Below are 72089 nucleotides of genomic sequence, written 5' to 3' on the forward strand. Positions count from 1 at the left end.
AGATCCCCTGGAGGAGGAACTGGCAACCCACTCCAGTATTCTTGCCTGGAGAATATCATGGACAGAGGAACCTGGAGGAGCTACAGTCCATAGAGTTGCAAGAATTGGATACGACAAGTGACTTAACACTCACTCAATGCCCTGTGTATACATAGATCAGTTTCAGATTTCACCTAAGGAAATCCTGAGGTTGCAAACTAACAATTGATGACCATCCAAGAAATAGGCCTCAGGAAAGAGGTATGAGGGGAAATCCTGATCTCTATGTGGGGAGGGGTGGCTTGTATATCAGATGCTGGGGGACCACCATGTGACTACAGGGATGTCCCTAAACACCTGCTGGGCTGATGCACTTGTCTGAGGAACTTTTCAGAGTGCACTCCAGCAAAGAAGACAAATGCATGGCTGTCTCTGCTGTGGGTAGGTTGGTGGCCTCCAATGTCCAACAAGAGGCTCAGGCTTGAGTTAGAAAGCAGAAGAGCTGAGGTTATGGAAGGGTGTGCCTGGTCCACCACTCTGCTAGCTTCAGTGCTGGCAGACAAAGTGGGAGAGCAGGATGATGAATGGAAGAAATTGGCATGTCATTTTGCAAAGCTAGTGAGATAGGAAAGGGACAGGGTAAAACCTTTAAAAGAAGGACATAGCCATTGAGGACATGGCATAAACTGGTTAGAACCAACCAGGCCCAAGATGGTGGAAGATTCAACTTCTGGTAGACCTTGAACCTCATTATGCACTCATTGTAATACATTAGCATCTAAATGACACCCACAGGCACATGACAGTTCTGAGGCAGACAATAAAAGGCCGAAAAGTGGTTATCTCCACCCTTCCCCCAAAACAGTTGGAATAATCCTTCCACTCATTAGCTTATGAAATTATCCAGCTCATAAAAGCTAACCACCACATATTTTGGGGGCTTCAGCATTTTGAGATGGCCCATACTCTATCTACAGAGAAGACAATGGCACCCCACTCCAGTACTCTTGCCTGGAAAATCCCATGCATGGAGGAGGCTGGTAGGCTGTAGTCCATGGAGTCGCTAAGAGTCGGACACAACTGAGTGATTTCACTTTCACTTTTCACTTTCATGTATTGGAGAAGGAAATGGCAACCCACTCCAGTGTTCTTGCCTGGAGAATCCCAGGGATGGGGGAGCCTGGTGGGCTGCCATCTATGGGGTCGCACAGAGTCAGACACGACTGAAGTGACTTAGCAGCAGCAGCATACTCTATCTGTACAGTGTTTCTCCCAGGGCCACTCTCACTGTCTGAGGCAAACTGCATTCTGTCTATGGAATGTAAGCCTGCTTTCACTTTAACTGCTTTCTCAGTAAACATGCTTTCACTTTACTATGGCTTGCTCTTGAATTCTTTCCTGCACAAAGCCAAGGGTCCACACTTGGTGGCCCATCCCAGGGACTCACTCAAGTCCTGGGACATGACCCTCCTCTTGTGTCCTACTTTTCCCTGCAACACTTGGAGGGCACAAGCTGCCTGAGATTAAAGTCCAAATGCTTTGACAAAACCTGAGTGGGACTCTAAGAGGTGGAATCCCTGGAAAAGTGAGGAAGCGAAGAGGAGGATGAAGTAGTGATTGGCAGTGAAATCACCCCATGCTGCCAGTCCCCAGTACAAAGGAAAATAAAAGCAAAGTAACAATGGCCTAGTCAGCAGGGCAGCCCTCAGTTTAGTAAATATCCATGATGAGAACCTTTGGGCTTATTGATATAGTGGCCAAGTTCCAGCAAAAGATCAGGGAAAGTATCCAGGCACGGTTAGTGCAGTTATGGGATGTGAGAGGTGATGGCATTTCTCTGACCAGTGGAAAGCACAGAACATGAGTGGCATCACCACACATCCAGCCTTCATGCAACAACTGCATGGTGCTTGGATAAATCTAGATCACAGGGAGGCCTGGCCCAATGTAGCACATGGAATCCTGGAAATTTATAGAGGAGATACAACAAATTCTTTGGGAGTTGGGAAAGAGATGAATCATCAATGCCTCTGTCTTTGAAGGCCTTGATCAGGCCACTTTCTTCATAGGAATGAGGGCCAAGGTAGTCCAGCCTGCCCCAGCACCTGGTATGGGACGCCAATACCATGCTGAACCCAGTAGTGGGTTAATACATTTATGATGTTAGGCAATACACTGCTGATCTGGGGGAAACTGACAAATCCTGCATGGGATATGGCTGTGAGAAAGACCCAAGACAGATAGGGAGCTCCAAAAGTCCAACTGGCTCTAAAGGGTCCTGTAAAAGTAACTTGGAGGCAAATATGCTTTGATCCCCTTGCTGCCAGGATGCCGCCTGAAAAGATAGATTTGGCAACCCAACACTGGGTTGGTTGGCCTGTGAAAAATATTAAAACCTGTCCAAATTGCCAGTGTCATCCTTAATGACCTGTCTGCTTCAGCAGAAGCTTCATGGATACAGTCTTATTTGGAATGGGTGCCTCCTTTTCCCCAGGTATAGGATGCAGGCCAAGATCACCTCCAGGTAAGAGCCAATGGAGGCAATCAGAGGCCTAATGTGGAGCTCACTATTTACTGGACTCCCAGATATAAAAAATAAAAGGTGTGGCTCTGGTTGGTATTGGAGCCTAATGTGCTCTGACACACGGTCACCTGTAGAGGTTTCCTTGCCTTTTTACCCATGATTTCAGAGGGCAAATGGTTATGGTTAAGAAGGCCCCTTCAACACTGCAAATTTGGTGTTCTCCCCACAAGAACAAGAGGTTTTAATGTTTCCAATACCAGAGAATGTATTGGGCATTGATACCCTACAAGGTCAAACTCTCAAGCCTTCATACGTGAGTTCTGCCTCTGGGTTAGAATAATCAAACAGGTGCTGAGGGGCAACAGCAACTGGGAGCCAGTAGCCCACTGCTTCTGTGAAGAGGGCTGCTGTGAAACAATGCCAGTTTCCTGGCAGTTTGGAGGGGCATAAGGAGACAGGAGAAACTGTGCCCAATGGGTATTGTATGCCCTGCCCAGAGTCCTTTTAGCTGGTATGGTTGGTAAAAAGTCAGATGGCTCATGGCAACTGACCATAGACTGCAGAGAACTAGAGCAAGGTAGGATACCCAGTCTGTGCAGCGTTGTGCCCAACGTCACCCCTATCTTAGACACCTTGGCCATCGTTCTAGGAAGGTAAAATGCTGTGTTGCTTTTTCTAGTACACCTTGGGCCACCAAGTCACAGGATCAATTTGTCTTCATGTGGGAAGGACAAAAATACTTCCAAGTGCTTCCCCAAGGCCACCTATACAGCCTCACCACCTGTCCTGGGATGGCACCCCAAGACCTGTCCCTGTTCTCCTTCCCCACATCAGGAAAAGGGGCCCTGGACTACATGGATGATATCATGTCAACCTGTGAAGACTTTCCTCTGCTGAAGGACACTCTGAAAACTTAGCTGGAACACCTGAGAGGAAAGGACTGGTGGTGAACTCACAGAAAAGTCCAGGCCCAGTCGCTGACATAAAGTTTTTAGGAATCATGTGGTTGGGTAAGATTCTCACTGATTCAGAAGCTGTGATTGGTAAAATACAAGCCTGTCCAACCCCTAAGAACTTGAAAGAGGAGCAAACCTCTGTAAGGATTTGGGGTTTGGAGGACTTTCATTCCCCACCTGGCAGAGTACCCCATTCCTCAAGCCTCCTTGTAAAGAAAAGGTATGTGTGGGATTGGGAATCAGAGCAACAAGCTGCCTTTGAGAAGGAAGAGCTCTAATGAAGCAGTTGAAAGCTCTGGGCATCTCTCAAGCAGGGCTGCCCTTTGAGTTCAGTGTATCTGTGACTCTGCAAAGTATGGGCTGGGCACTATGGCAGAGACAGCAGAAGAGAGTACTCGTAGGAGTTTGGTCTTAGGTCTGGGAGGGGGCAGAAACCCCTGGATCCCATAGATGAACAGCTCCTGGCAGTGTACACAGCACTCCTCCAGGTAGAGCCTCTCATGTAGGCAAGAATTTCCCTTTCTATCAAGGGATGGGTTGAGAATATGTTCCATCAATTCACCTCTGCCATGGCTCAAATTCCCATGCTACATAGCAGCTTTTTCACAGCAGAGGAGCACCCTTCTGCCAGCTCAATCTTTAGATATGTGGGTGCTAGAGTATGCAGACCCTCCAGATGCCCCTTCCCTATTTCTGTGGCAGCCCGTGGCCTGTAGAAGTTAATGGGAGAAGTTCCTGCGGTGCCTGGTGTTCTGATGAGTCTAGTCAGGGCAACCAGTCCAGGTGGCCTGCAGCTCAACACTGACACCATCTGGATCAAAACAGGAATGCACCCTAGCAGCCAGTGGGCTGAACTCAGAGCAGTTTGGCTTGTGATCACTCAGGAGCCCCAGCCCTTAGCTCTTTGCATTGACAGCTGGCATGTTCTAAAGGGATCAGTCCTGTGGCTTGAACAATAGGAAGCTGAGGAGTGAATGATCATGAATAAGCCCTATGGGGTCAGGATATCTGGAAAGACATCTGGGTTCATCTGCAAGAGCCTGAGGCTCACTGTCTTCTAAAGTCCTACCTGGTAAGGCACTGACACCCCCTGGCAATTAGGAAACTTGGGTGCAAACGTTAGCAACCTAATCCTGTAGCTAAAGCAGACTGTGTGTATAGAAAGAGCAGCCACCTTAGTCCCTGGGTGACATATTGCCAAGAATGTGGGATTGTCCTTGAAATACAATGACTTCTTTAATGCAGTAACAGCATGTCCTGTGTATTCTAAACAACACCCAAGACAGCAAACTGCCAAAGGAGTCTGGAGCCATTCACTGGAGTTCTCAACCAGTGAGGGATTGCAAATTGATTATCTTAGCCCCTGCCTTCAAGTCGTTGTTGTTCAGTCGTGTCTGACTTTTTGTGACCCCATGGACTGCAGCACACGAGGCTTCCCTGGCCTTCACTATCTCCTGGAGTTTGCTCAAAGTCATGTCCATTGAGTTGATGATGCCATCCTGTTGCCCCCTTTTCCTTCTGCCCTCAGTCTTTCCCAGCATCAGGGTCTTTTCCAATGAGTCAGCTCTTCACATTGGGGGGCCAAAGTACTGGAGCTTCAGCTTCAGCATCAGTCCTTCCAGTGAATTTTCAGGGTTGATTTCTTTTAGGATTGACTGGTTTGATCTCTTTGCCGTCCAAGGGACTCTCAAGAGGCTTCTCCAGCACCACAGTTCGAAAGCATCCATTCTTCGGTGCTCAGCCTTCTTTATGGGTCCAACTCTCACATCTGTGCATGACTACTGGAAAAACCATAGCTTTGACTATATGGATGTTTGTTGGCAAAGTGATGTCTACTTTTTAACATGCTGTCTAGGTTTGTCATAGCTTTTCTTCCAAGGAGCAAGAATCTTTTAATTTGATGGCTGCACTCACCATCCACAGTGATTTTGGAGCCCAAGAAAATAAAGTCTGTTACTCTTTCCATTTTTTTCCCCATTTTTTTTTTTTTTTTGCCATGAAGTCATGGACTGAATGCCATGATCTTAGTTTTTTGAATGTTGAGTTTTAAGCCAGGTTTTTCAAGTGAGGGTTCAAAATATTCCTTTGTTTGTGTGGTCACTGTATCTGGCCTAATCCAATTTTCCCCTGTTATCACTCAAACCAGGCTGTTATCCTTAGGGGATTAGAGAAGCTGAGGACCATGATCAGGTAGCTTCGTTGACTAGACAGTGATTGGCGATCACAGTTCAAAGGTCATGATGTGCAAGACTAGGCAAAAGAGCATGGCACCAAGTGGAAGCTCCATCTGCCCTGGACCCCACAGCAGCAGTGTTGGTAAAAAGGATGACTGAAATAGTAAAGCAGCAGGTTAAATTACCAACAAGGAAAACACCTTGGCCAGGTAAAATGAAGTACTGCCCTAGGTTTTACTACATTTGAAGGATCAGCCAGTAGGGCCTATGGCCCCGTATGTCAGACCGGGACCCCCGCTGAGACCAACACCTTGAAGGGGCAGAAGTCTCCAGAGACTCTCACTGTTTATCACGTGCTGTGCTGCCACACCCCACCGTGCGTGGGGAAGGCGTTATCTACTGGAACTGGCACTCACACCCCTGGGTGAGGGGAACTACTCAGTTTTCTCTGGGCTCCTGTTGTCCCACTGTGAGTTGTAGAGTGAAACACTATACCTGGAATGGAACATGCACCACTGAAAGAAGGGAGAGGATGGGGATCCTGTTCTGCCTTATCCTGCCCCCAGTCTGTCTCCTCACACTGGACAACAGTGCTTCCCCCAGTCAACATGTATGATTTGTACAACCACATCAGATTCCTAAAGCTACAGCCACATTAGCATACCAGGATCAGTCCGCAAGTGTAGTTCTTGCAGAAGAGGAAGATTTTCCCATAAAGGTTTCTACTAAATATTTGTCTTTTTGACTTTAGACTTCTGTCTATAGTGTCTGGTCATGGGATAGGCACCTGATGGAAATATCTTCCCACAGTGGCCCCCTTGTATATCTGTCTGGTAAAGGAATCAATTCAGCTGTTAGGTAGGTAGGAGACTGCCCCTTCTGAGCTCATCAGAATTGCCATGTTAGGTACTACCACCACAGGGAGGGGACTGGAAGGCCCTAAAGCAGTACATTAAGGAAGAACAAGCCAGGACAAGTACTGTCAATTCATTTGGTATCACCCATACTGATCTAGAACCCTGGCCTGTGGCACCCATGATCAATAACACTGAGCATGGATACTCTTTCTCTGTCAATCAAACTATACAGTGAGTCCATCAAACTTCCTAACTGGAAGGGTCCTAAAAATACTACCATCAGAACTAGGGTGGCTACTTTCAGATTTGGGATGGATTCATGTAGTTCAACCCAGGTTATGGAAATTTGGGCACTTGGGTGCCCCTCCACTGGGAACAGAAAAATCACTCTAAACCGAATCAACCCCACTGTACAGGGAATATGGAATGAATATCACTAGAACTGTGTAGTCATTCTGTTATGACTGGATTGGCATTGACTGGCCATGCTGTCCAGGTCTATCATAATAATTTATTATTAGCCCCAAATGGGGCTGAATGGTTGTATGACACAGCTATTTGGCTGTGGCTTTCACTTGGGTAGTTGGACCATTTCACTCTGGCTTTTCCTTGGGCACAGGGGAGAATGTGCCTCATAGTACCAAACTTGCAAACTTCCCTCTCCTCAAGGCCAGATGGGCATATTCTGTTTTCTACTGGTACAGTCACTTGGCTGCTGTCTTTGCCTCCTCTTTTGGCTTGGAGAATATTATTAAATTCACCCAATAAACCTTAAATGATAGCTGGCAAAGCTCATCTTTACTGAACCTTAACAGTCTCTAATGACAAAAGCTGTCCCCCAAAGTAGAATGTGAAAGTGAAAGTTGCTCAGTCGTGTCTGACTCTTTGTGACTCCATGGACTGTAGCTTGCCAGGCTCCCCTGTCCATGGAATTCTCCAGCCCAGAATACTGGAGTGGGTTGCCATTCCATTTCACAGGGGAGCTTCCCAACCCAGATCTCCTGCATTGCAGGTGGATTCTTTAACATCTGAGCCACCAGGGAAACCACAAAATAGAATGTGCTTAGACATTATTGTTGCTTCGCAAGGAGGCACCTGTGCCATTATCCAGACAGAATGCTATGTGTTCATATCTGATGAGTCTGCTAATATGTCAGCTTACTAAATCACTTGAGGGCACAAGTGAATGGCCAGAGTGATCTGACCTTTGGCCTAGGGATTTATAAATCAGTGGTATGGATCATGGGCTCTTAGTGGGAAAATTATTACCCACTTGGGAATCATCGTCATCTTTTTTCTCTTCCATGTGCTTCTATTGTTGCCGTGGTATCTGCCTCCAGTGCAGCCAGATGGCTGCCAAACAAGCCACCTCCATGTTAGTGAAACCCTTTTTAACATCTCAGGGTATGTCAAGGAACGGGGCATGTAAGATGATTAGGACCAGTCGGGAGGGTTGGAGGGTTGGAGAAGGTCACCAAGAGGATGTGACCACTGACCTGGACTCAGGCCATTGGAGACTCCTCACCCCTCCCTTGGCCTTGGAATGTATATTCTGCTCACTGTTCCCACAGTGGGAGGTGGACACAAGGACATAGCCTTGAGAGAGCACATCCAACAGGGAACATCTGAATGCACTATGTGACTGAACCCATTAAGGCCTATGTATAAATTTTACAATTCTGGTGGGTGGGTGTGGAGATCTATTCCTCTTGAGACCTCCCAAGGCAAGCCTCATTTGCAAGTTCTCTTGCTGGTTAAACCTTCCACTTACTAATCTGAGGTGACCTGCCTCTTTTTTTGATCTCTCTCTGCCTTCCTTGTCTGGGGTCCAGGTTCAGATTTCACTTGTGAGACCCCTGAGGCGCAAACTAATACTAGGTATGGATGGGACACAGATCTTGACTGCAGTCAACTCAAGTACATCTTCAATTACTAAAGGCAGATTATGATATATTTAAATAGCACGACTAAGACTATAATACTAGAGCTATCTAATTTGCTTTCTGAAAACTTCTAAGTGTGCTGGGTTTGCTTTCCTCAATATCCCATTTCTTTACCTTTAAAGGTAATAATCTATTTATTACACAGGAGAACTTTGCTTAACCTAGATGATTTAGACATGGCCATGGCATAATTTTTTTACTTCTGCTTCACTGACTGTGCTAAAACCTTTGTGCTAAAACCTTCACTGACTATGCTAAAACCTTTGACTGTATGTATCACAACAACCAGTGGAAAATTCTTAAAGAGATGGGGATACCAGACCATCTTACCTGGTCTCCTGAGAAACCTATATGCGGGTCAAGAAGCAACAGTTAGAACCAGACATGGAACAATGGACTGGTTCATGATTAGAAAGGAGTACGTCAAGGCTGTATATTGTCACCCTGCTTATTTAACTTATATGCAGAGTATATCTGCAAAATGCTGGCTGGCTGACTCACAAGCTGGAATCAAGATTGCCAGGAGAAATATCAACAACCTCAGATAATAAAGGCAGAAAGCGAAGAGGAACTAAAGAGCCTCTTAATGAGGATGAAAGAGGAGAGTGAGAAAGCTGCCTTGAAACTCAACATTCAGAAAATTAAGGTCATGGCATCTGGTTACATCACTCCATGGCAAATAAATGGCGAAACAATGGAAACAGTGACAGACTTTATTTTCTTGGGCTCCAAATTCACTGCAGATGATGACTGCAGCCACAAAATTAAAAGACGCTTGCTTCTTGAAAGAAAAGCTATGACCAAAATATTGGTCATAGACAGCAAATTAAAAAGCAGAGACATCACTTTGCTGGCAAAGGTCCATATAATAAAAGCTGTGGTTTTTCCAGTAGTCATGCATGAATGTGAGAGTTGATCCATGAAGAACACTGAGCACCAAAGAATTCATGCTTTTAAATTGTGGTGTTGGAGAAGACTCTTGAGAGTCCCTTGGACTGCAAGGAGATCAAATTGGTCAATCCTAAAGGAATTCAACTCTAAATATTCATTGGAAGGACTGATGCTAAAGCTTCAACACTTTGACCATCTGACACAAAGAACCGACTCATTGGAAAAGACCCTGATGCTGGGAAAGATTGAAGGCAGGAGGAGAAGGGGACCATCCAGTCATCTCAACCTCTGTCATCCACTTCTTCTCCTGCCCTCAATCTTTTCCAGCATCAGGGTCTGTTCCAATGAGTTGGCTCTTCCCATTAGGTGGCCAAAGTATTGGAGCTTCAGCTTCAGCGTCAGTCCTTCCCATGAATATTCAGGTTTGATTTCCTTTATTTTGACTGATTTGATCTCCGTGTAGTCCAAGGGACTCTCAAGAGTCTTCTCCAGCACCATGGTTAGAAAGCATCAATTCTTCAGCGCTCAGTCTTCTTTATGGTCCAACTCTCATATTCATAAATGACTACTGGAAAAACCGTAGCTTTGATTATATGTCAAAGAGACTATATGTCAGAGACAAAGTGATGTCTCTGCTTTTTAACACGCTGTCTGGGTTTGTCATAGCTTTCCTTCCAAGGAGTAAGTGTCTTTTAATTTCATGGCTGGAGTCACTATCCTCAGTGGTTTTGGAGCCCAAGAAAATAAAGTCTGCCACTGTTTCCATTTTTTCCCCCTTAAATTTGCTGTGATCTGATTTACGACTGTTGAGTTTTAAGCCAGCTTTTTCACTCTCCTCTTTCACCTTCATCAAGAGGTTCTTTACTTAATAGTATTTAAAAATTTTCTCTTAGGTTCTAGGATGAGGGTGGGCCAGTCGATCACATTGACACAATGTCAGAAGATTTGGGTCTACTTCAGGGACATCATTTCCTTATTTGTTACATGGAGCAATTTCACTTGCCCCAGAATATTGTGAGGGACCAAATGTGACAGATGAGAAGGTCTTTCTGTCATTGTTAAAATGGGCACACTCTTCTTCCCCGGAGCCAGTGGCTCTAGCATGGCAGAAGGAAGACTTCAGGTTTCCATGGCATTTGCTTTCTCTGATGTCTTCCTACATCCTTCCTGACTTGCCCTCCTGTCAAAAGTAATCAGTCCCACATTTACAAAACACCAAGCCTGAGGTTTCTCTCAGGCTACACACACACACACACACACACCCTGCCCCAGCATTGGCTGGCCTCCAGCCTTCTGAAACATGCATTCTGTCAGTTTAAAGGGAAGTTGACAGGAGTCATCTGGGCTCTGTGATCATGGAATCTGCTCTTGCTGGACATTCCCTGGACCTGAAGGGATGCCGGCCTCAGGCAATGCCATGGGCCTCCCCCTTTTCACCTGACCTTTCCTCACCCCATGTCTGTGGGCCCTGGAGAGCAGCTGCAGAAGACTGGTTGACCTCCCAAGGCAGCTCCTGAGAACTGGCTGCCAGTGATTTTTCTCAACTGGGGCCTTCCAAGAGATGGACACATTTCCTGGTCTTAAAGTGAAGAAATTAGAAACAGAAAGAGACATGGAAAGATATTCTGATGAAAATAAGCCCCTTCTCTCTCCCTGAGCAGTTGAATAAAAGTTCTTTTTCATTTGGATATATTTTATTTTAAAAGTTCTATTTAACAGTTTTTTACAAAGTGGAATAGGTCAGAAGTTTGTTTAAAAAAACCCACTAGAATTTTCTCTTTTTCTATAAGCTCTTCCTGGTGAGGTTGCTTCTTGAGGCGCTTACAGAAGTTCTCATAACTATTTGAATACTTTTCCAAAGGCAATGGCATTTTAGACCTCCAGGTGACCTCCTTCAATCTCTGGACATGCACCACTTTCTCACTTCAGCTTCTTAAAGGCAGAGAAAAGGCCATAGAATCCCCTGAGCTCATGTCATGCAGGTGAGCAGCAGATACCCTCTAGGTCTCGATGAGAACATAAGATGGCCTCTCCATGTGCTTCAGGAATAGATGTAGTCTTTTCAAGATATTCCACTTTTGGCAGACTCTTGACCAACTTACTGAAAGGAATTAGGATAAGAATGTATCCTGTGACTGTTGTCAGTATCCATCCACAATTATGAGTCTTAATTATGGATTTCCCAGAGAAAGCACATGGAAGGAGATACTAATTCCTTGACCCTCTGCCTTATACACATATTCTGAAAATTCTCACTGGCATCTTTCTGGTTTTAACTCAGTTTTCCTGTCTTGGAGACGAGTTGTCTTTATATATTTCTTTGTGTGATTATTTGTTTAGAGTTTATCTCTCTCTTGTTCCGGGCTACAGTGAGGGCTTTGATCATTCATCATCGCTGAATTCTTAGGGCCTTGCACTGTGCCTGGTACAGAGTAAACTCTCAAATATTTGATGGCATTATTTTTATTTAATCCTTACAAAAGCCATATGGATAAGCCATGTTATTATATCCATTTAACAGATGAAGAAACTGGGACTGTGAACTACTCATTCACATCCCCCAACTGGAAATACAGATCTGAATTATTAAATTTTAAGTCCTTGCTTTATGTATTTATGTATTTTTGACTGTGTTGGGTCTTTGTTGCTGTGCAGGTTTTTCTCTAGTTGAGGGTTCTAGAGTGAAAACTGGTGGGGGGGGGTTACTCTCTAACTGTGGTGTACAGGTTTCTCATTGTGGTGGTTTCTCTTTTTGCGGAGCATAGGCTCTAGGGTGTGCAGACTTCAGTAGTTGTGGTTTCTGAGCTCTAAAGCAAAGGCTCAATAGTTGTGGCACACAGGCTTTGTTGCTCTGTGGCACGTAAGATCTTCCCAGACCAGGGATCAAATCTATGTCTTCTGTGTTGGCAGGCAGATTCTTTACCACTGAGCCACCAAAGGGAAGCCCTAATCTCCTGCTTTTGATTAACACACTATAAATGCTCCTGGTAGGGGCGGGAGTAGAATGAAAATGAATACACTGTACAATCTTATGAGAAATTAGCAAGGAGTAAAAATGAGGGTTTAACAATATGTTTTAGGCAAGAACTCTCTGGAAGGCAATTTCTAATGGTAAGCACTGGCTCTGGAGTGCATTTGGTCTGACCAGTTACATTAATATTTGTTTTTGCAAATCAGGGTTAGAAACTTTTAACTTTCTTTTTTGGCAGTCATTGGACTTTTAAAAAAATCTAGAAATGGATTAAATATTTAATTGTCTATTTCAATTAAATGATTTTTTTTGTTTTAAAATGTGAGTTAACAGTCTATTTCAAATTTATTTTGTGTTGCAATTGTTGAAATAGTAATTTACCAGCTATAATTTAATATTTCACCTGGAGGAAAGGTGGGCACTATCCTTTGTTGAGTAAAGCCTTATACACTAGGTCCTTCACATGAATATAAGATGGCATCTTTTAAGACAGTCTGTGTCTTTTATCTGGTATTACTATCTCCCATAGTGCTAAATAAAAGGTGGGGTTTCCAGGCTTCTGCTCTGGATTCTGCCTTTATGAGTCTCAGGCAAATTATGAGATCTTCCAAGGGCACCATTTGAATTGAGTGAAGGGGGAAGAGTTAGGTGGCAATAAAGGATTTTTCTGGGTTAAAAGTTCAATGAGTCCCTGACTCCAGATGGGTGTTCTGGTCTCTTTTTTACAGCCCTCTCTCTTTAGGAATAGTGGAAGGGCAAGGCAGGCAAAGCCACTGTTCAGCCAACACCTGCACAGCCTGTCTGACAGGTGTGCCCTGAGAATAAACAGTTTCTATGTATGTTGGCCAAGTGCTGAGCCTGCAGACTGCAGCTGGCCTCCTGGGCTTCCGTCGACCCCTTGGCTGCCACATTAGGCTTTGGAATGTCCAAGTCTCTGGCAACTATTCAATCGTTTGCTTTTTCTCTTCCTAAGAGACAGTCAAGGGCGTTGGGGGGCTTGCTACTTTGGGAAGCCTGCCACATTTACAACTGTCTTGTAATCCCTAATGAGTGACAGATTTATTTGACAATTTTTGATAAGTGGGTTGTTTGTGACTCGCTGACGGAAGGAATTATTTGTAATTCCAACTTGAAAGGCTGACCATCTGAGGGTGATGACTAAGTGAGTGTGCGTAGTAAAAGGTCATTCATCGTTGCTTAACATCCTGTCATATATCATCTTCTGATCTTTCTGTTTTTATTGTTTTGATCTAAAAAAAATCTTTTTAAATGTGAGAGCTGGAAATTGGGAAATGACAGAACTATTTATGGCCCCAAAAAGCAGCTGACTTGTTTCAGAGACACACATTATAAACATGTTGTGTTAAAATCTCAATCCTTTGCTTTTGATTTTAATTACTTGGAATTCGTTGAACTTGAGGGACCCTGGGTTCTGTTTCCTGCTGAGATTTGGTAATGGTGACATTTTGACTTGGCCGAGAGAGCGTCACTCTGCTGAGTCATGGTTCTCTCAACTGCGTCCAGGTCCCCACAGACTGAAGAACTAGAATTTGGTCACTTTGCAGGTGTCTGGAACTGTTCCCAGTGCCTATTGCTAAATACAGAGAATAGCTATAAACTTTTTGCTTTACAGACCTGCAAAGTGCTTTCTTCTTTCCTTCCAGGGCCCCACCTCTGCTAACTTAGTTGTTTAATGTACAGAACTATCTATTAAGGATTGGTTCCACATATAGTTCTTCAGTTGGGTAATCAGTCGTGCTCTATGCACTTTATGTGAACTTTTCTCATTTAACCCTTACAACACTCTTAGAGGTAACTGCTGTTACTGTTTTCAGGTAAGGACTGATTAGCTAACTTGGCTGAAACCATTTAGCAGATAAGTGACAGAGCCAAGATGTGAACCAGGGAGATCTGATGCCAGGGCTGTGCTGTTATTATTTGCGGTTCATTGTAAGTTAAGTGACTCTAGTTCTTGGCCACTTACACCACCATGCAGTCTGGGGGATGTGTAAAACTGGTCCTGGTAGGAGGGGAGGGGAAGGAGCAGCAGGGACCAATCAGATGCAAGAAGGGAGCTCCCCTGAGCAAATACATACAAGTTACTGGGAAAGAAACTTACCAACTTAAAATACCAGGGTGAAGAACTCACCAATTCATATCATAAGTTTTTGCAAACAAAACATAATACTTTGGGGTTCAAAGATTCCCAAATAATATGAATATCTTGTTCCTAGGGAAAGATGAACTAAGGGAAAGCATTGAGATTTCAAAGGTGGAAGCCAGGATGTGGCAAGCTGGCTTGTCCAGCTCATTGGTGATCAATGGCTGATTACCAAAGGGAGCTCATTGGTAATCAATGGCTGATTCTTTTCTTGAGAGATATAAGTCTCTATTGAAATACATTTTCAAAGGCTTAAGGCAAACAGGGGCTAAGAAAGGAACAATGGAAAGATAGTGATGAAAAGTAAATTAACACACAATTCATGGATTTACCAAAGGCAGCTAAAGGGATATGTTTTGTATATGTTTGTTTTAATGTGTAATATTTAAAGTTTATCAGAATTCTTATATGTGTAGTGATAAGGAATACTGCTTTCATAATTAAAGCAGAGTCTTGTGGTCACAGAAGGAAGAAAAAAAGTTCTGCAGGTTATTTTTTTATTTTTTATTTTGTGATATGTCTTGAACATCTATTCTTTTTTCTGTGATTAGAATATCTGTTTATTTAATGGCAAGTGAAATGCACGTGACTGTATCTTTTTATTGAAGTACAGTTGATTTACAAGGTTATGTTAATTTCTGCTGTACAGCAAAGTGATTCAATTGTGAGCATCTATTCTTGTCAGTATATAAAAATCTGTCTGTTTGTTTTTAACTTATTTCATATTCTGCAGTGTGGATATTTAGTTATTTGTTACCTCTCTAGCAGTGGACCACTGAGGCCATTTACATTCTTTGCAGGTACAAACAGTGTCTCAAAGGACATTCTTTGTGTGGCTTCCCTGTGTGGCTGTCCCTCTTCTGGAGAGTGATGGCTGGGAGCAGAGCTGATTGACCCTTCCAGCTGCCTCACCCCTGCACCCATCACTGCCCAACCACACTTGCCCCCAGGCTGTTGCTCACCGAGAACTGAGTATGGCAGGGTTGCTCTGCCTGCCTGAGGACACACAGGATTCCAGGACACCTATGTCTGATGTCTCCCCAGTGAACCGACTTATGTTTTCTCCAAACTGCAATGTGGCCTGAGGATCGTCCTCCCCAATCTTCCTCTCTTTTCTCCTTTCAGAGATGTCAGATCTTGGTCATAGTCTGAAGGGTCTCTCTGCTTTTCCCTGGCCCTTTCCCCCTATTCCTTACAGATGTTTTCTCCAACAGATCTCTTGCACATCCACTCTGGTTTTGGCAGCTGCTTCTCAGGGGACCCAAGCTGACTCGTTCCTTGAACATAGTTGTAAGCATTTCTCTAGGAAAAACTCACGGATATAAAAGTTGAGGGCCATGAAGTATGTATGTATGTGTATATTTGTCTATGTATTTATTTAACTTTTTATTGGTATAAATGAGAAAGAAGTGCACATATCATAACTAAGTAGCTCAAGAAATTTCACAAACTGAGCACATCTATAAAGCCAGCTTAGGAAACAGAACATTATCAGCTACTCAGCAGCCCTTTGCTGCCCCTTCCAGTCATCTCTCATCTCCCACAGGCTGACCACTCTCTGCCATCTAACACCATAGATTTGTTTAGCCTGTTCTTCAGCTTTATCTAAATGAAATCATACAATGTATTCTTTAGTGTCTGGCTTTTTCTCTCAACATTATGTCTGTGAGATTAATCCATGTTCATTTGTTATCACTGCTGTGTAATATTTCACTGTGTGACTAAACCACAATTTATTTCATCATTTTATTATTATCATACTTTACAGTTTGGGGCTATTAAAAGCAGTGCTAAAATTAACGGTCTTGTACAAGTCTTTTGATGGACATGTGTCTGCATTCTGTCAGGTGTAGATCTAGAAGTGGAAATGCTGGGACACAGAGTAAGTGTATGTTCTACTTTAGTAAGTGGTTGTGTAAATTTATACTCCCTCCAGCAAAGTGAGGGAGTTGCTCCTCTTACTTTCCAGCACTTAGTGTTATTGACTTTTTCTGTTTTGGCCATTCTAGTGAGCATGTCTCTCTATTGCATTATGAGTTCAGTGTGCTTTGATCTGATGACCAATGAAGTTGAGCGCCTATTAATACATTTACTTGTAACTTGAATATCCTTTTCTGTAAAGTGCATGTTCTGGCCTTTTGCCTATTTTCCTATAGGAGTGTCCGACTGTTTTGCATTGATTTTTAGGAATTCTTTATATTTTCCAGAAATTAGGGTATGTGTATTTTAATTTTAATGGACATGACTAAAAACGCCTTTCAGCATGAATGAAATTTAAATGCCAAAGGGACACTTTCCATTGTTCTGGAAGAAGACCATGTACCAGGTTATATTAAATTAATGTAGCTTGTAAAGGAAATCCTCACTTGCATGGTAAGCCTTACCACAGGTTCCTTCTTCCCCCAGTGAAGCCAGTCCCCTTCCTTCTATATTGTGAACTTAGGATAAGCTCACAAAGGAATTTTTGTTAAATTGTTATCTCTGGGGATCAGAAACCAACAATCTAAGCATCCTACCCCTACATATCCTCACAGCATCTGAATACGTGTATCTGGTTCTCAGCTAGAACAATGCAATGGTGATTTATACTCTCAGTTATCCCGCTCAGTGAGCTAAACATCAGAAACTTAGGACTCTTTCTTTTCCTAGTGTTTGCACGAGTATATTTCAATACTACTTCTAAGGCAACAAACATGTGCTATAAATAATAATCTAGAAGTAACGGGAGTAAAATGAATTGACCTTGTAGTTATGATGTTATTCTTCCTCATGTAAGAGGTTTCTGGAGCAGACAGTGGCCTGAGCTGGCAGGCTTAGAAGTACACCAGGGCAGGACTGCTTCTTACAGAGACATGCTGTAAGATGGAGACTTTCCTGTCCAGTCTTTAGTGTTGAATATCTGAAAACAAAACAAAACAATTTGTACCAGTCAGGGTCCAACCAGGAGACAGAAAGCATATAGTATTTGAACATGGAAAGTTTAATATGGAGAATTAGTAACTATACCAGGGGACTGAAGTAATGAGAGATTGGCAAGTAATAAGTAGGACTGTAAAGAATGCAAGAATAGCAGGTGTGAGGAGTAGCCAGTACCACAAGGCTGGAGACAGTGGACTCAAGAAGGAGCCCTTCCTCCTGTTGGGAGGATGAGGCTGTGGCTCCCTGGATGGTGGGTAAGTTGGCTGAGGTGCTGTGCCAGTAGAACTTGCTGGAGATCTGCTCTCTGGGGTGCTGGGGGAGTTGCACACAGAAAAGTGCCTCAGCTGTGTTGGGGAAGCTGCTGGTCATTGCCTGCTGGAGAAGTCATCCACATTGGAAAGCAGACACTGGAGCTCCCATAGGCTGTAGAAACTGGGAGAGTGAAGCACATTAGACCCTAGAAGAGAAAAGTCTCTTCCTTCTGCAGTGGCCCCCTGGTGCCCTCTATTGACAAAGCTTAACATCATGCCAGCTGGCAAACGAGAAATATTTACAGGGTCCAGCTCCATTTTTGTAAAGCAGGCAAACAATGATGAATTTTGAGTTGAGAGTCCCCAAAGTGATAACTGGCATGCTATTAACTGTGATTATTAGACATGCAATAGAAATATTTTTCTCATTTCTGTTGAACCAAATGTTGTCTGTTGTCAATAAAGACATTGAGGTATGTTATAAGAAATAGCCTCCTAATCTTCTGACAGTATCAACAATTGTATGTGGTCCTAGTACAGGATTTGGGATATTGGAAAGATGGATAACACTACTTATTATCTAACCTTCTTTGCTTGTTTACTTAGTAAACTTTGAATTTCTTGGCAAATTGCACTGTAAACTCATCTATGTAATGGGCCTGAGTCTTACTCCACAAACTCGGGTGTTCAAGACACAAGAACCAATTTAAATCTCTATCTGAGCTCCATCCCTCTGAGCTTCTGGGAAATTAAATTTCAGTCATCATTGACGTTTTCCCCATATCCGTTCCTGAATCAGGTACAGGTTTTGGAGAATTTATATAGAGCAGAGCAACTTCAGAGACTCTCATAGTAAACCATAGTTCAAATCTACACCATCCTTTAAGAGTGGACATCCTTTCCATGGGAATGAGAATCTTCGTGAAGCTCCAATATTCACAATCCAGTCATTCTGAGGGTGAAGGCACCAAGAAGCCTTTCCTCTAAGCCTCAGACATAGAAAGGTAACCCATTTACTTTCTCATTACTTGGCTTAAATAATCTCATTCTTTCTGTTCTTTCTGACTCTGCCTCAGGTACTTTGTCATGGCAGCCCTAGCAAACAATCTACCAAGCTATATAGTATATACTGTTATTATATTCCCTTTATTTGTGCTCCAAAATGAGCTGGATGCTTTCTAGAACTGTCATTCAGCTGGGGTCTCCCTTATCATCCTGAGGATGCCCTTTTCTTCTTTCTTTTGTAAGTCTTCTTGTTTTCCTGATTTCATGTCTTTGTTTACTTGTTTCTAAGAAAAAAATGGAGCAAATTCTTTGAAGCCTTGAATATTTGAAATTGTCTTTTGTTTTACCTTAACATTTGATTGATAGTTTGGTTTTTGCATTCATTATCTATTGGTACATAACAAATTACCTCCAATCTTAGTGGATTAAAAGAACAAACATTTATCACTTCATTAATTTCTGTGTATCAGGGATCTGGCTGTGTTCTCTGGCTCAGGGTGTCTCATCACACTGCAGCCAGGGTGTCAGTCAAAGCTGCAGTCATCTCTTTTACTCAACTCTCCTGTTTTCAATATGGCACCTTACCTTCAGCTGTGCCTGGGCTCTCCCTGATTCATCTTCTTTAGACAGCAAACTGCTAATTATCTGTTGTAGTTTCTCCTCTATTTCTTTGCTCTTGGGGGCTTATGCCTTTAAAAATTCTATTACTACTGCACTAGTGAGGTTCTGATCAGCAGCTTCAATATCATCTTCACTTTCCTTCTTGGAGGTGCCTTGATCTCAGGTAATCAACTCTTCTGGTGATGCACCTTGGTTTTTCCAGAATGAGGTGGGATTTCCATTTTGGTTTCCTGTAGAGAAAACTTTTATGTGGAGGTCTAGTTGAATTGTACTACATCATCTCTGCTCCTTGCCAGATTAACGCCAAAACCAGGACAAAAGTGGTTTGGCCATTTTTGACTAAGGTGACACTTGGGCCAAGTGAAACTCACCACAACCAACTATCTATTTGTTCAAACAAATAGATGACAAAAGTTCTTAAACGGTGTGGTCTTCAATTCAAAAACTACTCAGAAGCAACTAGGAATCTCAGGACATAAAGTCAGTGTTTCCTAAATTTGTGTCTTAAGTTTCTTTTCTTGTAAGTATGAGAACTCACTGTGTAAATAGGTGTGTCTATTTTGCTCTTAAGATCTTAAGATCTGTATAGCCCTGAGGACCCTCTTTTAACATTCAAATACTAGAGTCTGTAGAATCCAGTCATGAGATTGCAAGGAAACAGATACTAAGTATTTAACCACTCCCCAAAATATACAGTCACAAATCTGAAGGAAGCATATAGGTTGTATGAGAGAGCAGAGATGGGCTTTACCTTGGTTAGAGGTTCAGAAGCAGCTTCTCTGAGGAAGTGACCTTTAATTTGAAATGGAAGGATTAGTGATGATTAGCTTGGAGGTGGGTAAGTTTAGGAGCATTCCAGGCTGAAGGAACAACAAGCAGTGCAGTGGTCTCAAGGGAGAGAGACATAAAATATTTAGGGATCTGAAGGAAAACCAGGGTGCCTGGTGCACAGTATTGTGAGGGGACAATGGGTGGGGCCAGGCCTTTCAAGGAACAGACCTGGCCAGCACAGCTCCCAGGTACCTAGTGAACAACTGGGTGAATGGAGCTGTCATTACAGAGATGGGGTGTGTTGGCTGGGGAGAGATCAATAATTCAGTTTTGGATAGGTTTAGTTTGATATGGGCGCAGGAGGGCCTAGAGGAGCTATCCCATGTTGAAGGTCAGGAAGGGCGGCGGTGAGGAGATACCCCTTGTCCGAGGTAAGGAGCAATGGCTGCGCTTTGCTGGAGCAGCCGTGAAGAGATACCCCACACTCAAGGTAAGAGAAACCCAAGTAAGACGGTAGGTGTTGCAAGAGGGCATCAGAGGGCAAACACACTGAAACCATATTCACAGAAAACTAGTCAATCTAATCACATTAGGACCACAGCTTTGTCTAACTCAATGAAACTAAGCCATGCCCGTGGGGCAACCCAAGATGGGTGGGTCATGGTGGAGAGATCTGACAGAATGTAGTCCACTGGAGAAGGGAATGGCAAACCACTTCAGTATTCTTGCCTTGAGAACCCCATGAACAGTATGAAAAGGCAAAATGATAGGACATTGAAAGGGGAACTCCCTGGGTCAGTAGGTGCCCAATATGCTACTGGAGATCAATGGAGAAATAACTCCAGAAAGAATGAAGGGATGGAGCCAAAGCAAAAACAATACCCAGCTGTGGATTTTACTGGTGATAGAAGCAAGGTCCAATGCTGTAAAGAGCAATATTGCATAGGAACCTGGAATGTCAGGTCCATGAATCAAGGCAAATTGGAAGTGGTCAAACAAGAGATGGCAAGAGTGAATGTCGACATTCTAGGAATCAGCGAACTGAAATGGACTGGAATGGGTGAATTTAACTCAGATGACCATTATATCTACTACTGCAGGCAGGAATCCCTCAGAAGAAATGGAGTAGCCATCACGGTCAACAAAAGAGTCTGAAATGCAGTACTTGGATGCAATCTCAAAAACGACAGAATGATCTCTGTTCGTTTCCAAGGCAAACCATTCAATATCACAGTAATCCAAGTCTATGCCCCAACCAGTAACGCTGAAGAAGCTGAAGTTGAATGGTTCTATGAAGACCTACAAGACCTTTTAGAACTAACACCCCAAAAAGATGTCCTTTTCATTATAGGGGACTGGAATGCAAAAGTAGGAAGTCAAGAAACACCTGGAGTAACAGGCAAATTTGGCCTTGGAATATGGAATGAAGCCGGGCAAAGACTAATAGAGTTTTGCCAAGAAAATGCACTGGTCATAACAAACACCCTCTTCCAACAACACAAGAGAAGACTCTATACATGGACATCACCAGATGGTCAACACCGAAATCAGATTGATTATATTCTTTGCAGCCAAAGATGGAGAAGCTCTATACAGTCAGCAAAAACAAGACCAGGAGCTGACTGTGGCTCAGACCATGAACTCCTTATTGCCAAATTCAGACTTAAATTGAAGAAAGTAGGGAAAACCACTAGATCATTCAGGTATGACCTAAATCAAATCCCTTATGATTATACAGTGGAAGTGAGAAATAGATTTAAGGGCCTAGATCTGATAGATAGAGTGCCTAATGAACTATGGAATGAAGTTCATGACATTGTACAGGAGACAGGGATCAAGACCATCCCCATGGAAAAGAAATGCAAAAAAGCAAAATGGCTGTCTGGGGAGGCCTTACAAATAGCTGTGAAAAGAAGAGAAGCAAAAAACAAAGGAGATAAGGAAAGATATAAACATCTGAATGCAGAGTTCCAAAGAATAGCAAGAAGAGATAAGAAAGCCTTCCTCAGCGATCAATGCGAAGAAATAGAGGAAAACAACAGAATGGGAAAAACTAGGGATCTCTTCAAGAAAATCAGAGATACCAAAGGAACATTTCATGCAAAGATGAGCTTGATAAAGGACAGAAATGGTATGGACCTAACAGAAGCAGAAGATATTAAGAAGAGATGGCAAGAATACACAGAAGAACTGTACAAAAAAGATCTTCACGACCCAGATAATCACGATGGTGTGATCACTGACCTAGAGCCAGACATCCTGGAATGTGAAGTCAAGTGGGCCTTAGAAAGCACCACTACGAACAAAGCTAGTGGAGGTGATGGAATTCCAGTTGAGCTATTCCAAATCCTGAAAGATGATGGTATGAAAGTGCTGCACTCAATATGCCAGCAAATTTGGAAAACTCAGCAGTGCCCACAGGACTGGAAAAGGTCAGTTTTCATTCCAGTCTCAAAGAAAGGCAATGCCAAAGAATGCTCAAACTACTGCACAATTGCACTCATCTCACACGCTAGTAAAGTAATGCTCAAAATTCTCCAAGCCAGGCTTCAGCAATATGTGAACCGTGAACTTCCTGATGTTCAAGCTGGTTTTAGAAAAGGCAGAGGAACCAGAGATCAAATTGCCAACATCTGCTGGATCATGGAAAAAGCAAGAGAATTCCAGAAAAACATGTATTTCTGCTTTATTGACTATGCCAAAGCTTTTGACTGTGTGGATCACAATAAACTGTGGAAAATTCTGAAAGAGATGGGAATACCAGACCATCTGATCTGCCTTTTGAGAAATTTGTATACATGTCAGGAAGCAACAGTTAGAACTGGACATGGAACAACAGACTGGTTCCAAATAGGAAAAGGAGTTTGTCAATGCTGTATATTGTCACCCTGTTTATTTAACCTATATGCAGAGTACATCATGAGAAATGCTGGACTGGAAGAAACACAAACTGGAATCAAGATTGCCAGGAGAAATATCAATAACCTCAGATATGCAGATGACACCACCCTTATGGCAGAAAGTGAAGAGGAACTCAAAAGCCTCTTGATGAAGGTGAAAGAGGAGAGTGAAAAAGTTGGCTTAAAGCTCAACATTCAGAAAATGAAGATCATGGCATCTGGTCCCATCACTTCATGGGAAATAGATGGGAAAACAGTGGAAACAGTGTCAGACTTTATTTTTCTGGGCTCCAAAATCACTACGGATGGTGATTGTAGCCATGAAATTAAAAGATGCTTACTCCTTGGAAGGAAAGTTATGACCAACCTAGATAGCGTATTCAAAAGCAGAGACATTACTTTGCCAACAAAGGTCCATCTAGTCAAGGCTATGGTTTTTCCTGTGGTCATGTATGGATGTGAGAGTTGGACTGTGAAGAAGGCTGAGCACCGAAGAATTGATGTTTTTGAACTGTGGTGTTGGAGAAGACCCTTGAGAGTCCCTTGGACTGCAAGGAGATCCAACCAGTCCATTCTGAAGGAGATCAGCCCTGGGATTTCTTTGGAAGGAATGATGCTAAAGCTGAAACTCCAGTACTTTGGCCACCTCATGTGAAGAGTTGACTCATTGGAAAAGACTCTGATGCTGGGAGGGATTGGGGGCAAGAGGAGAAGGGGACGACAAAGGATGAGATGGCTGGATGGCATCACTGACTCGATGGACGTGAGTCTGAGTGCACTCGGCAGTTGGTGATGGACAGGGAGGCCTGGTGTGCTGCGATTCATGGGGTCACAAAGAGTTAGACACGGCTGAGCGACTGATCTGATCTGATCTGAGAGATGTCAAATGGGTGGTGAGACATTGGATTGGGAGTTCTTGGAAAGGTCTGGAAGTGTGATGTGTGAGTACTCAGTACATCGAAAAATTTTAAGGTCATGGGAAGGGATAAGAGCATCTAAGGTGATAATATGGAGAAATTACCAAGAGAATAGAGTCAAAGAAAGAGCCCCAAGGGACCCGAACACTTAAGGTTCCATTAGAGGAGGAGGATGCAGGAGACTGAGAAGCAATTACCAGAGAAGTAAGGGGAAGCCTGGGTGTCACAGAAGCCAAGAGAAGAGTGTTTCCAGAAGGACAGAGTACAACTGTGTCAAATGATGCTGAGGATCAAGTGAGATGAAGGTTAAGAATTGGCCACCTGGTAGAGCAACATGGAGGCCCTTGGGGACTTAGTAATTGAGTTGTAGAAGCAATGGGGACAGAGTCTAATTAAAATGGGCTAAAGAATGAGAGATGAGGAATTTGTGACAGTGAGTGTAGATAATGCTTGATAAGTTAGTCTGGCAGTGTGGGGGGAAGAGAGAGAGAGGGAGCAAGAGAAAGAGAGAGGGTTGAGGGGAGAGAGAGTCCCGAGAGGGCACACGATAGGAGGAAGTCAGGAGTTGCTTTGAAGATGGTAGATTACAGGGCATTTTACAGGAGCATATTTTACTATGGAAGAGAAGGCCTTAGGAGGAGAGAGACTGAAGCTACAAGAAAGAGGGAGTAACTGGGGAAGTAAGGACTCCAGAAGGCAGGAGGGCTACAGAACTCACATGGAGCGATGCCTAGTCTTTCCTGCACCGTGAGAAGAGGAGAGGGTAAGAGAGAGCTGGCCTGTGCGGAGATGATGAAAGCCCCACCTGGTTTCTATTTTTCCCACAAAGCTTGACACCGAGCATCTTTCTCTAAGATGATCCAAGAAATGAGGAAAAGTTCAGAATGCAGTAACTTGGCAGAGCATTAATAAAATTACTTAGCTTTTTATTCTTTCAAAAAGTTTTCCATTTTCTGAAGAAGTGAGGACACCTCTCTGTTGTTTTATTTTAGCTAGTTTCATTCATTCATGTTTTAATCTAGTGAGGAATGTACATGGATTGACCATTAGTTAAGAGGGTGAGCAGATTTTCAGGCAAGCCTGGGACTGTATCCACTTCTCTGTCCTTTCTCCCCTACTGTGACTATACTGCTGGTTTCTTCTAACTGTTTTCAGGCTTACTCCAGCTGAGCAAAAGAAGTAACAGCTAAGTACCAACCATTGTTGTGAACAGCTGGTTGTCATTTCTAAAGAAATTTTAAATAAGGAAATTCAGATTTCCCTCTGAGAGTCCAAGTCTAAAACTGCAGTAGGGATGTGCAAAGGCATTGGGGAAAAATGGGGGAACTTCCAGGAGGCAAGACTGGATACCTAGAATGTATTCATGACAAGTTAATAACTAAAGGGGCATTGGTCAGCTATGGAGAGTAGAAAAAGGTGAATAAAAGAAACAAATGTTGCCAGTGCTCATCTGAGAACTGTCTTATGAGTGGAAGAGCAATAGATTTTGAATGTTTTCCATCTCACCACTAAAGCCATTAGTGAAGTGGGGTTTGATGAAAATAGCATTAGCCCAGTAGTTCTCAAACTTTGCTTACATTAGGATCACCTGGGGAATTTGGTAAATTTCAAGGGCCATCTTCTACTTCAATAAGCCTGGACCTCTGTGCTGGATTAGCTCTCCTGGTGATTCTGATGCACATCAAATTGTGAGAACAGCTGCTTAGGTCAATTGATTTGAAGCATTCTGGTTGTTTGTAAGAGTCTTCCTCCAGTGATATGGACACAGCAGGTTCCGAGTACTGTGGACTCTAACTCCCCTTGTTCTGATTCCACTCTCACTAAATAACCTTCTGATTATGAGTTAACTCGCTGCACATATCTGCTGATGGGTAAAGAGTGCAATGATCCCATTCTTTGATTTTCAACCTTGATGTCCACTAGAATCAACACTGCAGAAGCTTCTAAAAATCCTAACAGTAGGCCACAACCTAGATCAATGAAACCAGAATCTCTGGTGGTGGTGTTGCAGAAAGAGCGACCCCTTCCAGGGCCTGAAAGTGAGCTCTTGTCTAACATTTGGAAATGAATTGTCCAAGGAGACATATGTGCTGACAAAGCAAGAGATTTTATTGGGTAGGGGGACCAGGGTGGAGAGCAGTAAGATAACGGAAACTAGAAGAACTGTTCTGCCACATGGCTTGCAGTCTTGGGTTTTATAGTGATATTAGTTTACAGGTTTTTATTGGCCAGTCATTGTTACTTAGGGTCCTTCCTGGTGGCACACTGCTCAGCCAAGATGGATACCAACAAGAAGGATTCTGGGAAGTGATAGGATATGTGGTGTCTCCTTTTGACCTTTCCTGAATTTTTTTGGTTGGTTGTAGCTTATTAGTTACATGTTCCTTACCAGAACCTCCTGTCATTAAATAACTCATGCAAATGGTTACTATGGTGCCTGGCCAGGATGGGAGGTTTCAGTCAGTGTGCTTCCCCTAACAGGGTGACCCAAATACCATAATTTTTAAAATAACATTTTTAAAGTGCTTCTCTGGTGAACCCATTCTCAATGTGCTAATGAAACCCAATATTAAACCTTAAGAGGTTGAGGGCCAGGCTTGATTTTATTCACAAAGATAATGAATATGTCCTTGTGAGACCTTGGGGGTAGACAGCCAGCCAGTTAGCCTTTTCTGGAAATGAAAGATACACTATGCAGGCAATACTATTGACCAGTTCCCAAAAAGGCTCTATACAGCTTTATGTAATGCTAATCTAAACTACTTTAGCTAAACCCGACGTCTTCTTTGTGAGATTTGCAAGCAACTCTTGGCTCCATTTTCCCAAACAACTGGCAAGAGGGATAAGAAGAGGGTGGGCTAGCATCCGAGCATCAGCAGAGGGACAGGAGATGAGAGCGAGGGCACATACTCCAGTCCTTCTATGCAGACCCTCTTTTCCTCTAGAAGGAGGGTGCCCCTGGGGCACTGTTCCCATCCTGAGGACCGCCCAAACATTCTTCAGTTACTTGCTCCAGTGCAAATCAGGAAGATGGATATGAGAATTTTGTTGACTTTAGAACCCGTTTAGATTTTGGAAACTGTCCATTTCGGCTACCTCTGATGATCCAGTAACCTTGCACCCCAGCACTTGCAGTGTGGTTCCAGTACCTCTGCATTAACTCTGCTGGTTAGTGCAGGGCTGCTGGGTTGCTGGTTTTAACACTATCATTGAAAAAGGAAGATAGTTCTAGAAAAACATCTATTTCTGCTTTATTGACTATGCCAAAGCCTTTGACTGTGTGGATCACAATAAACTGTGGAAAATTCTGAAAGAGATGGCAATACCAGACCATCTGACCTGCCTCCTGAGAAATCTGTATGCAGGTCAGGAAGCAACAATTAGAACTGGATATGGAACAACAGACTGGTTCCAAATAGGAAAAGGAGAATGTCAAGGCTGTATGTTGTCACCCTGCTTATTTAACTTATATGCAGAGTGCATCATGAGAAATGCTGGGCTGGATGAAGTACAAGCTGGAATCAAGATTGCCGGGAGAAATATCAATAACCTTAGATATGCAGATGATACTACCCTTATGGCAGAAAGTGAAGAAGAACTAAAGAGCATCTTGATGAAAGTGAAAGAGGAGAGTGAAAAAGTTGGCTTAAAGCTCAACATTCAGAAAACGAAGATCATGGCATCTGGTCCCATCACTTCATGGCAAATAGATGGGGAAACAGTGGAAACAGTGGCTGACTTTATTTTTTTGGGCTCCAAAATCACTGCAGATGGTGATTGCAGCCATGAAATTAAAAGACGCTTACTCCTTGGAAGGAAAGTTATAACCAGCCTAGATAGCATATTCAAAAGCAGAGACATTACTTGGCCAACAAAGGTCCGTCTAGTCAAGGCTCTGGGTTTTCCAGTAGTCATATATGGATGTGGGAGTTGGACTATAAAGAAAGCCAAGTGCTGAAGAATTGATGCTTTTGAACTGTGGTGTTGAGAGTCCCTGGGACTGCAAGGAGATCCAACCAGTCCATCCTAAAGGAGATCAGTCCTAGGTGTTTGTTGGAAGGACTGATGTTGAAGCTGAAACTCCAATACTTCGGCCACCTGATGCAAAGAGCTGACTCATTTGAAAAGACCCTGATGCTGGGAAAGATTGAAGGAAAGAGGAGAAGGGGATGACAGAGGATGAGATGGTTGGATGGCATCATTGACTCAATGGACATGAGTTTGGGTAAACTCTGGGAATTGGTGATGGACAGGGAGGCCTGGTGTGTTGCAGTCCATGGGGTCACAAAGAGTCGGATATGACTGAGTGACTGAACTGAACTGATGCTGCTGGTCTCAAGGTTCATGGGGGAGAGAATTTCTAGGCAACCATTCAGAGCAGAGAGAAATGTGAAAAGCTTGACCAAAGGAGGTCACCTAGGAACATTCTCTTATGAGATAACAAAGTATTTAGCTAGAGTAACGAGATACAGAATGAGGGTAGGAAGAGTGAGAGAACACTGACAATGGCGCTGCCCATACTTTAAAGCCCAGTGATTAGTCAGCCAGTTCCTAATAAGTTAGGCCAGGAAGTGAGCAATCCTCCTTTCAGTTGAAATGTAAAGGAAAAATAGAATATAATTTCTGTAGATGGTATTCAGCCAAGGGCTGGAGTTAATAATGCTTCTGATCTTAAACTAATCTAACCAATCAGGCAGTCTAAGAAGAAATTGTTGACAGAATAAAATTGAACGTGTATAAAATGTTCACTGCATGCTGGGACTTGAATTCTTTTCTCTCACAAATTTATCTTTCAAAATTTCTTTACCTTGTGCTTTAGTTAAAATGATTCTATCTAAAATGAGACTGATGGCATTTTAAGATTGCTCCTCAATGTTTGCAAGCCTCTGTAAAAGTTAAGGTTTCAGCTTTGATCCTGTGACCTTTTTATACTTTGGTGAGAGATGTGAGCGGTATCAAGTCAATTAAGAGAGCATGTCCTCAGTGGGAAAGAGTGTTTCCCAGTAGAGGGCATCCGTAAGTAATGAATTTCTCTTTGCCTTTAGAATTATTTGCAGGTACTGATGTGCACCAGGGAACAGATTTTACTTCTGAAGGCTTTTTTAAAGGTTGTTTCTGGCAAGTCATTTACACATAAGGTGTTAGAGTGTTAAGAAGATTTGTTCCAATATTTTTCTTAGTTGGTAAGCGATAAATTGTACTATCAATGATGGGATAGCAGATCATAAAATGGTTTAACTAAATTTAACTAGATTTTATTTACTCAAACAAATATTGAGTGCCTTCTATGTTCAAGAAAGGGTGTGGGGTGGGTTTCCAAGGTCAGCCCTTCCTGGAAAAGATTTTATAATATACAGAGGGGCTAAGACATAATTGCAGGAAGTTAAAATGCAAGACAAAATATTTATTCTTGTTTCAAAATACTTGCTTATTAGAAAAAATGACTTCTCTAATATTAATTGTTGGTGTGCTTTAGAATTCTTTCCATTTCCTGTTGTAGGTGGTGTCCAGAATATTCATGCTGTTTTCAAATCTTTTAGCTGCTGCCCAAATGGATTTGCTCAGGCCTCCTTTCTTTTCACTTTTGAAATTCAGCTCCATTTTAAGTGGAAATTAATCTGTACATTGCAATTCCACCTTTAATTTTTGAAATAGGTTATTTGGAAAGATTTGTTCATTGTCTTGGTTTCCTCTAAAGTCTTTCCATGTCTAGTGAAAAAGGGGTATTATTGTTAACTCGGGTCTCCTCGGCCCAGAGGAAATCTAGAGTGAAATTCTGACTTGGAGAGTTGTTTAACCTTTTCCTATCAGAGTGTTGGCAGTGGAAGTTTTGTTGAAAGTGGGCTGAAGGGCACGCGGTGGGCTTGAGGTTGGCCACAGGCTTGGGGAGGTTCATTTGGTCACTGCAGGCCAGTATCCCCAGATGAGGAAGAAGCCACTCTCCAAGTTCAGATGCTTCCTCCACTTCAAGGGTGGGACATCTCAGACCCACAAAGAGAACCAGAATCAGTATGTTGAAAGACTGTTTGTTATCCTGATAGTATGGCTTATAGCACCTTCTGTTGGGGTGGGGGAAGATGCAGTAGGGCAGAATGAATATGGAGATGCTCTTAATCTTGGGTTCCATGTATTGTTAAGCCTCTAGAAGCGGTACCTGAAACTCAGGCTGTAACAAGTTGAGTTATGTGTGGGACCCTGGAACATGCTAGTTAGTTTGGACTCCTCCAGAGGAAACAGTGGCCCACAGTGACTATACTTTCTGTCATGGTCCTGCTTGGGGAGTGTGCCTTTCTGGAGGCTGGTTAAGTCTTTCAATCTTCAGCATCTATGGTGGGCATTGCTAGTGTCTCCTTTACTAGACTGGCATCCCCAGGTGCTGAGTTGGCTGCTCATAGCTGCTCCTTTTCGAGGAATTTGTCCTGCATTGAAGGGAAGCACTCTGCCATAGAACTTATGGTCCTTCCAACAATTCACAAACAACGATTGGCTGAAAATGGGGTACAAAATATCAGGTTCCTTTTAGGCATCAATTTTGTTGTGTGACTCGTACTTCTTGGCTCCCCATGAAATCAGCCTGAAGGTAAAGTCTACCTCTTTGCTTAGCAATTACCCCTGTAACATCCTGCTTTCTCCACTTTTCTTTGGAGAGCATTCCTGCAATAAATCATGTCTAGCTGTGCTTTTAGAAACCGTACTTGAGACAGTATCTTTTTTTTTTTTTGACTTGGTAGGACATATAGTCTTCTTTATATTATACAATATGATGATCGCATATCAGCAGTCACCCCTTCCTCCTTCTTTTAAGAGAATATTTTATTTGGGCATCAGGTGGCTATGTGCCTCAGTCCATTCTGGTCCCAAAGGATGAATTTGTTAAATCCAAGCCAGTCATGGTAGTTTCATTCTTCTTTCCAGTGAATGGTTTGAGAATGGCTTGTGACCCAATTCCAGTCAATGGTACCTAAGGGAAATCAGCAGAAGAGTATCCAGACATGGTTTCTCTGCTCTTAAAAGGTAGCAGGGAGAACCTCCCTGGTGGTCCAGTGGCTAAGACTGTGCTCCCAATGCAGAGGGCCTGGGTTTGATTCCTGATCAGGGAACCAGGTCCCACATGCTGCAAATAAAAGTTTGCATGCCCCAACTGACGATTCCATGCGCTGCAACTAAGACCTGGCACAGTCAAATAAATAGATAAATAAATACGTTAAAAAATGGAGCAAAGGAGAAAAATATATTTGTATTCCTATTTCTGGATCAGTTCAGTTCAGTTCAGTTCAGTCGCTCAGTCATGTTTGACTCTTTGCGACCCCATGAATTGCAGCACGCCAGGCCTCCCTGTCCATCACTAACTCCCAGAGTTCACCCAAACCCATGTCCATTCAGTCATTGATGCCATCCAGCCATCTCATCCTCTGTCGTCCCCTTCTCCTCCTGCCCCCAGTCCCTCCCAGCATCAGAGTCTTTTCCAATGAGACAACTCTTCGCATGAGGTGGCCAAAGTACTGGAGTTTCAGCTTTAGCATCATTCCTTCCAAAGAACACCCAGGGCTGATCTCTTTCAGAATGGACTGGTTGGATCTCCTTGCAGTCCAAGGGACTCTCAAGAGTCTTCTCCAACACCACAGTTCAAAAGCATCAATTCTTCGGTGCTCAGCCTTCTTCACAGTCCAACTCTCACATCCATACATGACCACAGGAAAAACCATAGCCTTGACTAGACAGACCTTTGTTGGCAAAGTAATGTCTCTACTTTTGAATATGCTATCTAGGTTGGTCATAACTTTCCTTCCAAGGAGTAAACGTCTTTTAATTTCATGGCTGCAGGCACCATCTGCAGTGATTTTGGAGCCCAAGCTCGGTAAAAATATGATGGTTGAACTTCAGCAGTAAATTTGTAATCATAAGGGAATACTAAGATTATCTTAACTCAGGATTAAAAAGTCACTAAGCCATTGAATTTACCAATACTACAGGCCCCCAACCACTTAGCTGCCCCACTTTTGGTAATGTAAAATAATAAAAGTTCATATTTGTTTAAACAAACTTTAGTTAAGTCTGCAGCTATTTATAAATCAGAACTTCCTAGATGTTTATAGAGCTCTAGCCATGAAAAAAGTTGCTTTCTAATGATCAAGTGATACTGAGAACAGAGAATAGAAAAATGTAATTGATACTCTCCACTTTATTTTTCTCTCATAAAGAGAAGAATTGGCTGGTAACAATGTGTATACAATTTTGTTTTGGCTTTTGCAGCTGGTTTATCGAATGGGTCTAACTTAATGGAAGCAAAAACAGGAAATGGATTTATTTTTCTTCCATTAATGACTTCAAAAATTCTCTGTTGCATTTCCCTTGCCTTGTCTCTCCCCATGACAGCTTTCTATTTACTTTCAGCTGTAAGAACACTCTCATTTTTGTGTTGTAGTGCAAGTCAAGTCAATGCTTTCAATCTCGCATTCAGTTAAAAATATGGTCTTTCTCTATAACTCAGGCCTGAAGACTCAAGCTTGGGTATCTGGGAAAAGGAAAGGAGTGGTGGTTTATTCCTTTGTTATCCCTTTCTTGCATCCTCTCTTTCTGGGTCTTTTTGTCCTCAGTGTGCAGGTGCTCAGGGGCGCTCTTGCCTGATACCTGCTGGCCACCATTTCCTCTGTTATGGCTGCTGTCCAAAAGCCAGGTTCTTTTGTGGGACACATTTAAAAAATATTCTTTACTTATTTTAATTGTAGGATAATTACTTTACAATATTGTGATGGCTTTTGCCGTACATCAGCATGAATTGGCCCTAGGTATACATGTGTCCCCCTCATCCTGAACCCCCCTCCCACCTCCCTCCCCACCCATCCCTTCAGGTTGTCACAGAGCATCAGGCTGGGGTGCCCTGCTTCATGTATCAAACTCACATGGGTCATCCATTCTACATATGGTAATGTTCATGTTTCAGTGATATTCTCTCAAATCATCCTGCCCTCTCTTTCACCCACTGAGTCCAGAAGTCTGTTCTTTACATCTGTGTTTCCTTTGCTGCCCTGTATGTAGGATCGCTGGTACCACCCTTCCCAATTCCATATATATGCGTTAATATACAGTATATGTCTTTCTCTTTCTGACTTATTTCACTCTGTATAATAGGCTCTAGGTTCATCCACCTCATTAGAACTGACTCAGATGCATTCCTTTTTATAGCTGAGTAGTATTCCATTGTGTATATGTACCATAACTTCCTTATTCATTTATCTGCCAAAGGACATCTAGGTTGCTTCCATATCCTAGCTATCATAAATAGTGCTGCATTGAACACTGGGGTACATGTGTCTCTTTCAGTTATGGTTTCCTTGGTATATATGCCAAGCATTATGATTGCTAGGTTATATGGTAGTTCTGTTCCAGTTTTTAAAGAAATCTCCACACTATTCTCCATAGTGGTGCTGTACCAGTTTGTATTCCAACCAACAGTGTAACTCCTCTAGGAGCTTTATAGTTTCTGGTCTTACATTTAGATCTTTAATCCATTTTGAGTTTATTTTTGTGTATGGTGTTAGAAAGTGTTCTAGTTTGATTCTTTTACAAGTGGTTGGCCAGTTTTCCCAGCACCACTTGTTAAAGAAATTGTCTTTTCTCCATTGTATATTCTTGCCTCCTTTGTCAAAGATAAGGTGTCCATAGATGCATGGATTTATCTCTGGACTTTCTATTTTATTCTATTGATCTATATTTATGTCTTTGTGCAAGTACCATGCTGTCTTGAGGACTGTAGCTTTGTAGCATAGTCTGAAGTCAGGAAGGTTGATTCCTCCAGTTCCATTCTTCTCTCTCAAGATTGCTTTGGTTATTCAGAGTATTTGTGTTTCCATACAAATTGTGAAATTATTTGTTCTAATTATTATGGTAGTTTGATAGGGATTGCTTTGAATCTATAGATTGCTTTGGGTAGTATACTCATTTTCACTATAATGATTCTTCCAATGCAAGAACATGGTATATTTCTCTATCTATTTGTGCCATCTTTTATTTCTTTCATCAGTGTTTCATTGTTCTCTGTATGCTTGTCTTTTGTTTCTTTTGGTAAACTTATTCCTAAGTATTTTATTCTCTTCATTGCAATGGTGAATGGTATTGTTTCCTTAATTTCCTTTTCTGATTTTTCATAGTTAATGTATAGGAATGCAAGAGACTTCGGTGTATTAATTTTACATCCTGTGCCTTTACTATATTCACTGATTAGCTCTAGTAATTTCCTGGTGGCATCTTTAGGGTTTTTTATGTAGAGGATCATATCATCCACAAACAGTGAGAATGTTACTTCTTTTCCAGTCTGGATTACTTTTATTTCCTTTTCTTCTCTAATTGCTGTGGGTAGGACTTCCAGAACTATGTTGAATAGTAATGGTGAGAGGGACATTTATTTTTTATCAGCTTCTTGGTAAGAAGAAGAGCTTCTTGGTAAGAATAACAGCTCTTATTCTTTTAATTCCTGGAGCTGTTGATTCATACTTTGCTTGACTTTCTGGGACCCCTCTTCATTTCCTACCCTCGCCCTTCCAGCTATTAAAATGTACACCATCAGTCTCTCTCTTCTCCAAAGTCCGATCTCTTACTGGCTCCTATACGATACTTTGAGCCTAGTCATTTCCCACAGAACCCTTTGGTCAATTTCTTCATGCATTCTTACCACTAAAGGGAGACCTGAAACTTGCCCAAGGCTGACCTCTTTCTCTTTGTTCTTATTGTAGCCACTTTACCAGTCCCTTACACACTATATTTGAATTTCTCTTGGCAGGAAGCAGACACTGGTCTCCATCTGTGTGCATGCTAAACTCCTGATGACATATACTGAGTCTTCCTAATAACATTTTCACTGATCTGATGGCCACACAAAATGGACCTTCTGGGTTTTGCTCTGTCAGGAGTGAGAATCCAAACTCCCTGATCTCATATGCTCTTGGAGGCATTCTACTTGGGGTCCCATTTCACGTGGTCTGGGAAGTATGCAAGAAGCAAAGACAAAACATTTTCTACTCCAATGAATTCCTGCCAACACTGACCTTCAAACTTCTAATGTTTTCTGATTTAGGCTGGTAGTGTGTGATGGAGATTGATAGTCAAAGAGGCAGGTTGGCCACCTCTTAGAAAGTCCTGAGGGATGGTTGTCCTATTAGTTCCCTATGTTCTTGTTTAGTTGCTAAATTGTGTCCAACTCTTTGGTGACCCCATGAACTATAGCCCACCAGGCTCCTCTGTCCATGGGATTTCCCAGGTAAGAATAGTGGAGTGGGTTGCCATTTCTTTCTCTGGGGATCTTCCCAACCCAGGGATTGAACTTGCATCTCCTGCATTGGCAGATGGATTAAAAAAAAAAAAAAATCACTGAGCACCAGGGAAGCACAGTTTTATACATGGTGTGGTGGTGGTTTAGTCTCTAAGTTATGCCTGAATTTTGCAATCCCATGGACTGTAGCCTGCCAGGCTCCTCTGTCCTTGGGATTTCCCACACAAGAATACTGGAGTAGGCTGCCATTTCCTTCTTCAATTTTATACATAATAGTGTGTATATGTTAGTCTTAACCTCCTAATTTATTCCTCCCCCTACCCCTCTTTCTCCTTTGGTAGCAGTAAGTCGTTTTCTATGTCTGTGAGTCTCTTTCTGTTTTGTAGATAATTTCATTTATATCATTTTTAAAGATTAGACATATAAGCAATATCATGTGATATCTATCTTTCTTTGTCTGGTTTAGTTTACTCAGTGTGATAATCTCTAGTTTCATCTATGTTGATGCAAATGGCATTCTGGTCTGCTGTGCTTAGTCACTCAGTCATGTCTGACTCTTTATGACCCCACAGACTGTAGCCTGCCAGACTCCTGTATCCCTGGGGATTCTCCAGGCAAGAATACCAGAGTGGGTTCCCACGCCCTCCTCCAGGTATCTCCCCAACCCAGGGATTGAACCCAGGTCTCCTGCATTTCAGGCAGATTCTTTACCATCTGAGCCACGAGGGAAGCCCATGAATACTGGAGTAGATAGCCTTTCCTTTCTCCAGGAGATCTCCCTGACCCAGAAACTAAACCAGAGTCTCCTGCTTGGCAGCTGGATTCTTTACCAGCTGAGCTACCAAATGGCAAATGGCATTATTTCATTCTTTTTTATGGCTGAGTAATATTCCATTGTATATGTGTATATGTGTACCACATCTTCTTTATCCATTAATCCATTGACAGACATTTAGGTTGCTTCCATGTCTTGGTTATTTTAAATAGAAATCACTGAAATTTTGTGGTTGTTTATTCTTGCAGATTTACCTTGCTTATTCTGACTGATACTATTCTTGGCTTTGGGCATTCCATGAAACTCTAAGACAAGAGGAAAACTCCCATTCAATGTGCTGTCATCTTTATAATTGAGGTTTCTTTTTGGAGTGTATATTTATGTACTTCCTGAGAATACTCGTATCTTAATACCATAATACTAAAGCAACTTTAATAATGAAAACATTGTGGCTATTCTAAGCCAATGGGAATTTTCTGTATGACTCATGGAACTCAATCAGGGGCTCTGTATCAACCTAGAGGGGTGGGATGGGGAGGGAGATAGGAGGGAGGTTCCAGAGGGAAGGGACATATGTATACCTATGGCTGACTCATGTTAGTATTTGACAGAAAACAACAAAATGCTATAAAGCAATTATCTTTCAATTAAACAACAACAACAACAAAAACATTGTGGCTATTCTATAAAGAAGTCCCTTGAGAAAACCTTTGAGGATTTCTCAGGGAAAATCACCATCACAAAAGTCTGGTCTCATCTGGCCTATTCAGCCCTTCTGTGTCCTCTCTTCCACCTGTAACTAGCATGCCAATAAGATCTCTGGACCCACTTGCTCATTTCCACCTCTGAAAATTCATCCAAACATACAGTCACTTTTCCTGGAATTTCTTCTCTTTCCTTTTGGTCTCTCTTCTTCCCTGAATTTAAGTCTTTTAACAAAATACTGATACTTACTGATTAGTGTTTTACATTGTATTCTCCCAGAGGTAGGCTCTAAGACAAGGATTCTAGAGCAATTATTTAATAAGGTCATCCCAGGAAATACCAACAGGGCAGTGGGGAAGTGAAGATGAGATAGGTAGGGAGTGCATTAGTGAACAGGTTGCTTCTCAGGACAACTGGGGGTCAAACCTGCTGAGGACCTCTGGGAGACTGAATAGGTCACCAACCTCAGAGTTGTTCTACCTCAGAGGTGAAGCCAAATCCTGCCTCAGTACCCTGACACCAAATTAAATCAGAGTTTTTAGTGAAGAGGAAAGAATAGCATTATTGCTTTGCCAGGCAAAGGGGGCCACAGTGGACTAATGCCCTCAAAACTGTGTGTCCCAACAGGGGTGGGGGCTGTGAGGAGTCTTGTAGTCCTGGGGTAGAGTCATTGATAAGAATCAGGGTGTGTGCAGGGTCCACATTCCTTCAACCCATAGATCATCTGGCATCAGGTGATGATGGGTGAACTGTGACCTTCTCTGGAACAAAGAATGCAACATCAAGTCCTGTCTTTGCTGGGGGTTTTAGTTCTGCAGAAGAGCTCAGAGATAATGATGTTCTGTATATCCCTTGAGTGAGAACCGGGAACCTGCCTTCAAGGCTGCACTATTCTTTCTTTCTTTTTTTTTACTAGAGTATAATTGCTTTACAATGCTGTGTTACTTCTGCTGTACAATGAAGTGAATCAGCTGTATGTATATGTATATCCCCTCCCTTTTGGACTTCCCTCCCTACTCCCCCATCCCACCCATCTAGGTCATCACAGAGCACTGAGCTGAGCTCCCTGTGCTATATAGCAACCTACCACTAGCTATCTATTCTACACATATGTATTTATGTCAAACCTAATCTCCCAATTCATTCCACCCTTCTCTTTCTCCACTGTGTCCGCATGTCCACTCACTATATCTGCATTTCTATTCCTGCCCAGCAAATTGGTTCAACTGTATCATTTTTCTAGAATCCAGATATATGCATTAATATGTAATATTTGTTTCTCTCTCTGACTTACTTCACTCTGTATGATAGACTCTAGGTCCATTCACATCTTTACAAATATGACCCAATTTCATTTACATCTTCTTTATCCATTCATCTGTTGGTGGACATTTAGGTCATTTTCATGCCCTAGGTATTATAAATAGTGCTGCAATGAACATTGGGGTACATATGTCTTTTTGAATTATGGTTTTCTCAGGGTATATGCCCAGGAGTGGTGTTGCTGGGCCATATGGTAGTTCTATTTTTAGTTTTTTAAGGAACTTTCATACTGTTATCCACAGTGGCTGTATCAATTTACATTCCCACCAGCAGTGCAAGAGGTTTCTTTTTTTCTCTTCATCCTCTCCAGAATTTAGTGTTTGTATATGTTTTTGATGATGATCATTCTGACTGGTATAAAGGAATACCTCATTGTAGTTTTGATTTGCATTTCTCTACTAATTCATGATGTTGAGCATATTTTCATGTGCCTCTTGGTCACCTGTATATCTTCTTTGATGAAATGTCTATTTAGGTCTCCCATTCATTTTTTGATTGGGTTGTTTGTTTTTCTGATATTGAGCTGCATGAGATGTTTGTATATTTTGGAGATTAATCCTTTGTCCATTGCTTCATTTGCAAATTTTTTTCCATTCTGTGGGTTGTCTTTTTATCTTATTCAGGGTTTCCTTTACTGTGCAAACATTTTTAAGTTTAATTAGGTACCATTTTTGTTTTTATTCATTACTTCAGGAAGTGGATCATGAAAAATCTTGCTATGGTTTATGTCAAAGAATGTTTCCCCTAAGTTTTCCTCTAAGAGTTTTCCAGTGTCCAGCCTTACACTTAGGTCTTTAATCCATTTTCAGTTTATTTTTGTGTATGTCATTAGGAAGCATTCTAATTTCATTCTTTTTACATGTAGTTGTCCAGTTTTCCCAGAACAATTTATTGAAAAGTCTGTTTTTTTCTCCATTGACATCTTTGTCATAGATTAGGTGACCATGAGTGTGTGGGTTTAACTCGGGGCTTTCTATCCTGTACCATTGATCTATATTTCTGTTTTTGTGCCAATACCATGCTGTCTTGATTACTGTAGCTTTGTATTGTAGTCTGAAGTCAGGGAGCCTGATTCCTACAGCTCTGTTTCTCTTCCTCAAGATTGCTTTGGCTATTTGGGGCCTGTTATGTTTTCATAGATGCCCTATTATTTCTTGACTCCTCCCCCTTTATCTCTGCATCTTCTCCTTTTCCTGATTAGCAACTGTTTGAACCTTTCCTTTGGGATTCAGGGAAGGGGATACAGAAAGGCTTTTGCGCCCAAGAGCTCCACAGGTTCCTGCTCAGGTTCAGGGGCAAGGATCTTGCAGGTATTTAAGCTACTAATCCAAGACAATATTTGGTGGAGGACTGCTCCCAGGGGTGTTTGTTCTACAGTTCTGTTCCTTCTTCTTCAGGGGTCGGCTAATCCAGTCACTGGAGAGAGCCTGTAGGGTAGGTTCATGGGTGCTTAAAAGAGGAAGTCTGGACCTGTAGGAGACTGTGAGTGCAGAGAACCCAGCAGCATTGGCTACTCTTTTTAGAGAGCTGATTTGATACCTCAGTCACAAGACTGAGGAAGGAAGGTAGGCAAACTCCTATCTACTATGCCATGAGGTAGGATGTATGTTAATAGAATGACTAAAAAGATGCAACAGGAGCATGGATGAAGGAGAAATTAATTTTTCTTTTGAGAGTAGAAATACGGATTTTGATTTGGCTTTATTAGGTGGAATGGATTAAGTGAAGAAGAAGAGTTTGTTTCAAATGGAGATATTCATGTAGCACAAGCATGACTACTGCAGCATCAGATTATGTTTCCCAAAACATGCAGTGGATTTGACAGGGACAAAAAGTGGTTGAGAGGAAGTAGGAAACCAAGCTAGAAGAGCATAGGGCCAAATTATAGGAGAACAAACAATAGTTAGAACTGGACATGAAACAACAGGCTGGTTCCAAATTGAGAATATCAAGGCTGTATTGTCACCTTGTTTATTTAACTTCCTTGGTGGCTCAGATGGTTAAGCATCTGCCTGCAATGTGGGAGACCTGGGTTCAATCCCTGGGTCGGGAAGATCTCCTGGAGAAGGAAACCCACGCCAGTATTATTGCCTGGAAAATTCCATGGATGGAGGAACTTGGTGGGCTACAGTCCATGGGATCACAAAGAGTTGGACACAACTGAGCCACTTCACTTTCACTTTCACATTATTTAACTTATATGCAGAGTACATCATGTGAAATTCTGGGCTAGATGAAGCACAAGCTGGAATCAAGATGGCTGGGAAAAATATAAAAAAACCTCAGACATGCAGGTAACACCACCCTTATGGCAGAAAGTGAGGAGGAACTAAAGAGCTTATTGATGAAAGTGAAAGAGGAGAGTGAAAAGCTGGCTTAAAATTCAAAATTCAAAAATGTAAGATCATGGTGTCCAGTCCCATCACTTCATGGCAAATAGATGGGGAAACAATGAAAACAGTGACAGACTTTATTTTCTTGGGCTCAAAAATCACTGCAGATGGCGACTGCAGCCATGAAATTAAAAGATACTTGCTCCTTGGAAGAAAAGCTATGACCAACCTAGACAGCATTTTAAAATGCAGAGACATTATTTTATCAACAAGGGTCAGTCTAGTCAAAGCTATGGTTTTTCCAGTAGTCATTATGGATGTGAGAGTTGGACCATAAAGAAAGCTGAGTGCTGAAGAATTGATGCCTTTGAACTGTGTGCTGGAGAAGACTCTTGAGAGTCCCTTGGACTGAAAGGAGATCAAATCAGTCAATCCTAAAGGAAATCAGTCCTGAATATTCATTGGAAGGACTGATGCTGAAGCTGAAACTCTAATACTTTGGCCACCTGATGTGAAGAACTGACTCATTTGAAAAGACCCTGATGCTGGGAAAGATTAAAGGTGGGAGGAGAAGGGGATGACAGAGGATGAGATGGTTGGATGGCATCACCAGCTTGATGGGCATGAATTTGCCCAGCTCTGGGTGTTGGTGATGGACAGGGAGGCCTGGCGTGCTGCAGTCTATGGGGTCGCAAAGAGTTAGACATGACTGAGCAACCAAACTGAAGAGTTCAATATGTGATATTTTCATAATGTTGCTGGTGAATTTGAGGTTCTGTGTTTGCAAAATAACTTAGAGACAAAGTAATAGTAAGAAGTGGATTTATTTAGAAAGAAACACACTTCACAGAGTTTGGGCCAGAAAGTGAGAGAGCCTTGCAATATGGCATGGTTAGTTTTTATGGGCTGGATAATTTCATTGGATAGTAAGTGGGAAGATTATTCCAATTATTCTGGGAAAGGGGCAGGGATTTCCAGAAATGGGGCCATTGTCCACTTTTCAGTCTTTTATGGTTAGCCTTTTATGAGCTTCCCTGGTGGCTCAGATGGTAAAGAATCTGCCTGTAATGCAGGAAACCTGGGTTTGATTCCTGGGTCAGGAAGATACCCTGGAGAAGGGAATGGCAATCCACTCTAGTATTCTTGCCTGGAGAATTCCATGGACAGAGGAGCCTGGTGGGCAGAGTCAGACATGACTGAGCCGCTAACACACACACATAGTTAGTTTCAGAACTGTAATGGCGCTGATGGGTGTATCATTTAGATTCTAATGTGTTATAATGAGTGTATAATGAGACTTAAGGCCTACTGGAAGTTGACTCATCCACCATCTTGGACCTGTTTGATTTTAATCATTTTTTGTCTTGTGCTATAGCTATGTCAGGGCTTCCCAGGTGACTCAGCTGGTAAAGAATCTGCCTGCAAAGCAGGAGACCCTGGTTTGATTCCTGGCTTGGGAAATTCCCCTGGAGAAGGGATAGGCAATCCACCCCAGTACTCTTGGGCTTCTCTGGTGGCTCAGATGTTAAAGAATCTATTTGCAATGCAGGAGAACTGGTTCACTGGGAAGATCCCCTGGAGGAGGGCATTGCAGCCCACTCCAGTATTCTTGCCTAGAGAATCCACATGGACAGAGGAGCCTGGCGGGCTATAGTACATGGGGTCGCCAAAAGTTGGACATGACTGAGCAACTAAGCACAGCACAGAACATAGCTATATCATTCTTTTAAAGGTTGGGCCCTGCCCCTTTCCTCCTGTTTCAATAACAAGGGGAAAACACCACAGTTTTAAAATTTATAGTGGAATTACACTCTGGCCTCTGGATAGCATCCTTCAGGTAATACTTGATTTCTCCTCCAGGTTTACCTGCCTCCTCTTCCTCTTCTTTGAGCTCTGTGTTTGCTTTTTCTGGTCCATCTTTCTGAATGCATCCAGATTTTTTTGAGCCGATATCCCCTTGACTTCTTCTAGGATCAGTGTTCTGAACACCTACCTCTTGCCAACTTTGTTTTCTGGAGCTCAAGAAGTGGCCTCATCTCTGTTCCGTCCACTTGGTGGTGACCATCTCTACTTCTTCCCTCATGTTCTGTCTACTTCTGGCTCTGAAATGCCCTGTCCTGACTTTCCTACTTGCTTTTCCTATCAGATAATTCTTCCTTTTATACCATAACATGTATTATTAAACTCTTATTCAGTAATTGCAAATCTTTCTAAAGAATTGTGTATCCCTGTTAGTCTATTGTAATTACAAAATATGCTTATACTGAAACCGAGATCCCTGGGTGGGGAAGATCCCCTGGAGGAGGAATTCACAACCCACTCCAATATTTTTGCCTAGAAAATCCCATGGACAGAGGAGCCTGGTGGGCTACAGTCCATGGAGTTGCAAAGTGTCAGACATAACTGAGCACAAGTGTGGATGGACGGATAGAAACCAAGCCCTCTGGGGCTCCTGGGCACAAAAGCCTTTCTGTGTACCCTTCCCTGAATTCCAAAGGGCAGGTTCAAACAGTTGCTAATCAGGGAACGGGGGGAAAATGGAGATAAAGGAGGAAGATCCAAGAAACAATAGTGCAGTCTTAGGGGCAGGGTTCTGGTTTCACCTAAAGGGGTCACATAACATTCTCTCTGAGCCCTTCTGCAGGACTAAAGCCCCCACCAAACAGAAAACTTGATGAAGCACTCTTCATTTCAAAGTCACAGTTCTGATCTCTGGGCTGAAGGAATGTAGGCCATGCACACACCCTAGTTCTTATCAGCAACCCCACCCCAGGACTAGAAGACTCTTTACAGCAACTGCAGCTCCACCCCCAGATTGGGACATACACTTCTGAGGGCATTGCCTGGTAAAGCAATAAAACTATTCTCTTCTACTTCACCCCAAACTCTGTCTCCAAGATTTAATTTGATGTTGGGGTACAGAGGCTGGATTTGGCTTCAATATCTCTGGAATTTGTTGTAAGTTAGAGAAAATCATGTTATTTCTCTCACTCAGTGATTCACTGTTTCATATATAGTATTTGAGAACAAGATTGATAATTGTATTTATAACAAGACACATGAATAAATAATTTTATTTACTTATGTAAACAAAATGAGTTACATTTTTAGCTCTGCTGGTGAAGCACACATTATGCTGAGTAAAACAAGGAAAATAATTAATTCCACATGCACTGATACTTAAAACATAAAGCTCTTACAAAGTGCTAAGCACTGTTCTGAGATTTTTATATGAATTAACATTTTAAGTCTTTATGGCAACCTGAGGGGATTGTCCTGTTGTTTTCCTTATTTTACAATTAAAGTAAAGGAGGTAGGGAGGAATTAAGTAACTTGCCTAAAGCCACACAATTTGGAATAAGCAAAGGTGGGATGACACTGGCTCAGAGTTCCAACTCCTTCCCACTAGGCAATAGTGTTACCCACTATGCTAAAGGGGAAGGGTTCTCAACATGTGCACCCGGGACCAGCAGCATCAGTGTCACCTTGGGACCTGTTAGGGAGGCAAATTGTCTGGCCATGGTCCAACCTACTAAACCAGAAACTCTGGACATGGCACCCAGCAATCTGTGTTGAAATAAGTCCACCAACTAACCCAACATATATCAACATTTGATAACCACTGTAGGTAATTTTGACTTATGCTTTGAGCTATGGTTCTTTTTGGATAAATAGGAGAAACTTTTACAGAAACTCTGAGGGATGAAGGAAATGTTGTATGTGATCGGCCCTTTAAAATAACAGATGACACTGATAAAATTTTAAGTCTGTAGATAAGTCATAAAGATGATCATTCACAACTAATGGTTAGTTGCAATTTTACTGCTGATAACCGAATGGGGAAAAAGTAAGATATTTTACTCCCTTTCTTTTAAATTGCTAACTTTTACTGCATGATATTGACTGTAGGCTGATAAGGTTAGAATAAAGCAGTCCTCATATTCCTTTCACAAAACCTCCAATGCCATACAGTGAGTGTAGTGTTACCCCAGGCCTCAAACCAATGAGAAGCAATTTTGCTGTCTTGTTCAATTTTTGTCTTTTAAGGCAGGCCCTTCTCTGACACTGTAATTTTTACTGATCACCCCCTGGAGTTCTTTATTTCTCTTTGACACCAAGAGAAGTTATTTGTTCTCTCCTGCTTTTCCCACCTGTCTCTTTAAGTTTTCATTCCTCTTGTCTTTTTGGGATTTTGAAGAACCACTTTCTAAAATGGTTAAGCTTAGTTTTCTCTACGCACCCAATTTCACTTCCTGCAGCAAAACCATATGTGCCCGTCCATTTGATGTTTAGCTGCTGCCTATCGCCAGGTGTGGCCTGGGGAAAGGATTAGAGCAGTGCTTCTCAAACTTCAATGTTGTGTAGGCACCTGGGCAATCTTGTTGAAATACAAACTTCATTTCTCATGCACTCATAGGCTCACGCTTGGAATAGCCCTGCTCTATCGATGGCTCTTGACCTGGGCTACAGGTTGGAAGCACCTGGATGGCTTTAAAAACTACAAATGCTTGGCTTGCACCCCATAGATCATGCCTCAGTTGATCTTGGGTGGTGACTGATAGAAGTTCCCTGGGGGATCCTAATATGCAGCCAGAATGAGAGGGAGGCATTTCCTTCAGTGGCCCCTTGAATCTGTACCTCCTGCTGCCTCCAGAGATGTGTTCTGACTGATCTAAGCTAGTATCATGTAGTGTAGACGGGCATGTCAAAAACTAAATCCTGACCTCCTGAATTGGAATCCTCATTCTCATGCTTATTGGCTGTGTGACCATAGACAATTTAATTAGCTTCTCTGTGCCTTAGTTTCCAAATTGGTAAAGTGGGGATAAGATGGCATGTTCTACTAAAAGGTCATTGTGAGTTAAAATATGCAAAGTACTCAGATCTGTGAGGATGCAGTGATCTTGACAGGGGCTGAAAGTTATCTCCTTCCAAAATAGTCAATCACATGGCTATTGGCTAGAGCCTCAGTTTCTCCCCAATCAGGCATCTTCATAGGGCCACTTAACTGTCCTTGCAACATGGCAGTTGGTTTCAGTGAGAGTCACTGAAGAGAGAAAGATGGAGAAGGAGGAAGAGGGAGAGGAGGAGGAGGAGGAGGAAGAAGCCTCAATAGTTTTTATGACTGAGTCTCAGAAGTCATACTATCACATGTCACATTTTATTCACTAGAAGTGAAGCCACAGTCAAAGCAGGAAGAATGAGTTTCCACCTCTTACAGGGAGGAGTATCAAGGAATTTCTGTACATAATTTAAAACCACCACAGTTTCTGGCTCATGGTTTTTGTTGTTGTTTAGTCTCTAAGTCCTGTCTGACTCTTTGCATCCCATGGCTCATGGTAAGCAATGTGTTTGTTAAATATTGATTATTTCATTAGCTGATATTGAAACCATGTAGCCCAACTTGGGGCTTGAACCCACGCAGCCAAGACCTGAGCCTGGCCAAAACCCATGGTCTTTTAACTGAGATAACACATCTGGTTTCAAGACTTAATGAAGCTCAGATTCTTGATGTCTCATTGCAGAAAGAATTCAGTGAGAGACAAAGTGATAGGTAAGAAGTGGACTTATTTAGTGAAAAAACAAACTCCACTGACAGAGTGCCCCAAATATGGGTGGATTAGTTTTTGACGGGCTGGATAATTTCATAGGCTAATAAGTAGGAGGATTAATCCAACAGTTTCAGGGAAGGGGTGGGAATTTCCAGGAATTGGGAATCCCTACTTTTTGATCTTTGATGGCCTCAGAACTGTCATGGCGCTGGTGACTGTGTCATTTAGCTTATTCTAATATATTACAAGGAGCATATATTGAGGCTTAAGGTGTAGTGGAAATTGACTCATCTGCCATCTTGGTCCGATTTGGTTCTAATCAGTTTACATCGTGTCCTTGGGCTATGCCATTCTTTTAAAGTTTGTGCCTTGCCCCCTTCACTCCTGTTTCAGAATCGTATCTCCATAAAGGAAAAACATTGCCTGCCATTCCAGTTCTACAAAGATCAAGTCATTAGCCACTGCAGTTGACCACTAACAGTGTGCCCTGAGGAGAGTTCATGATGGAGAAAAACAGGAAGTATTCTGTGCTTTGGACAGACCAGTCCCCAGATAGTTAAGATGTATATCTAAGAACAATTTCAATGACTCCAGGTTCTTGCAACTTCCCATACATAGAAAAACACTAAAACAGCTTGAGATGTCTGTTCTTTGTGATTAGTAGTAATTTTTAAATGTTTGACTACATGTTTTCTTGTAGCAAAAATTCATCTAAATCCTACCTCCTTCCCTGCCTCCTCATAGCAGTTCCTCAGAGCTGTATGAGAGTCTGTATCCTGGGCTATAGTCCTCAGTTAAAGTCCCTGAAAAAAACTGAAACTCACTGCTGTTACATGTTTTTCTTTTCTTTCTTTCTTTTTTGTTTTAAAAATATTTATTTATTTTTGGTTGCACTGGGTCTTCATTGCTGTGCGTGGGCTTTCTCTAGTTGTGGTGAGTGGGGGCTACTCTCTAGTTTTGGTGCATGGGCTTTTCACTTTGGTGGCTTCTCTTGTTGCAGAGCATGGGATCTAGGGTGCTGGGGCTTCAGTAGTTGTGGTACATGTGACTTGTGGGCTCTAGAGTGATGGCTCAGTAGTTGTGATGTATAGGCTTAGTTGCCCCACTACATGAGGAATCTTCCCAGACCAGTGATCAAACCAGTGTCCCCCTGCCTTGGCAGGCAGATTCCCAACCACTGGACCACCAGGGAAGTCCTGTTGTATGTTTTTCTTACCTTTGACATTTCTTTCTGAAAATATTTAATCATGCCATATTGTCTTCTAGAATCAGCTCTGACCAATGGAACCCTCTGGGATGACAGGAGTGTCTGTTTCTACACTGCTTAATACAGTGGCCATTGAGCCTCAATGGCTATTGAGCATTTGAAATCTGGCTAGTGAAACTGAAGCTCTTTAGTTCCTCTTCATTTTCTGCCATAAAGGGTGGTATCATCTGCGTATCTGAGGTTATTGATATTTCTCCTGGCAATCTTGATTCCAGCTTATGCTTCATCCAGCCTGGCATTTTGCATGATGTACTCTGCATATAAGTTAAATAAGCAGGGTGACAATATACAGCCTTGACCTACTCCTTTCCCAATTTGGAGCCAGTCTATTGATGAAAGTGAAAAAGGAGAGTGAAAAAGCTGGCTTAAAACTCAACATTCAAAAAACTAAGATCATGGCATCTAGTCCCAACACTTCATGGCAAATAGATGGGGAAACAATGGAAACAGTGACAGACTTTATTTTCTTGGGCTTCAAAGTCACTGAAAATGGTGACTACAGCCATGAAATTAAAAGAGACTTGCTCCTTGGAAGAAAAGCTATAGCCAACTTAGACAGCATATTAAAAAGCAGAGACATTGCCCTCAAAGGTCTGTCTAGTCAAAGCTATGGTTTTTCTAGCAGTCATGAATGGATGTGAGAATTGGACTATAAAGAAAGCTGAGCACCAAAGAATTGATGCTTTTGAACCATGGTGTTGGAGAAGATTCTTGAGAGTCCCTTGGACTGCAAGGAGATAAAATCAGAAGGACTGATGCTGAAGCAGAAACTCCAATACTTTAGCCACCTGATGTGAAGAGCTGACTCATTGGAAAAGACCCTGATGCCGGGAAAGATTGAAGACAGGAGGAGAAGGGTACGACAGAGGATGAGATGGTTGGATGGCCTCACTGACTTGGTGGACATGAGTTTGAGCAAGCTTCAGGAGTTGGTGATGGACAGGGAAGCCTGGCTTCCTGTCCATAGGGTCGCAAAGAGTCAGACATGACTGAGAGACTGAATTGAACTAGTGAAACTGAGGGCCTAGGTTTATGTTTTTTGAAGTAATTTCAGTTTAAATTTGACTAGCATGTGTGACTGACTACTGGCTACTGTATTGGGTGGCTGAGTTTCAGAGCCTTATTGCAAATGGTCTTCATTTTCTAACAATTCCCTTGTGTCTGTTCCTAGGACTGTATGCAGCATGGATGTAAGGTAATCAGGCAGCCACAGTCCAGTTTGACCCTCCCCAAGGCTGCTGGAAATCCTTAGAAGAGCAGCTGATGTGGCCTCTTCATAGCTCCTTGACAATCATTTCCATCATACAACTGTATTTTATGCTCAGGAGCCTTTGTAACCATCGGCCCTCAGTTCTTCAGAATCTGTATGATTGACTCATTGTAGAAGCAAACGGAATTTTCAGGTCAGGAATGAGCTGCGTTTGTCACTTACCAGATGTATGGCAATGCTGATTCCTTTTTCTTGCTGATCCTCATGTGGAGGAAACCCACACTAGGGATGCATGTGATTCAGGGGCAGAAATGGGAGAACTGGAGAAGGCTGCACAAGCAGCCAAGGAGCTGGGACCTTATTCAAGATTGACATTTTTTTCAGTTGAATTAGTTTCTTTTTGAATGAAATCCTGAGTCTTCTCTTGTTTAGGAGCGGGTAGTTAGGGTTTTACTTTTATTTTCTGTCGACTAAAAGAGGACAATTGACACAGGTGGTCCAAGGGGAGATGCACTTCCAAGATTTAGAAACCAGGAGAAAGATAAGAGAGATGCTCAATGCTGTGAACAGAATGCCCTCTATTATTCTAATGTCCATGTAAATAAAATAATTTCCAATATTATTAAATAATATCATCTTACTACCTTGTGTTCTTTAAGCACTGTCCCTACAGTTCTAGAATTTGCAAATAGTTTACATTGGGCTTTAAAATTTAATAATTATCTCCAGAATTTTCTTTTTTTCTCATCAATTTCTCTGTGAACTTTTCAGATATATAACCTGAGAGTGGTTATGTCCCACTCATTGTTTCAGTCCTGAAGGCAGACCAAGTTCTCTTTCCACTACTCATTTCTTTGTAGGGTACCAGAAGTTAGAACTTTAGTAAGCATGACATCAAAGAAGATTTATCTTTCTATTTTTTGTCAGTAACAATGTATTTGTCCTGTAATATGCAAGTATTATAACCCAGGCTATTTGCAAATGTCCATAAAATTCACTTAGAAAAAATGTGATATATATTGAATTCAATGTCTGAGTTTTTGATTAAGCACCAAGAGAATAATTAATATAAATTAATATAATTTCCACATTATGGAAATCTAAAATTAAAATTTCAGATTTGAGCACAGACCCATGTTTCCTTATATCATGCATGAGAGAGCTTCCAATTCAGTTCCAAGCAGGAGAAGCCAGGTTGTTTAAAGTGTATGTGTGTGTGTGTATTTGAATAGGGACTTAGCTTAGCACCTAGGCAGCTAAAATTATTGCACATGTGAAGCTAACCCTACTCAGGCATTCATGGCTCACTGGCCTTCATTTCACTCTCCCTTCAGCTTATGCTATAAAGACTTCCCAATCTTTAACTGTGGAACAGACATCCTCTCTTAGTTCTAGACTCACATCTACCTGTGAACTGGTGTCCTCAGCTGAATGTTCCACTGGCATCTAAAACTCAACCTCACCTTTCACTGAATTCTCCATTCTTCCTTCACTCTTTCCCTGAACTTCTGGAAAACTGGGAATTCCTAGATGTCTCCATCTCCAACTCCATGGTTAAGAGACTATAGAGGAGGTAGAAAAGAGTGTCTATGGTACTAAATTTTGACAAATTATTTCCCAAAATTATTTTTAGAAACTTATATTCTAGCAGGGGGCTTCCCCAATGGCTCAGTGATAAAGAATCCCCCTGCAGTTCAGGAGATGCAAGAGAGGCAGGTTTGATCCTTGGGTCAGGAAGATCCCCTGAAGGAGGAAATGGCTACCTATTCCAGTATTCTTGCCTGAAAAATCCCATGGTTAGAGGAGCCTGGAGGACTACTGTCTATGGGTTTACAAAGAATTGGACATGATGAGACATTTGTATGCAGGTCAGGAAGCAACAGTTAGAACTGGACATGGAACAACAGACTGGTTCCAAATAGGAAAAGGATTACATCAAGGCTGTATATTGTCACCCTGTTTATTTAACCTATATGCAGAGTACATCATGAGAAATGCTGGACTGGAAGAAACACAAGCTGGAATGAAGATTGCTGGGAGAAATATCAATAACCTCAGATATGCAGATGACACTACCCTTAGGGCAGAAAGTGAAGAGGAACTCAAAAGCCTCTTGATGAAAGTGAAAGTGGAGAGTGAAAAAGTTGGCTTAAAGCTCAACATTCAGAAAACGAAGATCATGGCATCTGGTCCCATCACTTCATGGGAAATAGATGGGGAAACAGTGGAAACAGGGCTTTGTTTTTCTGGGCTCCAAAATCACTGCAGATGGTGATTGCAGCCATGAAATTAAAAGACGCTTACTCCTTGGAAGGAAAGTTATGACCAACCTAGATAGCATATTCAAAAGCAGAGACATTACTTTGTCAATAAAGGTCCGTCTAGTCAAGGTTATGGTTTTTCCAGTGGTCATGTATGGATGTGAGAGTTGGACTGTGAAGAAGGCTGAGCACCGAAGAATGGTGCTTTTGAACTGTGGTGTTGGAGAAGACTCTTGAGAGTCCCTTGGGCTGCAAAGAGATCCAACCAGTCCATTCTGAAGGAGATCAGCCCTGGGATTTCTTTGGGAGGAATGATGCTAAAATTGAAGCTCCAATACTTTGGCCACCTCATGTGAAGAGTTGACTCATTGGAAAAGACTCTGATGCTGGGAGGGATTGGGGGCAAGAGGAGAAAGAGACGATAGAGGATGAGATGGCTGAATGGCATCACTGACTCGATGCACATGAGTCTGAGTGAACTCCGGGAGTTGGTGATAGACAGGGAGGCCTGGCATGCTGCGACTGAGCGACTGATCTGATCTGATTTGAGCAACTGAACTCGCGTGTCCGCACACTCACACACACACACAAACATACACACATATCCTAGTAGAAGTTTACAGGATTTTCTGTTTTTCTACATCTATTCCTTCATGCCTGATTTTGTTTCAAGACTGTAACAATCTCATAAGAAGAATTAGGTACCATTTCCAATTATTCTATTTTCTGTAAGAGTTTATATGATGTAGAATTAAATATTCCTTGTACGACTTGTACAACTTGCGTCTGAAACTATCTGGAAATGTTTTTTCCATAAGTAGTTCCTTTTTTTAAACTACTGATTCTTTTCTTTACTCTTCTTGTTTTTACTTTAGTCAGTTTTGGTAAGTTACATTTTTATAGAAAATATCTATTTCATTTAAGTTTTCAAATGTCAGTTCAGTTCAGTTCAGTCACTCAGTTGTGTCCGACTGTTTGTGACCCCAAGAATCGCAGCATGCCAGGCCTCCCTGTCCATCACCAACTCCCGGAGTTCACCCAGACCCACGTCCATCGAGTCAGTGATGTCATCCAGCCATCTCATCCTCTGTCATCCCCTTCTCCTCCTGCCCCCAATTCCTCCCAGCATCAGAGTCTTTTCCAATGAGTCAACTCTTCGCATGAGGTGGCCAAAGTACTGGAGTTTCAGCTTTAGCATCATTCCTTCCAAAGAAATCCCAGGGCTGATCTCCTTCAAAATGGACTGGTTGGATCTCCTTGCAGTCCAAGGGACTCTCAAGAGTCTTCTCCAACATCACAGTTCAAGTGCATATAATTTTGCATAATTTTAATAATCATTTTAATCTTTATTTTAGCCATAGTTTTGCCACCTTTGTAATTCTTAAGTGGATTATTTCACCTTCTCTCTTTTTTTGATATGTCATCCTCTTGTGTTTATTTAAAAATGTCATTGGTTTCTTCTCTTTGCTTAATTTTTTCTTTATACTTTGAGTTTATTTTGTGATTTCTACTTTTTAAAAATGAGTGCTTAGCATCATAATTTTCAGCTTTTTTCTTTTCCAAGATAAGTACTTATAGCCAAGGAAATAATTATATTGTCATACTAGATACCTCCCACAAGCTATGGAAAATAATATTCCTACTATTAATTCCAAGTCAAAATTTTTTTTCTATATAATTACTTTTTATACAATGGATCATTTAGAAATGTGTTTTTAAATCTCCAAAATATTTTAGTTACTCTTTTCCCCACATATTTCTCCTTAGCTATACCAAGGCCAAAGAACATGATCTATATAATATAGATGCTTTGAAACATACTAAAAATTGCTTTACTTTTTGTAAACATTCCACATGTTTAAGATAAAGATGTATTTAATGGGGTTCTATATATGTCTACTAGATCACCTGAATCAAATCCCTTATGATTATACAGTGGAAGTGAGAAATAGATTTAAGGAACTAGATCTGATAGATAGCCTGATGAACTATGGATGGGGGTTCGTGACATTGTACAGGAGACAGGGGTCAAGACCATCCCCAAGAAAAAGAAATGCAAATAAGCAAAATGGCTGTCTGAGGAGGCCATACAAATAGCCGTGAAAAGAAGAGTAGCCAAAAAAAAAGGTGAAAAGGAATGATATACCCATTTGAATGCAGAGTTCAAAACAATAGCAAGGAGAGAGAAAAAAGCCTTCCTCAGTGAGCAATGCAAAGAAATAGAGGAAAACAATAGAATAGGAAAGACTAGAAATCTCTTAAAGAAAATTAGAGATACTAAGGGAACATTTCAGGCAAAGATGGGCTCAATAAAGGACAGAAATGGTATGGACCTAACAGAAGCAGAAGATATTAAGAAGAGGTGACAAGAATACACAGAAGAACTATACAAAAAAGATCAAGATGGTGTGATCACTGACCTAGAGCCAGACATCCTGGAATGTGAAGTCAAGTGGACCTAAGGAAGTATCACTACGAACAAAGCTAGTGGAGGTGATGGAATTCCAGTTGAGCTATTTCAAATCCTAAAAGATGATACTGTGAAAGTGCTGCACTCAATATGTCAGCAAATTTGGAAAACTCAGCAGTGGCCACAGGACTGGAAAAGGTCAGTTTCAATTCCAATCCCACAGAAAGGCAATGCCAAAGACTGCTCAAACGAGCACACAATTGCACTCATCTCACACGCTAGTAAAGTAATGCTCAAAATTCTCCAAGCCGGGCTTCAGCAATATGTGAATCGTGAACTTCCAGATGTTAAACTGGTTTTAGAAAAGGCAGAGGAACCAGAGATCAAATTGCCAACATTCGCTGGGTCATTGAAAAATCAAGGAGAGTTCCAGAAATCATCTATTTTTGCTTTATTGACTATGCCAAAGCCTTTGACTCTGTGGAACACAGTAAACTGTGGAAAATTCTGAAAGAGAAGGGAATACCAGACCACCTGACCTGTCTCTTGAGAAACCTATATGCAGGTCAGGAAGCAACAGTTAGAACTGGACATGGAACAATAGACTGGTTCCAAATAGGAAAAGGATTACATCAAGGCTGTTTATTTAACTTATATGCAGAGTACATCACCATGAGAAACGCTGTTGCAGAGTACATCACCATGAGAAACGCTGGGCTGGATGAAGTACAAGCTGGAATCAAGATTGCTGGGAGATATATCAATAACCTCAGATATGCAAATGACACCACCCTTATGGCTGAAAGTGAAGAAGAACTAAAGAGCATCTTGATGAAAGTGAAAGAGGACAGTGAAAAAGTTGGCTTAAAACTGAACATTCAGAAAACTAAGATCATGGCATCTGGTCCCATCACTTCATGGGAAATAGATGGGGAAACAGTGGAAACAGTGTCAGACTTTATTTTTCTGGGCTCCAAAATCACTGCAGATGGTGATTGCAGCCAGGAAATTAAAAGATGCTTCCTCCTTGGAAGGAAAGTTATGACCAACCTAGATAGCATATTGAAAAGCAGAGACATTACTTTGTCAATAAAGGTCTGTCTAGTCAAGGCTATGGTTTTTCCAGTGGTCATGTATGGATGTGAGAGTTGGACTGTGAAGAAAGCTGAGCCCCGAAGAATTGATGCTTTTGAACTGTGGTGTTGGAGAAGACTCTTGAAAGTCCCTTGGACTGCAAAGAGATCCAACCAGTCCATTCTAAAGGAAATCAGTCCTGGGTGTTCATTGGAAGGTCTGATGCTAAAGCTGAAACTCCAATACTTTGGCCACCTCATGTGAAGAGTTGACTCATTGGAAAAGACTCTGATGCTGGGAGGGATTGGGGGCAAGAGGAGAAAGGGACGACAGAGGATAAGATGGCTGGATGGCATCACTGACTCGATGGACATGAGTTTGAGTAAACTCTGGGAGTTGGTGATGGACAGGGAGGCCTGGCATGCTGCAATTCATGGGGTCGCAAAGAGTCGGACACGTCTGAGCGACTGAACTGAACTGAACTGAACTGGACTGCAAGGAAGGTCCAAGCAATCCATCCTAAAGTAAATCAGTCCTGGGTGTTCATTGGAAGGACTGATGTTGAAGCTGAAACTCCAATATTTTGGACACCTGATGCCAAGAGCTGACTCATTTGAAAAGATGTTGGGAAAGATTGAAGGCAGGAGGAGAAGAGGACGACAGAGGATGAGATGCTTAGATGGCATCACCGACTCAATGGACATGAGTTTGGGTAAACTCTGGGAGTTGATAATGGACAGGGAGGCCTGGTGTGCTGCAGTTCATGGGGTTGCAAAGAGTTGGACACAGATGAGTGACTGAACTGAACTGAACTAGATCAAACTTGTTAATTAAGTTGTATATTTTATATACATGTTTTCCCCTGCATGGTTTACTGATTACTGAGAGAGGTGCATTTAAGTCTCCACTTCTCCTTGATTATTTCCACACTTTTTGCTTGTTAGGTGCATTTACATTTAAACTTTACATAAGTTCCTGATTAGGTAAATGACTTATCATCATTTCTTTATCCTTGATAATGTGTTCTCTTAAAGCCTATCTGTTGTGATATGAATAGTGCCATACCAGCTTTCTCTGATTGGTATTTACTTGGAACAAACTGTTTACATCCTTTAATTCTGAGTATTTCTATGTCCTTGTATCTGACATAAGTCTTTTGTAAATAGCAGATAGCTAGATTCAATCTGGCAACTTTCTCTTGTAATGTGCTATTCTAGTCTGATATTAATTATGATCACAAATATATTTGATTTGTTTTTTCTGTCTTATTCTATTTTGAATTTAAACTGATTTTTCTAAGTTGACACATTTTTTTCTCCTTTGCCCGCTTTTTGATCAGTAAACTTTGTAACCTTTTTTCCTATTCACTGTAAAATTTACATTCTTTTTTTAATGGTTATTATTAAAATACTAACATGCATATTTAAGATATAAAGCTAACATTTCTGTCCTCCTCTATACAATTCAAGAATCTTAGAACAATTTAATCCCAATCACCCCTACCATTGTACATTTTACTGTTTTCCAGTATTTTATTCTATTTTAACTTTAAACCCTGGTTTGATGTTGTTATGATTATTTTCTATAGCTCTTATTTATAGAGACCTAAGTTTACTGAGACTTGACTCATTGGAAAAGACTCTGATGCTGGGAGGGATTGGGGGCAGGAGGAGAAGGGGACCACAGAGGATGAGATGGCTGGATGGCATGACCGATGCTATGGATGTGAGTTTGAGTGAACTCCGGGAGTTGGTGATGGACAGGAGGCCTGGCGTGCTGCAGTCCATGGGGTCACAAAGAGTCAGACACAACTGAGCGACTGATCTGATCTGAAGTTTACTGATTTGTTTACTCACCATTCCTTGTGTATTGCAGACCTTTCTTTCTGGATTATTTTTCTCTTTCCTAGAGTACACTCCTTTAGTGAATGATTCTAAGAAGCAAATGGTCTTGGTTTTGATTTTCTGAAAAGCTTTATTCTTAAATAAGTTTAGCCAGATATAGGACATGTTAACAATTATTTTTCTTTTATTATTTGGATGATATTATGCTATCATCTTGTAATTTGCATAACTGTTTTAGAAATGTCAACTTTCAGTAAAATTGTTGTTTCTATGTAGATAACTAGAAAAAAAAATCTGATTTTTATTTTTTAATTTATTCAGAACATCAGTCTATTTCCCAAGTGAGGATGGAGGAGGAAGTAGTAGAGGCTGGAAGAGAGAAGAAAATACAAGAAATGGTCACTGGGGCAGAGTAAGAGCCCAAATGAGTTGGAAACCTGTTGTGTGTTTGCTAGCACACTAGAAGCCCACTTAAAGTTACCAGTTAGCACGGTTGTGTATGTTCTTCTCCCCATGTTGGGAACCCAAATGTAGTAAACAGGCAGTGAAGAGTTAGAATTAAGGGATGAAGTTCTACTAAGTGTGTATTAAATTTTTTCTTAAGGGAGAATGAGAGGAATATCAGTCTTGCGTGTTAAGAAGGTGAAAGAGAGAAGAGAGGACCCAAAGATGGTGAGGGACAGTGAAAAGATATTAAAATACACAAATTTGAGGACCCAGAAAATCTAATGGATTATTCTCATTGGAGGTACTAGAGAGAGTGAGCAGGGAAGAGAGGAGGCGGTGGATGAATATGGAATGCTTAAAAAGTGAGATTAATAGAAAACCAGGTGTTTTTCTATCCCTGTGCTAATACAATTATTTAGATTATGCTAGGCTGCCGTCTATGGGATCACACAGAATTGGACATGACTGAAGCGATTTAGCAGCAGCAGCAGCTATTTAATAAATCTTGTAACTTTTATGATGAGCCCCACTTTTTCTCCTTCTTCTCCCTCCCCCTCCCTTTCTTCTTCAAAATTGTTTTGGCTATTGTCTTTTAATCTTCCAGTGAATTTTGGGATTACCTTGCCAAGCTCCTTGAAAAAGGCACTGAGAGAAAATATGTATATTTTCTACCTAGACAATTTTTCCTGAATGGCTCCTGAATAGGGCCTGGTCCCTAGAAAGACCAAACCATAATTAGCTGTTGGAATTTTCAGCCCTGCTTTCCATCCTCCAGAGAGGTGAGAGTACATGGAAATGTACTTAATGATCGATCATGCCTACTTAGGGAAGCCTCTATAAAATCCCAATAGTAGGGGCTTCTGAGAGCTTCCAGGTTAATGAGTGCATCCACATAGGGAGGGTGATTGCACCCCAACTCCATGCCCCCCCACCCAGACCTTGCCATATGTATCTCTTCATCCTGTTGCTCATCTGTATCCTTTATCATATCTTTTAATAAACTCATAAATGTAACTGTTTCCCTGAATTCTGTGAGCTGCTCTAGCCAATTAACCAAATGTGGGGAGAGGGTGGTGGGAACCTCATGTTTATAGCCAGATTGGGCAGAAGTTATGGGTAACCTGGAGACCTACTACTTGGGATTGGCATTTGATGTGAGGTGGGAGCAGTTATGCGGGACTGAGCCCTTAACCCATGGATCTGACACTATCTGACATTCTCTCTAGGTAGATAGTATCAGAATGGAGTTAAATTGCAGAACATCTAGCCGGTATTGTGGAGAATTGTTTGATGCCGGGAAAACCACCCACATTTTGGTGACCAGAAGTGTCTGAAGGGAAGTATTCTGTGTGAATAGTAAAGGAGACACACACAGGGGACGACTGGTTAGTTTTTAACTCAGATTTTAATTAGATTATAGGCTACTTTGGAAGAGAATTGACTTTTAAAAAAGATTATCTTCCCATTTAAGGCATTCCCTTTAATTTAAGCATTATTCTCCAGCCTTTGGCTACATAGATTAATTTTCCCCAATAAGGACTTTCATATTTCCTGTTAGATTTTTTTATTTAAAAACTTTTTATAGTTTAGGTATTCTTGTGTTTTCTGTGTAGGCAATTATATGTGGCATGATTTTACTTCTTAATTATATCTCTTTATTTCTTTTCTCATCTTACTGTACAACTCAGAAGTCTAGACCAGTGCTGAATTGAAATGATAAAAGCAGAAATTCTTGCTTTTCCCCTATTAAAGGTAATGTATCTAAAATATTTCAAGAATGATGCTCACTGTAGATTAATGGGTAGATACCCAATTATTAAGGTCTTCGTATGACACTCAAGTCTAAATGTCTGTAGGTTTTCTTTTGGACTGTTTTGTTTCCCCAGGGTGGAACATTTAATTTCTTACCTGTGGGATAGGCCTGACAGTCAATGATCTCAAGTGCCAAGACAAGAAGGGCACTTGTAATCTTACCATTAAATGATCTCTCTGTTTCAGTCGGCACCTCATACTTGCCCATCACTGTGCTTGATCTCCCAGTTGTAAAGCTCTCTGGACAACCCTTCCAGGGAGAGGGTTCGTCTCTTGCTGAGGTCAAGAGGCCCTGCATGTTTGGAGAGGAGACCAGTTTCTTATGAAGGATTTCAACTAGGCTTTCGTTTTCCTTAGGCTTTCAGAGGTGCTTGTTGCCTCTAGTTCAGGCCCTTCTGGCTTCTACTGTGAGTCAGACACTTCATGTTGCTTCTTGCCTCCTCCAGACTGCCTGCTGGTGTCAGCTTTCCTTGCTCTGATGAGTCAGTTACCATTTATCCATCTACTTTCCTTCTTCCTAAATGTCCTTTACATTTCTCATCTCTTCTGTGGCCTTTGTGGGTTTAATTCCTTTTGGGGGCTTTAGAAAAGAGTAACAACAATTGATCTGAATTTCTAATGTTTAACTGAAAGTCAGATTTGTCTTTTCCATCTTTTTTTGGACAATTTCTATGTCATCTATGTCATAATAGAATTATGATAAGCATACACCTGGATTAAAAATCTGATTGAAAACCTGAGAATCTTTATTTTTAACTGGCAAGTTTAACTTATTCATATTTATTATGAATATTGTTACACTTGAATTTATTTATTTCTGTCATCTTCATATTTTTGCTTTTCACAGTTTTTCTTTACTTTTCTCTTTTTTCCCCAGAATCTGTTTTATTGAATTTTCTTTATTACTTGCTTTTCCTTCTCTATTAGTTTGGAAATAGTAGATTCTATTTCTATGGTTTTAGGGATTACACTTAAATTTTAAACTTGCATACTTGATTCAACTAAATCTAAAAATAATCAGCCTCTCTACCCTTATGCTGATAATATAACCCCCTAAGAACTATTAACTCTTACTATTAACTCTTGATTATCATCTTGTCTGGCTTTTCAGGATCCCTTTGTCTTATGTTTAGCTTTGTTGTTGTTGTTGTTCAGTCGCCAAATTGTGTCTGACTCTTTGCAATCCCATGGACTGCAGCACCCCAAGCTTCCCTGCCTCTCACCTCTATTGGAGTTTGCCCAAGTTCATGTCCATTGAGTTGATGCTATCCAACCATGTGATCCTCTGTCGCCCTCTTCTGCCTTCAATCTTTCCCAGCATCAGGGTCTTCTCCAATGAGTTGGCTGTTCGCATCAGGTAGCCAAAAGATTGGAGCTTCAGCTTCAGCATCAGTCCTTCCAATGAGTATTCAGGGTTGATTTCCTTTAAGATTGACTGGTTTGATCTCCTTGCTGTCCAAGGGACTCTTAAGAGTCTTCTCCAGCATCACAGTTTGAAAGCATCAATTCTTTGGCGCTCTGCCTTCTTTATGGTCCAGCTCTCACATCTGTACATGGCAACTAGAAAGCTTTAGCTTTACACTTTTCTAAATGCCTCAATTAGTCATTATTACTACTATTATTGGTAGTCTTTATTTAACAACTTCTTTGCTCACAATTACTTCTTGTGTCTTGCATTTTCCTTCTGGGTTCAATTAACTTATTACTGAAGACCATACTGTAGTGGTTTTTTCCCAGTGCAAATCTTTGAATAGTACATTCTTTCATATTTTAGACAACTAAAAATGCATCTGCTTCACTTTCATTTTATAACTTAATTAGCTGGTTATAGTGTTTAAAGGCCATAGTTAGCTCTTTCTAAATGCTAAAAATAGTTTTAATTGTCTCCAGACACCTGTTGTTACTATGGAGATGGCTTCTTCTTCTTTTTTTTTTTTTGCATGCATGGCATGTAGAATCTTATTCTCTGACCAGGAATCAAACTCAAGTCCCCTGCAATGGAAGCACAGAATTCTAACCACTGGACCTTCATGGAAGTCCTGGAGAAGAATTCTGATTTTTCTTTGTGTTAAAAAAATTAATTTTTTCCCTTTTTTTCCCTTCTGAGAATCTCTTTGTCTTTTTTGTTTTCCAGATTTATTAAAATACAGCTGGGTATGGATTTATTTTTATACTTACAGTATTTAAGCAATATATCTAGGTGTTAATTTTTTTTATGCTTACAAGTTTTTGTACATTTTTTTCTCAGGATTTATGCTTTTTCATCAGTTCTGGAACATTCTCAGCCATTATCTTCTCAGCATCTCTGTTTTCTCTTTCTGGAGCTCCAGTTTTATAAAAGTTAAATCTTCTCTTTACTCTTTCCACACCTCTTATCAATTTTTTTAACTTCTTGATAATTCTCTATCTTCTTTCTTCTATCATACTGATTCATTTCTTCATTTTTGAAAATAGAAAATTTAACTGATTTGTATTTTAACCCAGCTGTTGAGATTTAATCGGAATGCCACTGATTCTTTCTCTAAGTCTTTTAGCTATTTTTTCCCCCGAGTTCTCTGTTCTTATAGTTTCCTTTACTTAGTTCTTTATTTGAAAATTCTTATTTTCTAATCTTTCTCAGTTTATTCTGTTCTTGCAAATTCTTGGTGTGATACATATTCCAGTTTGTTTTTTCTGCGGACTTCGTGTCATGGCAGATTATTTCCTGGCTTGCTGAGTCAAGTGTTTTGCATATGTATTTGTGGGTGTTGTATACAGCTTAATAGAGGTTTTTCTTGCCTCTGTCTAGGGTCCTTGGGATTTCTATTATCCAGTCAGCTTGGAATTCTGGTGTCACTTAATAGCATCAACTTTAGGTTTTCTCAGGCTTGATATTTTAACTTCTCATGGGAAAACACTACTTTTTCACTCAAAATTTTGGGAAAAGACAAGTTCCTTGATCCTTTATTAGGCCCCCAAACTGATTTTTCTCTAGTTCTCCTTTAACAAAAGGAGTAGCCTTTTCACTAACTATATATTTTAAATTAATTAGTTTATTTTAATTGGAGGCTAATTACCTTACAATATTGTAGTGGGTTTTGCCATACACTCACATGTATGTACATGTGGTATACATGTGTCCCCCATCCCGAACCCTGCTCCCACCTTCCTCCCCATTCCATCCCTCAGGGTTGTCCCTGTGCACTGGCTTTGAGTGCCCTGTTTCATGCTTCAAACTTGGACTGGTCATCTATTCCACATATCTCCCAGAGTTATATTTTTTACTGCAAGTAGTCCAGAAACACCTTGCCTCCTCCGTGCCCAAAATCATAACTTTGTGTTTTCACAGATGATAAGACGCCCTCCCAGCTGTGAAACATGAAATTTGATGCAGATACTTTACGTTGGCAATTAAACAGTCATTGAACAGTAACTCTAAAAAGTTTTATGTTTAGAAAAATATGACCTTTTAATTACATTTTTACAAATTAAATAAAGCTGTTATCCATTAACTATAATGTGAAGGATTTTGATACAGGCTTGACGTTAACACATGCACTCATTCCTCTTACTTCTTGCATCTGCAGAGTTCTTTTTTCCCTCTCTTTCTTTTTGTATTTTATCCACATGTTTTTGTGCCTATAGTGGGAGATAGATAAGTTTAGTCTGCACTTAGTTGAGTTGCTAGAATTGGAAATAATAAATCAAGATAACACTCAAAATTACTTTTTATCCTCTTATTTTAACTAACATGATTGAAAATTTATAAAATATCAAAGGTGACAGACTTAATTATTATCTTCCTTGTCTCAATATTCTATTGGTGGATCAGCAATGTTTGGATAAATAATAAAGATCTATATAATTATTAAATTAATTTTATAAATTTTTTGCCTTTATTCAGAAAAATCATTATTTTTAACCAATATTTTTACAAAATTGACATTGAATTGACAGAATTGGCATTAGGTTGATTTAAAAAATTAAAAAGTTAGATGAAATTGTAATTAGTATATAAAACCTTAATTTTTCACTAGAATGTAAATTAAATGTAAAAAAAATTAAAATTTTATTCATTTGTCTTCAAAAGTTATTTTTCTTCTAAAATATAAAAAATTACTTATCAAAATTAATAGCCAAAAGATAAATTATAGCTAATGGATATTAACATTATTTAATTTATGAAAAACTGCTCTCTTCCCTTTCTGATCTTTATTGTTCTTAGAGTTTGTATCACATCACTTGCTGCTGCTGCTGCTGCTAAGTCGCTTCAGTCATGTCCAACTCTGTGCAACTCCATAGAAGGCAGCCCACCAGGCTCCCCCATCCCTGGGATTCTCCAGGCAAGAACACTGGAGCGGGTTGCCATTTCCTTCTCCAGTGCATGAAAGTGAAAAGTGAAAGTGAAGTTGCTCAGTCATATCTGACTCTTAGCGACCCCATGGACTGCAGCCTACTGGGCTCCTCCGTCCATGGGATTTTCAAGGCAAGAGTACTGGAGTGGGGTGCCATTGCCTTCTACTTTATTATTTCCTTCTTGTATCACTCAAGTTAGGTGGTGAACAACTTGAAAGCTAGAACCATATCTTGGAGAAACTTTGTAGTTTGAATCAACCTAATTTATTCTGATTGCAGCCATGAAATTAAAAGATGCTTACTCCTTGGAAGAAAAGTTATGACCAACCTAGATAGCGTATTCAAAAGTAGAGACATTACTTTGCCAACAAAGGTCTGTCTAGTCAAGGCTATGGTTTTTCCAGTGGTCATGTATGAATGTGAGAGTTGGACTGTGAAGAAAGCCGAGCGCCGAAGAACTGATGCTTTTGAACTGTGGTGTTGGAGAAGACTCTTGAGAGTCCCCTGAACTGCAAGGAGATCCAACCAGTCCATTCTAAAGGAAATCAGTCCTGGGTGTTCTTTGGAAGGAATGATGCTAAAGCTGAAACTCCAATACTTTGGCCACCTCATGCAAAGAGTTGACTCATTGGAAAAGATCCTGATGCTGGGAGGGATTGGGGGCAGAAGAAGGGGATGACAGAGGATGAGATGGCTGGATGGCATCACTGACTCGATGGACATGAGTTTGAGTAAACTCCGGGAGTTGGTGATGGACAGGGAGGCCTGGCGTGCTGCAATTCATGGGGTTGCAAAGAGTTGGACACGACAGAGCGACTGAACTGAACTGAACTGAATTTAGGCTATTGTTTGTTACAGATCGATTCTCTTTTCTGAGATACATTTCTCGGGCTCTTCAGCACATGCATTAATCATATAATCATCAAAGCATAAATAGGTGTTTTTAAAAATAAAAGTTGGAGGCCTGTGAAGATCCCCCTCCCCACTTTATTAATATTAAAATACAATTTATTGAATTCTTTCTATTTTTCTCCCTTCTACTTGGTTGCTCTGTGCTAATGAAAGGTTTTTTGGTTTTTTTTTTTGGTAGTATGTATATGAGAAATACAAACAAAGAAGCAGTCCTTTTTTTTTTTTTTTTTAAATTTTTTTTTACTATAGCTTTCTTTTTTTTTTTTCTAATTTTATTTTATTTTTAAACTTTACATAATTGTATTAGTTTTGCCAAATATCAAAATGAATCTGCCACAGGTATACATGTGTTCCCCATCCCGAACCCTCCTCCCTCCTCCCTCCCCATACCATCCCTCTGGGCCGTCCCAGTGCACCAGCCCCAAGCATCCAGCATCGTGCATCGAACCTGGACTGGCAACTCGTTTCCTACATGATATTTTACATGTTTCATTGCCATTCTCCCAAATCTTCCCACCCTCTCCCTCTCCCACAGAGTCCATAAGACTGTTCTGTACATCAGTGTCTCTTTTGCTGTCTCGTACACCGGGTTATTGTTACCATCTTTCTAAATTCCATATATATGTGTTAGTATACTGTATTTATGTTTTTCCTTCTGGCTTACTTCACTCTGTATAATAGGCTCCAGTTTCATCCGCCTCATTAGAACTGATTCAAATGTATTCTTTTTAATGGCTGAGTAATACTCCATTGTGTATATGTACCACAGCTTTCTTATCCATTCATCTGCTGATGGACATCTAGGTTGCTTCCATGTCTTGGCTATTATAAACAGTGCTGCGATGAACATTGGGGTACACGTGTCTCTTTCCCTTCTGGTTTCCTCAGTGTGTATGCCCAGCAGTGGGATTGCTGGATCGTAAGGCAGTTCTATTTCCAGTTTTTTAAGGAATCTCCACACTGTTCTCCATAGTGGCTGTACTAGTTTGTATGGAAATACAAAAAACCTCGAATAGCCAAAGCGATCTTGAGAAAGAAGAATGGAACTGGAGAAATCAACCTACCTGACTTCAGGCTCTACTACAAAGCCACAGTTATCAAGACAGTATGGTACTGGCACAAAGACAGAAATATTGATCAATGGAATAAAATAGAAAGCCCAGAGATAAATCCACGCACATATGGACACCTTATCTTTGACAAAGGAGGCAAGAATATACAATGGATTAAAGACAATCTCTTTAACAAGTGGTGCTGGGAAATCTGGTCAACCACTTGTAAAAGAATGAAACTGGACCACTTTCTAACACCACACACAAAAATAAACTCAAAATGGATTAAAGATCTAAACGTAAGACCAGGAACTATAAAACTCCTAGAGGAGAACATAGGCAAAACACTCTCTGACATACATCACAGCAGGATCCTCTATGACCCACCTCCCAGAATATTGGAAATAAAAGCAAAAATAAACAAATGGGACCTAATTAACCTTAAAAGCTTCTGCAAATCAAAGGAAACTATTAGCAAGGTGAAAAGACAGCCTTCAGAATGGGAGAAAATAATAGCAAATGAAGCAACCGACAAACAACTAATCTCAAAAATATACAAGCAACTCCTACAGCTCAACTCCAGAAAAATAAACGACCCAATCAAAAAATGGGCCAAAGAACTAAATAGACATTTCTCCAAAGAAGACATACAGATGGCTAACAAACACATGAAAAGATGCTCAACATCACTCATTATCAGAGAAATGCAAATCAAAACCACTATGAGGTACCATTTCACACCAGTCAGAATGGCTGCGATCCAAAAGTCTACAAATAATAAATGCTGGAGAGGGTGTGGAGAAAAGGGAACCCTCTTACACTGTTGGTGGGAAGAAGCAGTCCTTTTATGATATAAACTACGTTGGCCTTCAAGCCAAGGGAATGTGGAAACTCTACATTCATGGAAAGGAATCACTAGTTTTGAGTTTTCAAGTTCTTACTTTTAAAATTTATTGAGATTAGCTCAGTCAGCATTAAACTTGAGGCTTCCAGATGACTTTTATGATTTTCTTGTGGTTTTTTAGAGGACTGACGTATTTTTATTTCTTTACACTAAGGAAAGACAATAGAATTATTTAAATACCAACAGGTATTTTTAGAGATGCATGTTTGTCCAATTCACTTTGCTTCTTTTTTTTCTTATTAGACACAGTTTGGATTTGGAAGAGAAACAAAGCTATATCCTTACTGTCGAACAGTTAACATAAGAACAGAATACATCAGTTTTTCTTTAAAAATTCAGAATTTTTTCCCATATTCCCCAAAGTATGTATTTAATTCTCTTGGCATGTTACACAGCAAACTGAAAGTATTTATGAATGTGGCTACTTCTTTTAACAAGTTCCAATAACTGCTTCCTAAACTTGTGTTTTTATATCAATTACATACAGTAAGCACTGAAATCAACCAAAGAGAACTGCGGAGGCCAACTCGAGATATTCATGTTCAATGAGGACTGAGCCTGCCAGAAATAAAATGTGGATATAATTTTATAACACCATTTTATAATTAAAGTCATAAGTGAGGTTTCCTGCTATTGTTTAAAAATGTGTCACGATAAATTTAAATCAAAGATATGGGCAAAGAAAGGTCTGTAAAGTAACAGATGAAGGCAACTAAGATGGTACAGGAACACAGCCCAGTGCAGAAAAGAAACACATGCAAACAATTTTAGTGAAATAATTACATTTATTGTAGATGGAGTTCTGTTTTAGAAACTATAACCACTTAGAAATGGTTTTCATTCATGTCAGACTGAGGTTAACTTGTTGGTACTGTCTGTCTATAGAGAGATTTTTTACAGCAGAGAAACTTAATACATTGATTTAATGATAAGACTATGTCTTCTGACCAAATAGCCACCAAACAAATCCCCTAAAACAGAAGAACGTAGTTCTTGCATGTGGTCCACAGTTAATGTCACCAGATTCAGCAAATAAAAATATAGGACACCCAGTTAAATTAGAATTTCAGATAAATTACAAATACATATTTAAGGGTAAATATGTCTCACACAATATTAAGAACTAAATTCTAAAAAAGTTATTTGTTGTTTATTTGAGATTCTAATTTAACTGGGTGTCTTGTATTTTATCTGACAAGTTTATCGTTAGTAAAAAACACAAAGTTTGGCAGTGGATTTTTGTAATTTTAAGCTAAACATTTGAATGACAATACATTTAAATGATCAGAGCAGAGAATGAGGTAAATTTATTTTTGCACTGTCAGCTCATTAAATTTCTAATGTTCATAGCTATACGGATGAGTGATGATTTCTGTTCAGTAATGGAGAAGATTTTTGTTTTGCTAGTGAACACAGCTCATTTAAAAGAACTTCTTCCCATAGGAGATACGTTGATTCACATAGATGGATAGATTTAATCATTAGGGCATTCCTGGCTTTAATAAGGCATGTTTGTCTAATGCACAGGCCGTTCCCAATGTATCAATTCATTCATCTTGTCTCTAATACAAGCCATGTGTTTCTTATGGGAGTTGAAAGGACATTAATCAGAATCTCCCCCTTCAGCCAGTCCAAGGGGACACAAAGTTCTTGGTTACATCTCAAATGTCAAGATATGGGGAAATGGAGAATAACATTCAAAGCGTATCAGTTGTAATTCATACCGTTGTTACAATTGCTGTGAAATGTGTTGGGGGTGGGGCAGCAACGAACCATAAAGCAACGTCTTTTCTGTGGAAACTGTGGCTGGAAGGGCCTGGAGGGCTGTATCTGTTTTTCCTCAACAGACAAAACTTCCACTGGATCCACGAGAAAGCAGGATTTGGTATCCAAACTTATGTATAGCTTGATTGTCCTTTAAGAGTAAGGGAAAGATGTAGTCATCTCTGACTTGATTTCCTTGTTATAGATCAATGGTTCTAAATCTTGGCTGCAGATAGGTACCACCTGGGAGCTTTTAAAACTCCTGAGGTTTTTGCCACACTCGAGACCAATTAAATCACAATCTCTGGATTGGGATCTAGGCATCAGTCCTTATCAAAAACTCCCCACGTAGTGCCCGTGTGCAGCCAGGCTGGAGAACCACTGGCTCATCACAGGAAATTGTGTTTATAAACATGGAAACACTTACGGACTTGATATTCATGGCATTTGATTTCATATAAATTTATGCTGTTATTTGGCAACTTCTCTATATTTACAAAGTTTTGTTAGTTCACTATCATCATTCATATTATGAATATCATCTCTTATGCACTTAGAGGAAAAGTGATGGCAAACAATTAAGCATAATAAATATCTTGTAATGAGATGCTGGGCTTCCCTGGTGGCTCAGTGGTAAAGAATCTGCCTGCAATTCAGGAGAGGCAGGTTCAATTCCTGGGTTGGGAGGATTCCTTGGAGAAGAAAACGGCAACCCACTCCAGTGTTCTTGCCTGGGAAATATCATGGACAGAGGAGCTGGCAGGCTACTGTTCATGAGGCTGCAAGAATTGGACACAAGTTAGTGATTAAATCACCACCAATGAGATGCTAACATTTGAAATGGATGGAATACACCAGGTGGTGGGCTAGGGTAATCAGAAAAGCCCGCCTCTTCAGATGACTTTCAAGTGAAGCTATAAAACTGGTTCTCAAAGTATGGTCCCAGCCTCCATGTTACCTGGAAACTTGCTCAAAATGCAAATTCTCAGGCCCCACCCACTCTAGCACTCTTGATCAGAGACTCTGGGAGTGGGGCCCAGAGACCTACATTTTGATGAGCTCTTCAGCTGCTTCTGATGTTTGGGCAAGTTTGAGGTTATAAATTGGAGAAGGCAATGGCACCCCACTCCAGTACTTTTGCCTGGAAAATCCCATGGACTGAGGAGCCTGGTGGCCTGCAGTCCATGGGGTCGATAAGAGTCGGACACGACTGAGTGACTTCACTTTCACTTTTCACTTTCATGCATTGGAGAAGGAAATGGCAACCCACTCCAGTGTTCTTGCCTGGAGAATCCCAGGGATGGGGGAGCCTGGTGGGCTGCCATCTATGGGGTTGCACAGAGTCGGACATGACTGAAGCGACTTAGCAGCAGCAGCAGCAGCAGCAAAGGTTATAAATATTTCTCCTAATGTTGATTTAAAGCAATCCCATAGGAATTGCTGTGCTCTTATTAACTTTCAGTTTTGACCTACCTTTTAATTTAAGGGTGATAGAGAAGAATGTTTTAGATTCCAAGTTGGGTAACTTTTGGTTGCTAATTTCCAGTTTTTTTTATTTAATTTTTTTTTTTTTAGCACCAAAAATATTTTGTATTGAAAGTGTTAGTCACTCAGTTGTGTCCAACTCTGCAACTCCACGGACTGTAGCCCGCCAGGCTCCTCTGTCTGTGGACTTCTCCAGGCAAGAATACTGGAGTAGGTAGCCATTCCCTTCTCCAGGGGATCTTCCCAACCCAGGGATAGAACCCAGGTCCCTGCATTGCAGGCAGATTCTTTACCATCTGAGCTATATAAATGTCTTATTTTGTACTGGGATATAGCCAATTAATAATGTTGTGATAGTTACAGGTGAACAGTGAAGGGACTCAGCCATACATATTCATGTATTCTCCCCCAAGCTCCCCCCTCCTATTCAGGCTAGCACATAAGATTGAGCAAGGTTCATGTGCTATACAATAGGTCTTTGTGATTAGCCATTTTAAATATAGCAGTGTGCACATATTGGTACATGTTACCCTTGGCAACCATGAATTTGTTTTCTAAGTCTGTGAGTCTCTGTTTTGTGAGTAAATTCCTTTGTATCATTTCTTTTTAGATTCCATATATAAGGGATGTCGTATGATATTTCTCTTTCTCTATCTGACTTACTTCACTCAAAATAACACTCTCTGTGAAAGTGAAAGTTGTTTGTGTCCGACTCCTTGTGACCCCATGGACTATACAGTCCATGCAATTCTCCAGGCCAGAATACTGGAGTCGGTAGCCTTTCCCTTCTCCAGGGGATCTTCCCAACCAGGATCGAACCCAGGTCTCCTGCATTGCAGGCAGATTCTTTACCAGCTGAGTCATAAGGGAAGCCCAAGAATACTGGAGTGGGTAGTCTATCCATTCTCCAGCAGATCTTCCTGACCCAGGAATCAACCCGGGGTTTCCTGCATTGCAGGTGGATTCTTCACCAGCTGAGCTACCAGGGAAGCCCATGACACTCTCTAGGTCCATCCAAATTGCTGCAAATGGCCTTATTTCATTCTTTTTAATTAATTTCCAGTTTTCTTGTATTGTCTTTATATAACATCACATAGATGATTTCTTTGAAGCTATTAGACCAATTTTACAATATTTCATGGATTTTTGAAAAGAATATATATCTTTTGGAGTACATATTCATGTCTACTAAGTCAGGCTTGCTTATTCAGTAATTTTTTCTGTGCTTGATCTGTCAATCTCTGATGATGTGAAAGGCTTCCACTCTGGGGCTGGCTGTTTTTCACCTTTCCAACATTTTTGTTTCATGTGTTTCAAAATGATGTCCTTACATAAATATCCATGTGTGTTTTACCTTGATAATTCTACTAGCCTTTGTAGCATTTTATCAGCTTGTCATTCCCTATTAATGTTATTTTTGCCATTCTATTTTGTCTGCTATTTACTTTGCTTCATGCATCTTTGTTCATCACCTTAAAATAATTGTATTCATTTATTTTTAATTTAATTTAATTTATTGTTTTTTGTTGTGCTGGATCTTCATTGCTGCATGGGCTTTTCTCTGGTTGTGGTGAGCGGGGGCTACTCTTTTTTGCACTATGTGGCCTTTCCGTTGTAGTGGCTTCTCTTGTTACTGAGCATGGGCTCTAGGGTGTCCGGACTTCCGTAGTTGTGGCACATGGGCTCAATAGTTGTGGTTCCCGGGCTCTAGAGCACAGGGTGATAGCTGCGGCACACAGGCTTAGTTGTTCTGTGGCATACAGGATCCTCTGGGATCTGGGATCGAACCCATGTCTCCTGCATCGGCAGACAGACTCTCCACCACTGAGCCCCACTAGGGAAACCCTGTTCATCACTTTTGCTGTCATATTTCTTTTCATACATTATGTCTCTTAAGACAGCCTACAGTCTGTAGATGGTTACTGGTTTTGTTAGTTTTGAATCTAATTAGAAATCTCTGTTCTTTAACAGCAGAAATTAGCCATTCATATTCATTGTACTCTTTGAAACATTAAAACTGCCATGTTATTTTGTGATTACTAGTTTTTAAATTTTATTTTTTCACTTTCCCTCTGACTTTTGATAGGACTACATATATATATATTTAAAGCACGTTTTCTTCTTTTGATAGGACTATGTATATATATATATATATATATTTATATATATATATATTTAAAGCACTTTTTCTTCTTAAAGCACTAGTAAATTTTTGGAAATAATACATCTGAAACAACTTAGAAATCTGTCTTCAAGTTCTTTGACACTTTTGCATTAAGAAGTGAGGTCTAAACCCCCTTCTCCTAAATAAATGCCAGGTCTAACAAATAGAATGTGATAAAATGATACAGGTACCACCTCTTCTGTTTGGTGTTCTCTCTCTCACTTTCTCTCTCTCAGAATGCTTGCCACAGGAACCCAAGCACCAGGCTACAAGGAAGCTTGGTCTGCATGATGAGGCCATGTGCAGGTGTTCTGAGTGATAGCTCCTGAGGTTCCAGCAGAGACTCAGCATCAACTAACACATGTATAGATGAAGAACTTTCAAGCCTAGTTGTGCTCAATCATCCCCCAAACCATGAGAGAGGAAAAAGGAATGGTTATTGTATTTTTATATTTGTTAGTTTTACATTTATATTGATGACAAAATCAAGCATTAATCAATGTTTATTGTCTATAACCTGAGCAAGGCAAGGTCTTTAGCAAATTTATACTTAACCTCCTTCTCCCTTTTGGTTTATTGGAAATAAATATGGGATTGTTATTATATCTTAAATCATATCTTTGTTATCTAATATTTTATTATTTATAGTGTTTTAATTGTCCTATGGATATTACCAGCAATTGTTTAGATTCAACTGTAAGTTTTGTTGCGTATCTTACTCCCTACTATTCCAGGTATCCCATGTCTCTCTCTTTCTTGTATTTATTATTTCACTTCACTTTGGTATATACTTGGATCATTTTTCAAAGAGGATATATGAATATTGAATATTTTGATCCCTTACCTATCTAAAGCTTTAATTTTGTTCTCACATGTCAATGATGTTTCTCCTGGGAGTAGAATTCTCAGTTCTAAATAATTTTCCTTCAGAAATATGAAAACAATTCTCCATTGTCTAGTGGTACCTCCTGTCAATGAGAAATCAGATGCCAATTCAGCATTTGTTCTTTTGTTTATAAGGTACTTTTTTACTTTTGGGATTTTCAGTTTAGTTTTTAATATAAATATTTTTGCCAATCTGGACCTCTGCATATGACTTAAAATTATTTCTGCTTATGCTTTGATGGTCTATTTCAGACGGAAGACTCAAGTCTTTTAGCTCAGGAACTTTTTCCTATTATTCCTTTGGTTATTCTTTTTGTCCTCTATTCTCTCTTTTCTCTGTTTCTTGAATGCCTACCAGATGAATGTTGGCATCCCGGGACTCTCTTCCATGTTTTTAAAATTGTGTTTTTGTATTTTCAATCTAATCGGTTTCTTTCCTTCTTTTCCTGTCCCTCCCTCCCTTCCT

The 72089-nt window shown here is 40.9% G+C and overlaps 1 pseudogene; it reads left to right on the forward strand.

The window, feature by feature from the left end:
- Window positions 1–20836: 20836 nt before the first annotated feature.
- Window positions 20837–42230, forward strand: LOC132346836 (craniofacial development protein 2-like; annotated as a pseudogene).
- Window positions 42231–72089: the final 29859 nt, after the last annotated feature.

The sequence above is a fragment of the Bos taurus genome, chromosome 13 (genome assembly GCF_002263795.3).
Source record: "Bos taurus isolate L1 Dominette 01449 registration number 42190680 breed Hereford chromosome 13, ARS-UCD2.0, whole genome shotgun sequence".
Lineage (NCBI taxonomy): Eukaryota > Metazoa > Chordata > Mammalia > Artiodactyla > Bovidae > Bos > Bos taurus.